The following is a 72089-nucleotide window of genomic DNA, read 5'->3' as shown; positions in this document are numbered from 1 at the left end:
ATTGAATTGTAATTTTTTTGTAACACTTATTGAATTGTATTGCTTCTCCAATTTTAACCATAATATTTTATGTACTGAAAAACATATCAATAGTAGAAATTGTAAAATATTTTTAGTTCATCAATTTTATTTTAGTATATGTTATTTAAATTAATTTTTGTAATAATCTGAGAAAATAGACTAATATAAATAAATAGTTTTCTTAAACATTAAAATATATTATGTTGTTTAATATTATGGTTTAAAAATATGATAATTTTTAACATCAAAACTGTTTTTTGTATACATTCCTAGACATTCTTTCATAGTTTGGTTGGCTCTAAAAGACAAATTATCTACAAGGATTTGTATGAGATAGTGGGTTATTATCCAAAGTTGTGTATTTTGTGAAGAGTGAGATGAGAGTAGAGATCACTTCTATTTGCTTGTCCCTACACTTACACAATATGGACGATTTTTGTGGCGAAGCTACTTAGGGCTACTCCAGATTGGCCAGACACAGTTTCATTGCTGTTGCGCCCAAACCCGTATTCGTTTTGACTCCATCCTCCTCAAGCTGTCTTTCAGTGTTCGGTCTATCTAATCTGGAAGGAAAAAAACTCTAGAAGGCATCAAAGGGTATGTTTAAACGCATGTACCTTAGTTCGTTCCATTGAAAAGATGATCCGTAACAGAGTTGTTTCTCTGAATTATCATGGCACACATAGACTGGAGGGGCTGTTGCGTAGATGGTTTGAAGTATACTCTACGTGAAGGACCTGCTTTTTTCTTGTTTTCTTTGGTTTCTATAGGATTTTAGAGTTATAACTTTATATTGTTTACCATAGGTAAATGCATATCATTCTTTTGATTAATAAATATAAAATTTAAAAATACTGTTTTTCGTAAATTGTTTTTTATAAAATCACATCATATTTTTATAATACTATTTAAGAAGTCAGTTTTTAGATGTCCTTCTCACGTTGATTGTTCGAAAATTTCAATACAATGACAACCCCTTAATGAATTAAATTAATTATTAAAATGTCATTATTAATACCTTTTATTTAACTTTATTTTGTTAACATTTATTTTGAGATCACTTAATTATCAAAAAGATTTTCAATATCAAAAGAAGTATATTTAAGATAAATATATGTGTATCTATATATAACAATTTTGAATTTCTTCTTATATAAATAGAAAAGGAAACTAATAAAAAGTTAATATAGATAATATATATATATATGTACCATTTTTATATTAAAAAATATAATTTAATAAAATGAATTTATTTTATATAGATCAAAAAAGAAATAGTAAATAAAATGATAATATCTTTAATATAAAAAAATAGCAAGTTGTCATATTTTAAAATATCTAATTTAAGAATTTTTTTTATTATATATATATATATATATCAAAAGAGGAAACTAATATTTAAAAGGAAATAAATTAACATAAAAGTAAAATATGTTGTTTAAAGTTTTCTAAAACATTAAGTAGTTTAAATTGTATTTATGTTTATGTGTTTTAAAAAATATTTGATTTTTTTAGATAAATAACTTTGATTAAAATGAAAAATCTTCACTTCAATTAATAACTTTAATGTAGTGTTATATTTAAAATAATGAAATGTTTAGATTGGTCTTAAAAAATACATATTTTCAATTTCGGAATTGTTTTAGTTTATAATTTTTATCTGTGATTTATGCATTTAAAAAAATTCATAAACCCCAATAATAAACCAAAATATATACAACACGATAATTAAAATAAACATACAAACGATAAGAAACTAACTACACCAAATTAAAATCACATTATAATTTTTTAAAAAAATATTATTGTCAATTTCAATATTTTTCAAAATCAAATACCTTAAAAATCACAATTCAATAACTCATAAACAACGAAATTTAACTAAAAATGAAAAATATTAAACTACATAAAACAAAAAATTAATATTAATAAACTATTTCAGTTTAGTATTTTTCTTAAATATCTATTCCCGCGTATAAACATAGGTGAATCAAATATGCTTTCATAAAATATCTTATCTTTCCCTTTGTTACATAAAATTTTATTTGGAAAATATAAAAAAACTAAAATTAAAATTTTAATTGGCATAAATTATTTACTAGTTTTTAATAATGACAATTAATATAATATTTTAATTCATTAGTGATGTCTCTGTAATTAATCATCTTAAAAATTAATATAAAACACGTAAGAACTAACTTTTCAAATAATATTGTAAAATATATACCTACCATGTCATTTTCCATGAAGGAGAAAAGAACATATTGTACTCTAAAAAACATATAGTACTCTCATTGTGAAATTTCATTTCTATTTATGTAGAATTAAATATCTCTGGGAGCATAAATTTTTGTTTTGTTTGCTAGCTATATCTCTGTAGAGAATAACATTCAAACGTGAATGTTAGTGTCAAAGTGTTTTACTACCGGAATGATTTTGGTCAAGTGGTCGATGAGATTTGGGATAAAACTATAACAGTTTTTTTACAGGGTTTGAGTCTTCTTTGAAATAAAGTTATAATTATGTGGGAAGTTTTGGTTTAGCTTTGGCTGGTAACATGCGATCCAGCTACTCTCTAGCATTAGTCGGAAGATATTTTAAACTCGGATCTGATGTGCCGCAGTCCACATATCATTACATAGAACCAGTTCAGCATGGAGTTCAGGACGTTCTGAACATTTCAACCAAGGTTCATGTTTTTCACCGTACCAGACTTGACTTGGATCATGCCAGACTTGAGAAAGATCATGCCAGACTTGAGAAAGATCATGCCAGACTCGACTTAGGTGGTGAAGAAACCGAAGACAGACATGCATTCTCATCCGGCAGACCATCCGGACAATCCCGCAAGCGTCCTTATCTTTACCCCGTGCATCCATCTGGTTCGGATGAACCTGGACATTTTGACTAGTCTTCTCCATTTTCCGTACCTTGACCAGATCTAGTCTCCTCCATTTTCCGTGTTTTGACTAGATCTAGTCAAATTTGTATTTTCTATGCATTGTTTTCTCACATTTTCTTTAATTGTCTTTGACTACAAAACACTATAAATATGTAGTCCCTTTGATGAATAAAATCAGTTCAGTTTTGGTTGTTTATTTTGTTTCTTCTCTGAGTGAGAGAGAGAGTTCTTTAGCTAGTTCATTGGTGTGAACCGGCTTGTTGATTTGGTGGTCAGTCAATTCATCTTTGTGCGTTGTTTGGTGGTTAGCCAACACATTCATTCTTTCTTTGGTGGTTAGCCTTAGATCGTGGGTATATCAAGAGTCATTCCGCATCTCTTGACGATCCTTTCAATCCATCTCAGTTCCAGAAGTGTTGTTTGCCTTCTCGGATCATATCCAACACCCAGCTAAAGTTATCCTCCCTATCTTAGGGTTCTTCAGTTGGTATCAGAGCCACTTTGGCTGGTTTGTTTTCAATTCATCTTTTCATCTTCTCATCTCTCCACGATTTTATTTTCTTATTTTTTGTTAGATCCGGGATGTTCCTTTACTCCCTTGTGATCGCCAGTTTTTTTTTAAAAAAAAGAGAGAAAAAAAATCTATCAAAAAAAAAAAGAGTAAAAGTTTTGGTTTGAATCATTTCTGAAGAGAAATCCAGGGGGAGTGGTGGAAGAGAAACCCTGCTGGCTGAAGAGAAACCCAACCTTAGGACAGTTAAGGCAGATCCATATCAAAATTCTCTTCATCTTTCTTTCTCTTTTCTTTTTCCCACAAAAGTTTGTTTTGGGTTTTGATTGCTGAATTTTTACTGCCTATCATCCTTTGAATCAATGGAAAGAACTCTGAGTGATCACCTAAAAATCGTGAGCTAAAAACTTTGAAAGTGTGAGGATTTTTATTTGCTAACTCTTTTGTTAAGTGTTTTCAGGATGTTTGGACTTCTCAAGAAATCAAAACTACAAAAAGACGTTTACTTTCCTTTTAAAACCGTGTTAGAAAAAGAGCAAATGATTTTTGGAAATAAGAAACAGTTTGCTTCTAATGGGTTTGATTTTTTGCAGAAACAAAGAAACCAAAGGAAGAGACAAAACAAGTTCGATGATGATGAGAAGTGGATCAGGAGTGGTGATTGTCCCTTCACCAAAGCTAAGAGAAGCAACTGTGATGTGTCTGATCAGAACGAGCTTCAGACTTATGCCAGCTTGGAAAAGATGTTGCATAAGGCGATTCATGTTGTCCGGCAACTCAAAAAGAAGGGAAACACCAACACTTCTTCTGCACCAAAACAACAAAGTAATTCTTCTTCTCCTTCAAATTCTAATTTGAAAACTAATGTGTTTTCTTCTGATAAAAGCAAGGCTGTAAAAACCACAAGCAAGGCTCTTTCTACCAGGTGCTTCAAATGCCATAGGGTCGGTCATTATGCCAACAAGTGCTAAAAACAGAAATCGTTGGTGACTTTGGAGAAAATTGAAACCGAGCCAGAAAAGGAAGACCCTTTACCAATTTTCGATGACTATGCACATGAACCGAAGGAAGGGTCAGGTGGAGAGCAAAACTGTGGTCATAAAGAAGGATCTTCTTCCATTCACAAACCGGACCGAACTCAAGGTGCGCAACGTTCTGATTATGGTTCTTTTGCTTATAATCCTTTTCCTTTTAATGTTTCAGATTTGAGGACAAATCTTTTTGAAGAGGAAGGGAATGATGTGCCGCAGTCCACAGATCATTACATGGAACCAGCTCAGCATGGAGTTCAGGACGTTCTGAACATTTCAACCGAGGTTCATGTTTTTCACCGTACCAGACTTGACTTGGATCATGCCAGACTTGAGAAAGATCATGCCAGACTTGACTTGGGTGGTGAAGAAACCAAAGACGGACATGCATTCTCATCCGGCAGACCATTTGACTAGACTTGAGAAAGATCTGGTTCGGATGAACCTGGACATCTTGACTAGTCTTCTCCATTTTCCGTACCTTGATCAGATCTAGTCTTCTTCATTTTCCGTGCTTTGACCAGATCTAGTCTCCTCCATTTTTCGTGCCTTGACTTGATCTAGTCAAATTTGTATTTTCTATGCATTGTTTTCCCACATTTTCTTTAATTGTCTTTGACTACAAAGCACTATAAATATGTAGTCCCTTTGATGAATCAAATCAGTTCAGTTTTGGTTGTTTATTTTGTTTATTCTCTGAGTGAGAGAGAGAGTTTTTTAGCTAGTTCATTGGTGTGAACCGGCTTGTTGATTTGGTGGTCAGCCAATTCATCTTTGTGTGTTGTTTGGTGGTTAGCCAACACATTCTTTCTTTCTTTGGTGGTTAGCCTTAGATCGTGGGTATATCAAGAGTCATTCCGCATCTCTTGACGATCCTTTCAATCCATCTCAGTTCCAGAAGTGTCGTTTGCCTTCTCGAATCATATCCAACACCCAGCTAAAGTGATCCTCCCTATCTTAGGGTTCTTCAGGATCAAACAGTGCGATAACTAGTCCACTTTATAACAATACGTGCGTTCTTTTCGGGACCAACCGGATCAACCGATAGAACATATAAAAATAAGCGATTTACTCCATCCGATATGGTCTCCGACATGGTCAGATCATAATCCTAAAACGTTTGTTGGTCCTGTTATTGTACATAACTAAATTTAGCGTACTCAGTAAACTACCTCAGAAAAAAACTCTGATGAAAAACACGAGAGATCATAGATCATACATATTTAAGTTAATTTTGATCTGACTTTTAGTTGCGTAGGAAAAAAATATATTATTACGTAGACAAGTGGAAAAAGGAATTTTGATGTCATATAATAGCATTGGTTTTTTTTTTGAGAAAGAGCATTCAGATATAAAAAAAATTACAAGATGTGATTTATTAGATCACATAGTTTGAGAAAGTTGGATACATAAAATAAGCAATGGAAGAGCCATTGAACCAAGAACGTGGTAATACTCTTTAGTTTGACCAAAATAAGAAGGATACTTATGTAGTTGATTTAGGAATCTCGACCCCTTCGGCTTCGTTTCCCTCTTCCACGCACTGTCATCCATTCCTTGGAACTTTTGCGTAGGTTTGATCAACCTACCTTGTCTTGTCACACTTCCAAATTCATCATTTGCTCAACAATATGGAAATCACTCTCCATACCACAAAGTCACAAACCTCTTGGTTGGACTCGGTTGCTTGAAAGGTCATGGTTAAAGGATCAATTCGTGAGTGCATAATACCCTCATTGAAGATAATATCTGATGAAACACCTTCCATAATCTGTAGAGAAGTCTGAGCTGGTGAAGAACCTGCTAGTGTGGAGGCTGAAATAGATGTGGCATCCGGAGACGAATGACTGAAAATAGTATAGCTATCCTTTTGAGAAGTAGATATCTGAAGACCCAAAGTAGCTGCTAATGGAGGTAAAGTCGACTGAGAGTTTGAGGATGTAGATATTGTTACCGGAGAGTGTTTGAAGCAGCTTGGTGGCGTTGAATGATCCTTCAGCTCAACACCATCTTCTGTTTCCGTTCCTGACTTTTCAACTTGGACCATATCTTCTTTGTCTGATGCAACCGTGAACTGAGCATGTTCCTTTTCAGTTTCAACCCTGGCGCTTCATTAAACTGATCCTCTGTGAAGCTTGTTTCCACACACTTTTGGGGGACATGTAGGAGACATCTATTTTCTTTATGTCCTAGCTAACCACATCTGCCACAAATACTCGAAATCCAAGTGTACTCAACATCCACTAAAAATATATTACCTTGTTTGTCATCCAAGGAAATTTGATTCGGGAAGAGCATCCAATTCTACTTCAACTAGTAAATTTGCTTCTCCCAAAGTAGTCGTTTCAAGACGAGGTTTATGTGTTTGCATAAGCTCACCAAGTCCAGAAGCAACGTGACTGAGGCCTAATCTTTAGTAGCAACAATCCGAAACATTTTTGAGGTTGGCCCAAACTGGTATAGTTGAACTTTCTGGGACTTTGAGTGAGCTCGTTGGTTTCCAGGGTGAAACGCACAACAAGAAGTCAGCAACATGCCATATATCTCTCTGAACTACCCATTATCGAGTTGATTCATGGGGAATGTAAAACATGTAAGACAAATCGGTTTTCTTACGACAACCTATTCTACAGAATCTTCCCCACAACCTATTCACTACAGCATGAAATAAACCTCCGGGAGGAAGAGAGCAACGGTGAAGCTGACCAATAACATACTCTTTTTTATTGTCCGGTCCTATGCTTAGTACTTGTGAAGGAATTGAAACCTGAGGTGTATCGTAGAGTCGGAATGTAGGCTTGGCAGCTTAACAAAGGTTCCTGGAGGAGGCCGGGTTCATTCTGGCAGCCCATGAAAATCTTAGCGTTCCATCTTCTTTGAGTTCCAAAACATGTATCTTCTGAACCGGTGTAAGAGGAAACTCTCTAGTTGCTATTTGATGATCTTTTTTCTTCTGGTTTTGACCAAGTCCGTCAGTCGATGATGGCCAGAAGGAATCAAGTGAAGATGCAAGTGAAGCTTGTAGATGTCAATAGTCTTTCATGACTAACTAGGCGACGAAGTCACTGATGCTGGATGCATTAGTCGTTACTACATAAGGCATGCGGAGTGTGAGTTACCATGTGGATGCAAGATATGCTGAGATAGAGAAGGATAAACTGAGGGTTTATGTCTTGACGTTGTTGTTGAAGTAGTTGCTGAGGCAGTGTGTGTCAGAGAATGAACCAGGAGGCATGCGGAGTGGTAGAGACCATGTGGACGCAAGATGCTGAGCAGGTGTGGGATAAACTTGAGGAGCAAGTTTATATCGTGGATAAAAGGCAAGAGATAAACTTGGGGAGTAAGTGCATTTTAAGAAAATGAAAATGTACTTATTGATATGGAAGTTGTTCATATCCATGTTCATTGGATACTATGGTTTTAGGAACGTGAAGATCACTATAAAAGAGCTATGGAGTCGTGTGTATTCCATAAGACACTGACTATTATTATAGAGGAAGGGTGAAAATTCCTTAGGGGTGTTCTTGGGTCGTGCTGAAGCAGTTGCTGAAATACTGACGACAGAGAGAAGTTTGGGTAGATTAGGAATCTTTCAGTAGCAGCTGTTATGGTGTTAACAGACTGTGTAAAGCTGATAAACAAGTCTTGTAATAGATTGTTTAGGCGATTTCTAATAAAGCAATAGTTGATTATTTGTATCTATTTTATCTCTTGATTTATTTTCTGCATTACCTCGTATAATAGCATTGTTACGTCCACAAATCTATACAATGGTTTAGTTGTAAGAAACGATCAACTAATCGCATACAATAGTACGGTATTTCTTTAGTTTATTTCTCAAATGAAAAATCAAATAGAAAAACTACTAGACAATAAAATATCTATGAAGCTAGAGTTATTAGGTTAAGAAATTCCATACAATTTGCCATTTTGTCTATCTTGCTTGAAACTGAAGTAAATCGTAAAATCATCTTATAACAAATCAATCGATCAGATTTTTTAGTATTGTTATTATTTTTTGTTACAAAATATGTATGATGGTGATATCTAGCTACTATTTGGGTTAATTGCAGCTAATAGGTTGTCGAAGAGCAACATCTAACATTTTCTGAAGGTATTGCTAATGTAAATCAATTGAACACGAAAACCTATCTAAAGGGTCTCCAAATTAAAGCTACTATATATGGCTCAAAGAAGCAGTGGGTTGGTAAGATGGGTTTATTTCAAACACTTGCATGTGTACATACATGTTCTTTCCCGCTATTGCAGTAGGCGATGACTGATGAATTCAACGAATACAATCATAGGTTCTGCTCATTTTTATATTTTAAATAATATATTTGACTGGACGGTACCTATTTTTTACAGGACGATGTTGGTCTCTTAGTTATTGTTTTAAACAAAGTTTTAAAAATTGGTATAGTTTTTTTTTTTAATAAAAGGCTTAAAATTGGTATAGTTGGTCTTTTAAAAATTGTTTTAAACATCTTGGCTATGTTGTTCAGCTGATTGAAACGGGGTTTTAAGCGGTTAAAAATCAATTTAGATCTTCGCCTAATCGAAAATTTCATATAAAATGCCTAATTGTTTTGAACATTAATTTTACTTAATAAACAAATTTTAGTTAAGATCGTATTAATTATTGAACTGTTAAAACAAATGTAGAGAAGTACGAGCATACATGTTGATTCTATTGTACGCTCCGGTGTTCATCAGAGATAGAGGTCTCGGCCTCTTCAATCTTCTTCCCACGCCTAACCCCCTTTTTTGCTTTAGATCTGCCTGTTGTTTGCTTTCTGTTTTACTTGTACCCTAGCCACAGCTGTTTTCCGACTAGCTGGACTGTAATCATTCGATTTTCCCTTCATGAACGAATTAAATGAATTGAATTAAAAAAATTCTTTGTCATTCATTCCAATACCATTTTATGAAATAGGAAAATATTTGGTAAAATTTGGATAGAATATATATCTGAATCAATTCATTTATCGTTAATTGGTTTTTGAACTGGAAACCCATAGAGTTATCTTTTTTTTTTTTTAAACACATACTTACTTTCATTAAAAACTCAATCTTTTTCCATACAATAAAAAGAGGGAATCACTCATCTTCTTTGTCCATAAGCATAAAATGCAACAAATAAATAAGATAAACGAGATAAGTCTTCAACCGAAGATGACAGCAAATTCGAGACGATGCTTGAATGCGTCGGGGAAGCTTTCACGACAAAATCGGACAGCTTAGAGATAGTCACAAGTGACGTTGAGAGACAGTTCTCACTAACAAGAAAAACCGATGAGTTATCTTAACATGATGACCTCTTTCCAAAGCGTGTTCCGAAATATGATATATAGTCTTCAACTCTTGATAGTTGATATGCAATGTGATTCTACTGAAAACGCGGTTCCCTGCGGCAAAATAGAAGTCATCAAAGTTGACAAATCAAACTCTAAACTTGCAAACATTGGTGATCCCTGCGTGGGGGCCCCGGTAAAAGGACCACCAAGGCAACAACCACAGTCGCGAAGATCCAGCAAACACCACTCGTCTCACCAACCCCCTTCACCGGGTCCCATATTATCTCAGATATACAGTCATCAGTGCTACTTTTTCTAAATCAGCCACATAAACTCACTCTCTTTTTTATTTGTATTTATTTATCATCCATAAGATACAACACCTCAGACAAAAAAAATGTATGACGTGTTTCAATAAATAGAACAAAATTTTTTTTATGAAAATAAATTCATCAGGTAACGATTGTATTTTTGAGTTTATCAAAACTACTAGAAAGAGAACAATATATTCGGTGACCATCTACATAATCCATAATATACAGTTTGTAAGTAATTTTGATAATTTAAAAAATAATTTTAGATACTTATAGAAAAATTCTCTAGGATAGTTTTTTTTTAAATTATTATCACAAAATAGCCATCAATATATTTTTACCCTAGAATTAACTAATCTAAACTTAGGGTTTAGAGTTAAGGGGTGTGGTTTTGGGATAAAGTTTCAAACTTTAAAAAATAAAAAATAAAAAATAAATATTAAAAATTTCAAAATAAAAAGGGTTATTTTGGTCATTTTTTTAGAGCTATTTTGTGACAAAAACTTAAAAATAACTATCCGAGAGAATTGCCCAAACTTATACTATATACATTATATTTTAAAATTTTAGGAACCATAAAGCAAAGTTTCATTTGACTATGCTCAGAATAAGCTTATGTATACAATGAATAAGCTTATGTATACAATGATATTGTGTTACTCAACTAGATCAAAATACAGCAAATCAGATCATAGAGCGGAGGAAAGCCATATAATCAAAATACATTTACTCGAGAATATGACACTATATTTTTTCACTTTGTAAGTATCATCTTTGAAACCATTGGGGGCGAAGAATGAGAAATTGCAGACGGTTGAACATTGGCATATGACCCTAATTAACATCCATAATCCCATTGTGATTTCACAAGAAAAATAACTAATATCTTCTCCTAATCAACATCTTGCTCTTCTTGATTTTATGAGATTGTGTTTCCTGACTCTCATATGACCTGAGCAAATATAAAAATTCATTGTCAGAACCAGAACATAAATACTTGATACAAAGTCTGATCAAAGCAAACAACATAAATTACATGTAAACAACATGTCTATAGAGCTTTTCAATAGCAGGCATCCATAAAATTTTGACCGGTGATTGCAATGGCTAACTCAGCTCTCAGAAAGTAGGCGATAAGGCTCATCAAACCCACCATCTTCATCATTTTCAACATCTTTCAGAAGTTTCTGTGTCCTATCAAGACGATCAAGCTTGGTTTTTCCATTAAATGAAAGTTTTTGCAAATCCCATTCCTCTGTCAGTTTCTCCACTCTCTCTGCCATCAGCTCTTTCTCTTCAGCTATGCGCTTTATGTCCTCAATCTCCACTATTTCTACTGCACCTTAAAAATTACCAAAAACAAGAGATATAAACATAAGGAATCATGATATGGTAGTACCACACAAAACACACATGCTTAAAATGAGGGAGACAGCACAAAAGGTTTAAAAAAATCTGCTCACAAAACAGTTCATATGGAGTAGCATACCTTTCACTGAACGCTTCTTGGCCTCTGCATATTCGATAGACATTTTATGCAGGCAACTCAGATCAACTTCATTTCCCTGATAAGCACAAAAGAAAACACTAAAGGGTCAATAGAGATTTGCAAATAAGCAAATTCTGGTAATGTATATACTTAAAAAGATTAGGTATCTATCGTTTGCTATCCTAATCAAATATAATCAAATATATTTAGATTGTGTTTATCTATCGTTTGTTTATCCTAATCAAATCTATCTAGATTGTTATGCTCTATTATTCATCATATTATAAAGTCAATCTATTATAATAAGTTCCAACTATTATTTCAAATTATATTATTGTAAAGGTTTTTTGTATAATCTACAATATACGGCTTAAGTTGCATATGTCGTTTGGATATATAAAGTTTGTTTGATCTAATTAAGTTGTGATTCCAGTTCTATATATGATATTCCTTATAGTATGATTCACTATCATATTATTTAATAAGGTCCTGCTAAGAAGACACATACATTTTTATTTTTATCCGGTCTCTCGAAGATACTATCAAATCCAGCTATTTTTCCAACTAGTTCCCCCTTCACAAACATGGATCATTTCTTTGGGAGAGTCCTCCCGGAAATGGAGATCACCAGTTTGCATAGATACTATGGTATGTTTGAAAGGGAAGAAATAAGAAAGTTTTCAGTAATCTAGTTATGGACTCTAGTGAAACGCTTAAGTTGACAGAAACATATTCAACACTTTGGATTGAGACACATATGCTGAACACACAGAGGGCAACACCACAAGTAGAAGTCGTGAATCTACCATCAATTCCAGAAAGGTGGTGTTTTACAGATGGTTCTTGGAAAGAAAATAATCTTTTCTCAGGATAAGATTTTTACAGTACTTTAGAAGGGTTCAATGGCGGAGCATAAACTTTTTGGACTGGGTTCAAAATTTTTTTTTTAACATAACTACTAAATTATATAAAACTATATTCTCCGACCTTCAAATTTTTTTTTATTACAGTTTCATTAACAACATCTTTAAATTTTGTTTCGATTAAAAAAAATAGAAAAATACTTATTCCAACCAATTATCATATTGATCAAACTAAGAATCATTAAACCGCTTTGATGTATTTTTATGAGTCTTACTTTAAAATTATGAGCACGAGGTTGACAAAGTTCTCAAGTTAAATATTTGTGTTTTACCTTGTTTCTTTGATTATGGTGATATCGCATTTTTTTCACCAAGATCATCTAGATAAGTTGGTCATTATTTATCTAATTAATAAAAAATTAACCTATTTCTAAATATGAAACTAACTGTTAAAAATTTTCAAAATATAAACATAAATTCTAAATATTTTTATTAAATTTGAATCAATGAATCATAATTATCTTTATTTTGATAACTAAATAATCGAGACACCAAAATATAAGATAAAAAAAGAACCCAACTTGAAATTCTGGTACACGAGCTCTTGCATTTGTCGAAGAAGAGGAGTTTGTTTATTAATTTGTTTTTAATGTTCCAGATATAAATTACTATACTATTTAAGCCTAATATAATTTGGGCTTAACACTAATATGTAACTAACCTTAAGATAAAACGTGTATTGATTTCATGATTTCTTGCAATAGTAAACATTGAGATAAAAATTAATACAAATCAAAATTTTAACAAATAAATGATATAAATGTATTCGTTATATAATTTTGTCTTTAAATTTTAATGTTTTAATTATTTTTGTGGTGTTCTATTTTTTAGTGGGGTCAAATTTGTTTTGTATTAGAGTCAATACATTTTTACTTAAAAGAAATATAAATATATTTTTTTAAAATAGTGGGGTGAGCTGACCCCACTCCTCCTTCATTACCTCCGCCCCTAGAAGGGTTAGAGGGTCTGATGGGGACAAGAAATGTTAGAGCCAGTTTTCTTTTTTTCATGCGGAGGTGGAAGCATGTTTTGTCTGTGGAGTTGGCTTCGGTCATGGTTTTGGAATTGGTATATTTTCCGTTTATTCCACTTCATTCTGGAATCAGTTAAGGCCTTGAGTACAACAAAAATCCCTTAAGTTTTGATACAAAATATTCTCCAGAGTTTGGACTAGGCTCTCTTATCGACAGATCGCAGACCACACACAATAAAATTTAGGCAACACATCCTTACTAAAACCCATTGGTGTCTTCTAAAACCTACTTCACACTTATGATTTCAAACCTGTAAAAGCTCCACTTTCCAGACAAAAACTTTTTATATTCAGTTAAGAGTAGCGTTCTCATCACATATATACATCATTGAGGGTAAATGACTATCACATATATACATCATTGAGGGTAAATGACGCTAGTTATAAAACAAGGTAGTTTAATGGGGGACATAGAATTGTTTAAGGGTTACAGCCTTTGATGTAGAGGAGGCAGGACATCACACTATATGAAAAGAGATGCTGGATCCATTGATGTCCACAGCCTCTACTTGTTCTTCCTTTCTCAATGTCCTCAACTCATGAATTTGGTTTCCATACTTCTTGGGGGTTCCTCCTTCCCAGAAGCACGACTGTGCTATGTTTCATCTAACTCCTCATCATCTTTTTCCGGAGGATAGATAATGAAGAAGAAGGTATTGATCATCATTTTCGTGCTCCTGAGGTTTCTGACTTCATAATTTTGTGTTCTTCCACCCATCTTTCATGTAAACAGTTTATGGATCAGTTGCTCTATTCTTGACATTTGCTCCCTTTTTCTGATTGACTTTATTGCAGAAACAACGAGTTAGAGGGATTCTCTCCTTTCAAACTTTTTTGCAAATATGAAACTGCAAAACATAGTGCATGAAGGTGGAACAAAGGTAAGGGTTCAAGGTGGGTATTAGCTAAATATGAGTTAGCCATTCCGGATCAACAAGTGGTAAGAAAAAAAGAAGTACTGAATAATAGGTTTCCCTGATCTAATTTCTATAACAAAAAAAAAAAATCAATCAAAATTAGGTCCCAATAAAATGGAGTTTAAATCTTTCTAATGTAACCTAGACATGCAAAAATTATTTGGAGAAGAAGAGATCCAAAATCAGTGTTCCAGTTTGTTTATGTGCTTGCCATTCATTGATGATGGTCAATGAATTAGATATCTTAAAGCACAAGAGTGGTTAAGATCATCAAAAAATAATTTCCTAATAAGCAACAAATTTTGACTCGGTAAAACTGATTAAGTGAAAAAATCAAAATGACTCAAAGAATTAAATGAAAAAGAACCACGATTAATAGCACAAATTTACTTGGTTTACGAAATGACGAGAAATCATTTTGTTTATCAAACACTCAACAATAGTTTGCGATTAGCTGTTTTGACTCAACCATTGGCTATTCGGATTAAAACCAAGGATTTCCTAACATGAATCCATGAACCACTTGATTCCAACTCTCAGACGATTCAGTCAACAACGAGAATTGAAGAGTGGGCTTTAGATAGAGAGAGAGGGAATCAGCGAGGACAGTGAGGAGAGAGAGTGAGGATGGGAAAAGAGAGGGAAATGACGAGGATAAGGGGACAGAAGAGAGATGGAATTGGCAAGGATAATGGGAGGAAGAGAGAGAGAAGGAAGTGGAGGAAGAAGGGTGAAGAAGAAAGAGTAAAAGGGAAGGAAGAGAAAGAAAGAAGTAACGAGGAGAAGAAGAGGGGGAGATGAGAGAGAGAAGGGAGTGGTATGGAGGATTGTGTGGTGGTAATTATTTTCCGAAGAATATTTCGTGAAATGTTGAATTATGTTTGATTTTGTAAAAATTGTTTCGTATAAAAGTGTTTAATTTATTTACAAATTTTTTTTCTTAAAATGTTATCAAAATTAGTTTTATCAAAGTTGTTTCGTCAAAACTGTGTAGATTCTTTTTATACAAAAGTTGTTTTGTAAGACGCTGTCAAAATCTATTTTACGAAAGCTGTTATGTGAAAAAAAAAACAGTTTTTATTTATTTTATGAGAGTTGTTTTGCACAGTTTCACTAAATTTTCTGGAAAAGGTTATTTTTTTTTTTTTTTTTTTTTTTTGTCATCAATTTTACAGACTCATATTGACTCTCTGGAAAAGGTTATAGAAGACCCAGTTTAATGTATCGTCGTTACATTGACATATGTGGATTGATTCTCTAAAATTTCCGGCTCGGTCATCTTTACGACATATTTCGTCTTGTTAAAGCAATTTTAGCGGTTGGTGTCGTTATGATATATTTTAATCCCAACAATAACTTTTCTCGCTACATCTTTTCTTTATCCGCATTACATATAATTGTAGTGGTAACAATAACCATGAATTAATTTCATTTTCTCATACGGTAAAAATAATACGAATAAATGTTTTACATGGATCTGTTGTAAAACAAACATTTTTAACACCTGAAGGTATTGGTCATTCTCATTCTAGACCGAGAAAATTATAAATTGAAATTTTTATACATTTATTTGTATATTAATATCCTAAATTAAAATAATGATTGATTTCATATGTAAATAGCTTTTAAGAAGATAAAACTCATTGTTTACTAACGATCCAATGATGTTGGAGCCCCTCTGTTTTACTATTTTTTTCTAAGTAAATTCCATTAACTCTAGCAATCCATGAACATTTTTTACCACATCGAGACCTCCTGTCTGCACGCCATATTGTTTGAGAATTTTCCATTTTATCCCCTTGTCGTAAGAGACAACGCCATACAATTCTGCTTCCTAACCCTCTCTCTCTAAGAAAAATTTGATATTTATCATTGACTTTTACCTCGTGAAGACCATCAACTTTCGTTTTGTTAGATGAGAAATTAACTTTGAGAATACTACCTGGATTTAGTTTATTTTGAATTTCTATAGTATTCATCAGGCATCCTGCTACTTGACATTGTGGGAGATGGTGATTATCAATATTACACACAATACCTTCATTCAAACCAAAACACATCGCAGTAGCTAGCATAAATATGAGATAACTCATCTTCTTTTATCTAAAATATTTGTTCAAAAATATGATTTTATAGATATTAAAGTGGAATTTATCTATAGTTGTTGGTAAAAATGTTATAATATTTTATTAAATATTTAAAAAGTAATGGCTAAAATTAAAGATATATATAAACCTATCAAATATGTGGACGAAAAGGCATATGAGGTCGAGAAATAAGGTGAATCAAATAAGATTAGACAAAATGAATTAAACATGCAAATTATTATTGCCCACGAAAAGCTAAAAAAAGAACAAAAAACAATACACATATGATATTTAATGAAAGAATTGTCTGAAATACCTCATTTTGAAGGGACATTGTGGAGTCAGTAGTCCGTGCAAAAGGAATTTGTAGAAATAGTTCCATTATTTTGAAATACGAGCGATATCCTTAAGAATTGAGAAGCTAATGGCTATGATACGAAACAACAGTTTAGCGGCACGACTTCAAATTGTAGTCAATGGCAAGCTAATAGCAATTATACAAAACTTTCATTTAATGACAAAGCATTTGCTCTTCAGATTAATCAGCCTTTTCTCCCCCATACACTTTTTGACTTTTGTTACTTCTTAATCTTTCTCTATGTTTTGTGAAATCCTTCTAGTTCATAGTGTTCTTGTGTGCAATATTTCTAGTTCATAGTATTGTCTTAATTTGAAAATCTTGTTCTACTTTCGTTGAGTCATATGTCATTGTCTATTGTTGTGTGTATTCTAGGTTAAATGTGAGTCACATGTAACTAATCTTGTCTTGCAAAAAATAAGAAAGTGTTTAGGTCAATATCAAAAACAATGAACATGAATAACATGTCTAGTCTCAGGCTGATTCAAGATAAAAAAATAATGGGTTATTACAGATAGGGAGATAATGTCTTCATTTAATTAATAAGCTCAATTCCTATATTAGGCCATAGTTACGTGATTGTTTGAATGGCAAATGGGTTATCATTCCCTAGTTTGGAACGTGCAAAAATGGCAGGAACATGAGTAAACGGAAAACGTAAATAGCAAGAGAAAACATCCAACATGGCAATGATAAGGGGGACATTTACTAAAACGTAAAACCTAAAAGTGTACCCCACTTTCAGTCAAATGCAAAACCAACCTAAAGGGATAGTGAAAGTACTATTTAATCCTTATGACCAAACAAAAAAAACAGAAATATATTTTACGTTTCTATCATTTGGAAGTCTACACGTAAAAAACGAAGTCTACAAATGTTTAGACTTTCTAAAAAGTCTACCTTACAGACTTAGTTTGTAGTCTACACTCTAATTTGATCTAAAAATTTAATTTTGAAAATGTATAAAAATAATTATAGTGATATTTTTAACTAATCATCAATATAATGGATAATATGAACTAAATAGATAAAAATTTCATATAATTGAACAATTTTCAAGAATATATACTAATTTGGTTATCATGTGGTAGACAATGTTCATAGTTTAGAAACAAAAATGTTCTAACATGTTATGTCTTTTAGTGGTTGATTTCATAGGGTTAGATTTTAGATTTTGTTTGTATTGTTTTATTAACTTAAATCTGCATATTAATGTTTAGTAGTTTATATTTTGTATAATTTAGACTTTTTGATTATCAAGCAAAACATTTAGGGTTTGAGATTTGTGGTTTAGGATTTCGTAAACCTACAAAAAAGTCTATTTAGCTCGAGACGTCATTTTCATTCTATTTTATTGGTGTTTACATAAAATCTATTTTAAATTAAATTTACATATTTATGAATAAGAATGTTAAATCATATATTATAAATATTAAAAATAAATAAAAAAATTTAGTAAGTTTTTTTTTTTTTCGCAAATAATAAAGGGAAAGAAAAAAATCGTTGTAGACTTACAAAGAAGTTCACACATCAAATTTAACCTAACCGGATTTAACCAATATAATATTAACCAAATCGAATTTAAACCAAACCTCTTTTAACCTAACCAGAAAAGTTACCGAGAATATAAATACGATTTGTTAAGCTTTTTGGGGTAAAAAAATCCTAATCCCCGCCGTTCTCTCTCTCATGCGATTTTCGGGGAGATTTCCGGCGAACTCTAGCCACACCGTTTCCGCCGCTTAAACTAGTCGTTGTGCACTCCGTCGCTCTGGTAAGTTAAATTTCTTTGGCTTGTCTTCGGCTTCGTCCGCTCCGTTGCTAAAAGTAACCACCTTTACCTTTTTCTTTTTCAGATCTGAGCCGGCGACTTCTAGCGAACGGTGCTTATCGTCCAAATCTCTGCTTCCTGTCAGTCTCACGGCTTCTACTCTAGCGAGCGAACAAACTGTGTTTCATCTTTCCAGGGAACGAACGGTACTTCATCTCTCTATGTCTTCTCTCGTTTAACTAATAACCTAACTAGTTGACTTATATTCCTGTAACCTCTCTCTTAGTTTGTTAACTAACCTATTAGTTTCTTCTCTAATCCATTTTCTGCTTCCAGTCAGTCTACTTTAAGGTAGACATCATTGTTGATATGTAGACATCTTTTTTGAATTGTTGTATACTGTTTTTGGCTTTCGTTGAAGGATGACAAATTTAATTTGGTTAGATGGTTTCGTATTCTCGATTTATGATAGAGTTTGGGTTATTAATTTAGTTTGAATGGTAGAATTCTCGTGTAGACTTCATTTTGATTTATAGACTTCTCGGGTAGACTTCATTTTGCATTGTAGACTTCTCGTGTAGACTTCATTTTGAATTGTAGACTTCTCGTATAGAATTCATTTTGAATGGTAGAATTCTCGTATAGACTTCATTTTGAATTGTAGACTTCTCGTGTAGACTTCTTTTATTCGTTTGTAGACTTCTCTTGTGTAATTTTTTGTTTGTGCTTTTTTTGTTGCAGGTTTCAAAATGGATAAACTTGATTTCCCACAGAGGATGTATAGTGTAGGCCAAGAACCTTTTCCGAATAAAAGCATTGCCTACTACAGCGATGACAGCAAGCTCTTCCCTGCTCTTAAAGAAGCACTCGAGGCAGATGAATGAGAGGAGCTCAAGAACTCGAGAGTAAGAGTGTTCTTAAAGTTCCACGAAATGAAGTTTGGATGGGCTTCAAGGCTGGTGCACTATATACTGTGTTTTCAGCTTGACTGCAAGAAGAAGTTTGAGTTGTGGAGTCTCGTAGGTGTTGAACCATTGAGGTTTTCTCTGCATGAATTTGAAGAGATAACTGGCCTGAACTGCGAGTATGTGAAGAATCTCGAGAATCCGTTGGTTGAGGTAACGACTGACATGAAAGCATTTTGGGCGCAGATGGGAGTGAATTTCGACCGGGGGCCAAGTATTGATGAATTAACTACAGCGTGTCAGATGTGAAGAACATGGTCTCGAGATGATCGGCTGCGTTTAGTGTATCTAGCCATCTACGCTGGCTTCATCGAAGCAGCAAGAACCTCGTCACCCACATGGGCTAGCCTGACTAGGTTAGTGATGGATCTAGATGCTTTTGAAGATTATCCGTGGGGAGGAGTAGCCTTTAAATTCTTGATGGAGTCGAAGGACTTGACAAAGACGTATGCTATTGAAGGCTTTGTTCAGGTTCTTCAAGTTTGGGTCTACTGTTGTCTCCTTGAATTCGGAGCTGGGTTTGGTCACCCTATAGAAGGTTCTCCGACCCCACCTCTACTTGCCTTCTTAGGTGGCAAAGGCAAGAGAAGGCTCCAGGAGAATATGCTGAAACAGGTATGCTTCTTATGTTTATATATGCATTAATTTGATATAAAGTGGTTTTATACTAACTTAATAGTTTTATCTTCTGCAGACTAGGACTAAGAACTTTACTATGAAGGATTACTCTGAAATGTTCCCTCGCTGGGATGGTGAGCTGGAAGATGAGAAGGCTGATAACATAGTGAAGGCAGTGTTTTCTTCAGGCTGGGCATGGGAACAAAGTCACTGGCCTCTTGTCGGAACAAAACTGTGGACAAATGTGAAGGTGGAGATCCATCCGATGAAGACAGAAGCTGGTCAGATGATGCGAAGCTTGAAGACAGTGTCCCCTTCTCGCACACAGTCTGATGCAGAATCACGCAAGAAGGCTCGTGAGTCCCCTGGACTGGATGTGGAGACCATGAAAGGAGAAATAGTTCGTTGGCTAACTGGCCTGACTTCTAATATGGTTGAGGGGCTGAGCAGATGCGAGAACACTCTGAAGACACAATCCCGCATGATTGAGGGCCTTACAACTCAGGTGGGAGAAGATGGTGCGTGAAGGTTGGAAGGAAGACCACACCAAAGCTGATTCATCTACTGATGTACCTGAGGCAAACAAATCTGATGGAGACAAAGCTAAGAAGGACAGCGCTGAAGAAAGCAAAGGTGATGAAAGCGATGAAAGCAAAGGTGAGGAAAGCAGAGCCGAGGAAAGCAAAGCTGCGGAAACAGCTCCCAAAGGAATGACAACAAGATCCAAAGCTAGAGAGACACCCAAGCCACTGTGGTTAGTACCAAAACATCTCCCAAACCACTCAATCTGAAAAGAGGAAAAAAATCAGTGAAAAAGAAATAACTTGTTTGCATTTTGCATTTGGATTTGGAACTGTGGAAAAACGTGTGCATTGGAATGTTCTCTTTTGGTTTGTATAATATTTGTGGCTGTTATTAATGTGTTCTTTCTACTGAAAACAAATGCAGAGTGAGAGTGAAAATGAGAATGGAGGCATAAGTGTTGTTGTAGTAGATAAAGAACAATCATGCATTGATTATGGTTCTGTGAAAAAACTGAAACAAGTTTGTAAAGTGAGAGCTGCTCGCATTGTGGCCCGTGCTAAGAGTGAGCGGCAACGTAGGCTTGCTGCAACTCAGCAGTCTCCTTTTGATGGAAACAGCACGGCAAAGGTTATTATACCTAACCAGCCGAAGCAAGGCCAGGGATATAACCCATTTGCTAATCATGATTGCCAAAAGCTCTCTGCTCTTCTTGATTGGGTGAAACTTGACCCGTAAGTCATCTATTTCCTAAATTAATTGCTCTTTATATAAAGACTTTGTAGTGTTTTATTTATTTAATTTGATTATTGACAGCAAATGGCGACAGAAGGTCAAAGGTTCTTCAAGTCATTGGTTCTACACACTACTAACTCCTACAAAATGGTTGATTGACACGGTATGTAGACTTCTCTCTCATGTAGACTTCTCTCGCATGTAGATGTCTCTGATGTAGAAGTCTCTAATGTTGTAAATGCAGCACATGGATGCTGGCATTAATCTCTTAAGGCTCCGATACACAAAGCACCCTGAATGGTTTAGGTCCGACAGATTTTGCATGTTGGATGCTGTATTTACTCAAATGTGGACAGCAAAGTACTCAGAGTTTCTGGCCTCTCCTGCCAATCCTGACGGCTCAGGTAAACTACTCCCTCCTGGCGCCTTAGACTACTACACAGGCAAGGAATCAGAGTATAGCATATCAAATAAGACATGGGCACTAGAGATTAATGATATATATGCGCCATTATTGGTCAAGAACGATCATTGGATAGCTTACTGGATATCAATCCCAAGGAGACGCATAGTGATTTGGGATAGTGATCTTGCTTACGCTACGGATGCAGAAATTGCTAAGGCCGTGAAGCCTATTGCACACATGCTGCCGTACATGCTGCGTATGTTATCTACCGGTGCGGAGAGGGAGTTGTACACAGTTGATTTCACACATGAGCGTGAATCTGGGGTGCCACAAAACAAACAAAGTGGTGACTGTGGAGTGTATTGCTTGAAGTATATAGAATGTCATGCACTTGGCATGTCATTCCCACCTCATGAGCTGTGTGATAAGAAGATCAAGACAATCAGGTCTCAGATGGCGAGTGAGATATTTGATGAGACCAGGATAAACGGCACAGAGAAACATGATTATAAGCATCTCGGTCTCTATGACTAAGGTTAATCCACTTCTTTGGGTAGAATTGAGGGAAAGTATGAAGTTTTTTGGTGACTTTCCTCATCGGATATATGTAGATTGATGTAGTAGGCTTTTGTACCAGACTATTGTATTGTGTTGTGAGTAACAGGCTGATGTAGCACACTTCTGGTTGTAACAAACTTATGTAATTTGCTTGCAGCAGACTTAAGTATTAGTCTTCTTTTACAGAAGACTTTTACAGAAGTCTGCTACTCGACTACTATCTAGGCATCATCTTTTTATCAGTATATTAGTCTTTTTTAGCTCATATTCGACCAAAAATACAACTTCGAGACAACTCAGAGACTTACGTATTAGTCTTCTTTTTAAAAAGACTACAAAAGAAGTCTGCGGTAAGTAAAAGAAGACTATAAAAGAAGTCTGCGTTCTGGAAAAGAAGACTACAAAAGAAGTCTGCGTTCTGTAACAGAAGACTAACACATTAAGACATAAGACATAAGACAACATCCAAAGCAATAAGACAACTGATAAGTTCCACACATAAGACATAAGACAACATCCAAAGCAATAAGACAACATCCAAAGCAACAATACAACTAATAAGTTCCACACAAGACGTAAGACAACATCTAAAGCAATAAGACAGACAACACCGGTTTAACCTGGACAGTTAGGACGAGTGTGACCCGGTTGTTTGCACTGGGAGCAACTATAATCCTTGTGCAGTTTTCGTGGTTGGTTTCCCCTCATCCTGGAAATTTCTAGCCAAGACTGCCACCTTGACTTCTTTTGCCTACCCCTTCCACGCTTGACCTCTTGAGGAAGACATTTACGTGCCTTATCAGCTCCTTCTTCATTAGCAGGTGTTGTGTCATCAGTGTTGGGAGCTTCTTCTTCATTGGCAGGTGATGTGTCATCAGTGTTGGGAGCTTCCAAAACGTCACTTTTGGGATATATATTTGCCGCGTATGCTGCATAAAGATAATTCTTTGAATAGGATGGGCATACAAACGTAGTAACATGAATATTTGCATCCTTTGCAGCTGCAATGGCATGTGAACAAGGTATTTTCTCAATATCAAACACACCACATTGACACCTCCGAAGTTCCAAGTCAACAACACAATCTCGATGTCCTCCTTTCACAACAAATCGCCAACCATCAATACGCTCCACATTCATCATATCTGCATACTCTTCACGAATAGCCAACAAGTTTTCGATTCCCCGACTATGATGTGAAGTGAGACTCAAACCATCTTCTCTCCTTATAAAGAACCACCTTCCTAGCTTCTCGCGTATAAATTCAAGAAGGAATGAGATTGGGAATCCTTTGGCTGGCTTAAGTGCGGAGTTGATGGATTATGCGATGTTGCTAGTCTTTATGTTGTATATGTCAACTTGAAAGTGAACTCGTGACCATAAAGAGACGTCAGCATTCTCCAAATATGTTGCAAGGTTTGGGTTTATACTCCGTATCTCATCCATGTAGCGGTTAAAATTGAAAAGTGTATGTGCATAAGCAGCGCCTTTGACCAAGTACAACATGTGCTTTCCCTTGAACTTTTGGACTATGTTCTGTTGTAGATGATAATAGCATATTCCTCGCCTTGCCCAAGGGAAAACCTTCTCACACGCCTTCTTAATGGAACCGTGCCTGTCAGAAACTATCACCAAAGCATACTGATCTGAAACACATCTCCGCAATTGGGTAAAAAACCATTCCCACGACTCATCATTCTCCGCATCCACAATCGCAAAAGCCAATGGAAAAATCTGAAAATTACCATCTTGGGCAGCAGCAACTAGCATAACTCCTTCATACTTTCCACATAGATGAGTCCCATCCACCACAATAACCCTCCTAAGATAGTTAAAACCATCTATCGAAGCTACAAAAGATAGGAATAGATACTTAAATCTGTTTTCACCATCTTTCACAAGATATGTGACAGTTCCCGGATTCGATATCTCGATCTGACGCAAATAAGAAGGAAGATTCTCATATCCATCTTCTGCTGTTCCTCTCACCAACTCTTGCGCAGATAACAAAGCTCTATACGAAGTGTTGTAATCTAGCTTCATCCCAAACATGTTCCTCATCGCGTCTTTGATATGCTTCGATGTAAGCCCATCTATAATCCCAACCCGTTCTATAAATAGTCTTGCAACATATTTCGGAGTAAAATGTTTCCGTTGAGCCATTCAATCCGCCACTGAACATGTATGAGTTTTTGAATATTTTGTCACCCAAAATGTCTTTGACCCATGCTTCACACTCGCTCTAAGCTTCCAACCACATCCTTGAACACGACACTTAGCCACATACAGAGTTTTCGTTGTCTTATATGCTCAGAATGTAAATTTATATTCCACAGCCACCGACTTCAGCTTTGAAACAAGCTCAGCCTTACTAGCAAAACTCTGACCGACATATATATTGTCCTTTAAGGACAACGATCTTCCTTCACCACCAGAGAACTGTGCTTTATAGCCATCATAAAGCATTTCATTTGCATCCTCGTCAGAATCCTCATCTTTCACTTTCCCGTAATCACTATAGTTTACACCATCGTCAACATCAACAGCAACAGTTGCTTGAACATCATCAGCAGTTGCTTGAACATCATCAGCATCGTTACTATCTTCATCCCACTCTGAATCAGTATCTTGACGAGTATCTTCATCAGCAAAAATTTTATCATCACCATCAGACACATCCGCATCATCATCAACTCCAGCTTCTACTTGGCTCTGGCTTGATACACAAAGGCGTACAAAGTGTGTCTTAGCCAACTCGATCAAGTTCCGCACTTGTCTATCACTCGTGACATGCATAGGAGGAGTATCCGGAGCCATTTGCTGTAAAATGACGTCTGGTAAGGAATATGTTAGTTCCACCTTCTCGATTTTCTTGTTCAGGCCATAATCTTCTTGTGCCATTTCATGAAGTTCACCATGTGTACAATCATCCGGCACAAGAAACATTCTCCCTCCTTTCCGATTATTGACCACAAACTCCCACAAAGAGCCTTTCACCACCCATTCTCCGTATACAACAGGTATCTGAGCCATTTCCTGAAAAAAAATACAGGTTTACATAATCAGCAAAGAAATATTTCATGTTTCATAAAACTATAAACGAAGACTTACAAATACGTCTACAATTATTAGCTAAACAACATTGTCAAATCAAATGAATTATACCTGAACCATTATAAAAAAAATTATTTTCAAAATCATTCAAACCCATTAGGATTAACTAACACACACTTTCAAACGAATAAAACTAGAAAAAACTTAATGAATAATACACAAATTCACATTTTTATAGATTTTTCTATGCAGACTTAATATTCAGTCTCTGAAGATGTAGACGTTCTTTTCAGTTTACAGACGTAGACTGTCAAATAGGTCTACGCTTTGGGTTGGTTTTTGCAATTGGCCATTTTACGAGTTGCTTTCTATAGTTGAAAAAAAGTTGTGATTTTGTACATGTAGACTTTCATTTCAGTCTACAATTTAAAAATGTTAGTTTTTGCAATTGACCAGAATTCATCCAAGATTTGACTTTTAGAACTAGACTTCATATGCAGTCTACATGTTTGAATTTTTTTGAAAGAGGTTAGTTTTGCAATTGACCAAGTTTGACTTCCAATCAGTAGATTGAAATGAATGTCTACGTGTGTGTAGACCTCTTGTGAAGTCTACTCTCAAATCCGACGGGTTGGTTTTGCAATTGACCAAAATAAAAAGATAGACTTTATACGCAGTCTACATTTTTTTTCTAAGATAAGAAGACTACATATGAAGTCTACAATTTAATAAATTTTTGATTGCTTTTTAAACTTTTTGGTCAAACACAAAACTAACCTATTCAACGAAGTCAAAGTTTTGGTCAAATGCAATACTGACCTTTTATAGACTTCGTTGGCAGTCTACAGTTTGTAGACTTCCGTTGAAGTCTATTTTGAAAAGTCAAAAGTTCGGTCAAATGAAAAACTAACCTCTTTTAGTTAGACGTCTGAGTAAGTCTACCGAAAGTTTTATTTTTGTTGTCAAAGGTAAAGACGAAGACTACTGGGGAAGTCTGCGTTAGAAAAAAAATTTGTTTGGTCAATTGCAAAACTAACCCGTGCGTTGACAAATAGACTGTATCGTAAGTCTACACGGAGGCGTAGACATACAAAACAGTCTACCGTCGCGACACAGATCTGAAAAAGAACGAAAAGCATGTAAATAATTACCTTTTTCCTGTGTAAAGCTCGTTTTCAACCTTTTCAACCGTCCAAACTCCGAATATGAGCAAAAAGAAGCATCTTTGACGATTCACTAAAGAAGAAACTCGAAAATATGAAGTTTGTGATTGTGAAATTGAAAGTTATGAGAGTTTTTTAGATGGAAATGTAGAGGAGATGAGAGGAAATGAAGTTTTTTGGGTTAGAATGAGAAAAAAAAAGTGGTTGAAAATTGAATTTTAGAGCTTTAAAGCTCAAAAATGGTGGTTCATGGTGGTTGGAAAATTGATGATGATGGTATTTTTGTAAATAAGAAGAAATATTTTTTATTAATTTTGAAATTAATAAAAAATTAAATAAAAATGGCAATTTTATGAATAATTCAAAAACATAGGGATAATATGGAAATTTTATTAATGAATAGTATGGACCAAAAAAAGGGGTTGATTTTGGATTTGACTTGAAAAAGTGGGTTGGTTTTGAAAAACACCCATGATAAGGAGATAATTGGCATTTCTTCCATTTTTATTGTCATGTAAAAGAAGAATAATTGTACAATCGCCTTTCAAAAGGTCATTTATGTTGTAAACTACTAGCTCAGATGTATCTATATATATTATATATGTATGTTTATGTTTTGTATAACAACGAGAGAGTAGAGAATTGAGAGTCTTTTATTATTTTTCATTGATACAAATACAAAGGGGATAAGATATTTATAATAGAGAAGTAAGAAGACACGTATACTGTGTCTCATTATAAAAATGACATCTGCAACATAAGAAGGATAGGTGTTGTTGCCCAACGTGTACCAAGCTGGACAATCACTATTATTTAACAAAGGATAATCACCAACTTTAGTATTATCTTCCAACACTCCCTCTTGATTATCCTTTCTGTATTACGTAGTGTCTCGTTAAAAACCTTGTCATGGAAAAAACCATTGGGACAAAAACCATGACTAGGAAAAAAGAGTACACTGCCGTAATCTCCCCCTAAAAATAGTGGACATAGCTTTCTCGTCAGATGTCACGCAAATGCCGCATTCCGATAACATAAACGTGTTTTCGAAATGTTGTAGTGGGAAGGGCTTTTGTGAACAAGTCAGCCGGATTGTCGCATGACCGTACATACTTGATGTCCATTTATTTATTTTTCTCGAGCTCCCTTATGTACGAGAAAAATCTTGGAGGGATGTGCTTTGTCCTGTCACTCTTAATGTAGTCTTCTTTGAGTTGAGCGACACAAGCCGAATTATCTTCAAATATTTTCGTCGGATCTTTCTCAATAACTATTCCTCTTGATTCTTGTATGTGGTCTCATTGACCGAAGCCACACACATTCTCGACATGCTTCGTGAAGCGCAATAGTTTATGCATGAATCGAAGATGCCGCAACCAGAGTTTGTTTCTGGGACCGCCAAGAGATCGCGGTTCCACCAATTGTAGAAACATAGCTGGTTTGTGTTCGACTTTATAAATATCATGTATCTGCAAAACATACCAAACTCGGGGTTTCTAGGATAAATTACTCCTAAATCAATACGTACCTTGGAGAGAACATATTTGTTCTCGACGCCGTTCTAATTTCCATAAATAGGAAATGAGCTGTATCTCGCAAAGACATTAGTGTCTAAGAGTATATTTAATCAAATACAACTCGCAAGATATATAAGCTCATATATGCTTTATTACCATTAGCATCTCCAAAGTACTTATTTATATAAGATCTTACCAGGATCTTTTAACCATCTCTTTTAACATCGAGAGATCTATTTACCATTGGAGTACTCATATGAGTCGCTTTATTCATACAAAAGCGTTTCAATAACCTTTTCGTATGAATTGATTGATGCACAATTATTCTTTCTCGGAGATGCTCTATCTGGAGCCCAAGACAAAACTTTGTCTTTCCGAGATCTTTCATTTCGAACTCCTCTTTCATTTGAGTTCGAGCATCATCAACCTCCTTTTGAGTTCCAATTATGTTCAGGTCATCTACATATACATCAATGATCACAAATCCAGATGACGATTTCTTTATAATCCATATAGTGATCCCTGTAACTGACCGAACAAATCTCCCTGGATTTTTCTTTCAATGCCCCTGGCATTTTCAATCCCTCAGGGAGTTTCATATATATATCGTTATTCAACGATCCATAAAAATATACAGTCACAACGTCCATGAGATGCACCTCAAGATTTTTAGATGCCGTTAGGCTCATCAAAAATCTAAATATAATTGCATCCATTACCGAGGAATACGTTTCCTCAAAATCAATTCCCGGTCTCTGAGAAAATCTTTGGGCAACTAATCAGGTTTTATATCGTGTTACTTTTCTCACGAATACCCACTTATACCCAACAAGATTTATATTCTCAGGCGTTATGACTATCGGTCCAAAGACATTCCTTTTATTTAGGGAGAATAATTCAATTCGAATGGCCTTCTGTCACTCCTCCCAATCATGTCTTTTAACATTCCTAAATTGACCTTGGATCGGGATCATCATTTTCATGATCGATATCTTTGGACAGAAAAGGAGAACATTCCATCAACATCTTTTATCTTATAACTTTTCATCAAGGGTGTAGTTGATGGAAATCATATTTTTCTGTTCCCTTTTCGTCATCTGGATCATCTTTATTTGGTTTATCTTGACCCTTTTCATCTATGCCTTCTTTCAGACATTTTTCAGTATCAGGTTCTTCTGGAACCTTTCCACTTATGCCTTCTTTCAGACATCTTTCAATATCAAGTTCTTTGGGAACCTTACCATTTATGCCTTTCAGATATCTTTCAGTATCAGGTTCTCTTTGAACCTTTCCACTTATGTCTTCTTTCAGACATTTTTCAGCAGGTTCTTCAGGAACCTTGCAACTTTTCTCAACTAATTTCTTTCGGAGATTTTTTATCTCTAGAACCCGCTAGTCTCCCCCTCTTTAACTGAACCCTAGGTTCATTTATTTTGTTACCATCAGTTTGTTCTTTAGGAACATCAACTCTTGATGAAACATTTTCAGCGGGTATATCATGTCGTATCTGTGAACACATTTGGTAACTGGTTTGCCAAATTATGCAAATGCACAATTTTCTGAATTTTCAGCTCTCATTAATTCATAGGGGAGTCAAGGTGTAACAACGACTATGTTCACCATGTAATCTCTTTGGGAATTTTTTCTAATTCCTCCTCCTAACGCTAGAAACTCATCCTCATCAAATGGCAATCGACAAACTGTGCCGTAAATATATCACCAGTTACTGGTTCGAGATAATTTATATACGGTTTGTTCTAACTCTTCCAGAGTTTTATACATTCCCGAGTGCATCTTTAACTCTCCAGGGACTACTAAATATCAAGATGCAACTCAAGTCGTTTTGTCCTGCCAGACATTTCAATATATTGCATCTATTTTAAATTTTCTCCAGTGACCTCGGAACAAGCCGTTTTTCATACCTCAAGGTCATCTTTCATTTCATTCTCTGGAGAACTATACCTTGGACTTTTGGTCCAAAAATCTCTCGTTTTTCTAACGAGCTTTATATCGAATTGATGGCCAATCAATTCACTCTACCCTCATACATAGAGGTAGTTTCATAATTCTTATTTATATAGCACTTTTCCATTTATTGTCGACAATCTATTTTCTTTTTGGTTCCATCTTTTTTTCTGTACTGATATAATTAATCGAGATCTCTTTATCATCATCAAGATCCAGGTACCTGACTATTATATTAACCATATCAACGGTCTCATCATGATATTCATCTTCTATTTATATTTTTGCTCCTTTTCGAAGACTCTTTGGAACCAAAGTGGTCTATCACGTCTCTAGCGTGCCATAGACTCATATATCGTCCGTTTAGGACATATTTTATCATTGGAGCATTTTCAGCTGGAATATGAGATTTCATTATTTCATCAAAATGTCTGGCAGGCATTTTCTAAATGGATTATCCTACTTTTCATTGTAATCCATTTCACATATCTCATTCCATCAGCTTATCATATGCTTCTAGCAAACTTGCGAACATATTTCTAATTATCCATATACTTTATCCCTATGGATTGTATATGTCTTTATTACATGCACAACTGCATTACACCCGATCATGGGGATCATCTTACTTGAATTTACTTTATCAAGTTCTTTTTCAAGTGTGAACATAATTTTTCAATGTTCCACTCACTAGGATTCTTTAATTCTCCCCCTCGAGATGATGACACTTCATGTCTAAAATCTCGTACTGAATCTCACTCTAGAACCAATAATATATTCAGTTTTCCCATTTGGGATGAATTATGTTTCAAATCCTTTAGAGTGATATCTTAATTTGGGGTCTGCTTACAGAAATCACATATAGTGAACTTGTTTGATGATTCCTCACCATGATGGTTTCCTTTATTTTCTTGACATGCTATATGTGAAAAACTTCTAGTTTTTCAACATTTCACAATAATGTGGATAACATTATTGGAGATGGCTATATATCAGTAAACTTCAGGTTTACCACTTATTTATAATTTTGCCATCTTTTTCTTATGCATGTCTTTTCATCATAAGCTCCTCTAGAGCCAATAATAATTTTTATAGTAATAGATATTGTACTTACTTATTTTGAGAGAGAAGAAATATTTGTTACCTTTAGTAGTCATGTACGATGACCCAATATCTGTCATGTACATCTATCTTCATCCTGAATCTCAAAATTTTATTCAGGAAGATAATTCTCATATCACATCGATAATTTATTTTCATTTTCTGGACCAACCAGAAAATCTGAATCATCAAGATGAGTATTCAGGCTATGAAAAATGGTTCGGGCTCATAAGAGACAAAGTTTAATATACTTCCTTTCTCTTTTTCTTTTTGATCCTCGATATAGATCGGCTAAATATTTGGCGTACGACAACTACGTACCCAATTTTCTTTCTGGCCGTATCTGTAGCAAATTTTTTCTGTTTGCCTTTTATCACCCAACCACTTTCATTTTTCGTGGAAGTTCTAATTATTTCATATGGACGGAATCTTCTTCCTCGTCCTCTTCCACGACCATGATAGCGGCTTCTACCGCATCCAATTCCTCGTCCTTTTCTAGTAGGACCGACTTGATGGTTTAGTATCATGATTTCATTTTTTTTCAGTTTTCGCCTAGGATTTATATCAACTCCGACTATTTAGTGAATCCTTTCTTTCAAGGATTTATTTATCAAAGATCTTTTAGATCTTTTCTCATGATACACCTCATCTTATAAACCATAATTGAATTGGTGTAAATACCATGGCTTTATCATTTTCTCATCCGATATAGTTTATATCGATGATTTCTAAAAGCTCATTTTCTTTCAGGTGCATTTTGCACCCACTGCCCAAGTCTTATAATTATTTCTCGTAATATCAAGGGCATTTATTTTGAGTTTTGTCAAATTTAACATGATAACCGTATCCATTGAATAATAATATATAAAGATGGAAATTTAAATGCATAAATTAAAAGCATAAAATAAATGCATAAATTAAATTGCAGAAATTTAAAGAGCAATAAATAAAATTGGAGGCTTAGCCTACCACATGATCCGAAGAGTTTTAGACTACCATATTGATCATTTTTCAAAGTCCGAGGAGACATGGTCTACCATTTTGACTTTTACTTATTTCAAGGTCTGAGGAGACTTAGTCTACCATTTTTGACCTTTTATTTTTATTTACGGAGGCAAAGCCAACCACATATTTCTCTGATCGTGAAGGCATAACCTACCATAACGATCAGTCGGGGAAGACAGCGCCTATCATCCCGAAAAATAAACGGAGAAGGTCCAGCCTCTCACTCCGAAATAATAATAAAATTTAAATAAATTAAGTATATTGAAATACATAAATTTAAACATTACCTCTGCTGGTTTAAGAACTTTCGGAATGATAAACCTCAGTTGGTCAGAGCCTCGTGCTGATAACGTGTTGTAAGCTACTAGCTCAGATGTATCTATATATATTATATATGTATGTTTATGTTTTGTATAACAACGAGAGAGTAGAGAATTGAGAGTCTTTTATTATTTTTCATTGATACAAATACAAAGGAGATGAGGTATTTATAGTAGAGAAGTAAGAAGACACGTATATTGTGTCTCATTATAAAAATGACATCTGCAACATGAGAAGGATAGGTGTTGTTGCCCCACGTGTACCAAGCTGGACAATCACTATTATTTAACAAAGGATAATCACCAACTTTAGTATTATCTTCCAACACTTTATATATTAAGTGAAAACTTTATATCGGATGGGTTTCTTTTGGGCTCATTATTAAGTCGTAGAGTTTGTATTATTCGGGCCTGTAGAAACTGATAGTTGGGGATTTGTATTGATTTGCAATCAGCCAACCTACTGCCTGCTCGCCCGAGAATCTCATGTGCTTCCTTGGACTAGTGTAATTGCTTGGGATCGGACATACAGGTACCTTTCAACGTGTGATCTCTGGATTTTGATCTACTTGGAGTAAACTCATCGATGCCAATGGGCAGGGGCGGAGTAGTCAACTGTCTCCGCCTATTGAGCTCTGAGCGTACCTCCAGCTCCTCTTTATCTAAGGGTTCATCTCTGGTGTAGACGTACCGATTCTTATCTAGTTGGTGGAGACTTGAATTTTTAGTTCTAGCTTTTGCTTCTTAACCGAACTAGATAGAACTCAATTAGGTTCATAAGTGTTATTTTTTACTTTTTCACACTTAGTACTAATCATGCTTCTTTCAAAGCAAAATGAGATCGACGCTAAAAACTTGTATCAGTTGGTCATTTTTATTAATGATATGTATAGAATCACACAATCAAGCTATAACAAGAAATCTTTCTCACTCACAAAGTTCTCAAATCACAAATCACAATTCAAACTCACACATTATGCAATAACATATGCATATCCTTATATAGGACTAGATAACTCCTAATCCTATTAGTAACTATATTTTTTCCATATTTCCTAATCCTTTATAATATCACAACTCAATTAGGATTAGGTTAGCTTGTTCCTTAAGCTATCTTCAAGTTTATTACAACATTCTCCTCCTTAAGCTTGAAGTCATCTTTACTCACATCATGAACACCGATGAGGCTTCTCATTTCCGCGAATTTGATTCTCCCAAGCGACTTCGTCAGTATGTCTGCTCTTTGCTCGTTGCCCGGGACATGTTCAACTTCAACTTGCTCATTCTAAACACATTCATGTATGAAGTGGAACCTTCGATGAATGTGCTTGCTTCGACCATGAAATACCGGATTTTTTGTAAGTGCAATTGCAGACTTGTTGTCAACTCGTATAGTCACCTTCTTGCACACTTTCCCAATGATCTCACCGAGTAACTCTTGTAGCCAAATTGCCTGTTTGGCCGCTTCTGTCGCAGCCATGAATTCCGCTTCACAGGATGACAATGCCACTATCTCTTGCTTCTGGAAACACCATGTAACTGGACCATCGTTGAGATAAAACACATGACCGGTAGTGCTTTTACCATCATCATTGCGTGAAGCGTCGCTATACCCAACCAGTTTGACTTCAGGAGAGTGAGTAAAACGAACTCGTAGCGTGATTGTTCCGCGAAGGTATCTCAAAACTTGTTTCAAAGCCGCTCCATGTGACTGATTTGGTTCATGCATGTATCTACTTAATACTCCCACCGAGAAAAATAGATCAGGTCGAGTATGTAATAGATACCGCAGGCAACCTATATTCTTTCGATACTCCTTCTCGTCAATATTCTTCTCTTCAGTCGCTTTAGACAGTCTTATGTTGAACTCCATTGGTGCTTGCGTCGGATTGCACTCACTCATTCCGCTTTCCTCGAGTACTTTAAGCGCATATTGACTTTGTCTTAACTCAATACCTCCATCATATTGTGTTACCTCGATGCCTAGGTAGTATGTTAGCTTCCCCAAGCCACTCATCTCAAATTTACTTGACATCTCTCGCTTAAATTCTTCTATGGCCACCAATGATTATCTTGTGACCAATAGATCATCTACATACACTACTACGACAAGTAGGCTTGCCTTATCTTCTCTCCTGTATAGCGACGGTTCCTTGGAGCATTTATGGAACCTTAAGCCAATCAGTATTTGATTTAGCTTAACAATCCATGCTCTAGGAGCTTGTCGAAGTCCGTAGAGAGCTTTCCATAGTTTATAGACTTTGCCTTCTTGTCCTACGATTTCAAAACCTTCGGGCTGACTAACAAACACCTCTTCCTTCAAATATCCATGCAGAAACGCAATCTTTACGTCAAGATGATGAATTTGCCATCCATTCGAAGCAGCCAAAGCAATCACCAATCTAATTGTTTCCATTCGAGCCACTGGAGCAAACACCTCATCGTAATCAATGCCATGCCTTTGCACGTACCCCTTAGCCACTAGTCGCGCTTTAAACTTGTTGATACTCCCATCTACATTGCGTTTTACCTTGAAGATCCATTTTAGACCAATCGGTTTCGCGCCTTTGGGTAAGTCCACAAGAGTCCATGTGTTGTTCTTTTTGATCGACTGGATTTCATCCTTACATGCATCTACCCAAACCTTTAGTGCCTTTGCCTCTGAGAAATCCCATGGCTCATCATTGATAACCATCAACAACCTTTCACACTCAACTTCAGAAAGGACGACATAGTCCTCTAGATACGCGGGCTTTTTGCTCACTCTTGTTGACCTTCGGAGTTGAGGTTGAAGTTGTTCATTGTCTTCCTCTTCCTCGCCGTCAGTATTTTCTTCTCCTTCTTCGACTTGGTCTGTGAGGTCATCAGAGACATTCGTGTTCTCACGGTTATTGACTTCCCTGAGCTCGAATATAAGAGTTCCTGAGCTGTCTCCTTCCTTCAATGTTTATTCATTCCAGTTCCAGCTCTTGGATTCATCGAAGATCCCGTCTCTATTTACCACAATCTTCTTGGTCTTTGGATCCAGAAGACGATATGCTTTAGAGCCAGGTTCTGTCCCGAGGTGAACCAGAGCCCTAGATCGGTCATCAAGCTTTCTTTTGCCTTCTGCATTAGTAATCGCATAACATACGCATCCAAATACTCTGAGGTGACCAAGGTTTGGTCTTCTAAGCCGTAGGGCTTCATATGGGGTTTTTCTTTCCAGAGATCGAGTTGCAATTCTATTTATCAAATACGTCGCATGACGCACAGCTTCACCCCAATATTGATTTGGTACGTCCATATGCTTTAGTATGCTCCTAGTCATCTCCATCAATGTTCGATTGCATCTCTCGACCACTCCGTTCTGTTGTGGGGTATACGGCGCCATTAAGTGTCTACTTATACCTTTGTCTTTGCAGTAGCTTTTGAATTCCAGGGATGTAAATTCACCTCCTCGGTCCGTACGAAATGTCTTGATCAAAGCTTTCATTTCTTGTTCCGCAAGTAATTTAAACTTCTTGAATTTTTCAAACGCCTCGCTCTTTTCTTTCAGTAGTATTGTCCACATATATCGTGAGTACTCGTCGATGATTACGAACACATACCGTTTCTGTCCCGGAGTCGCAGGGGTTATTGGTCCACAAATATCCCTGTGAACGATCTCGAGTGGTTGACTTGCGCGGTAAGAAGTTAACCGCGGGAATGGCTGTCTAGTTTGTTTCCCACGGAAGCAAGACTCACACATCTCTTTGTCTACGGTGATGTTTGGTATACCAACAACTAGTTCCTTGTTTATCATCATCTTCATTGTTTATGTGTTGACATGTCCGAGACGAGAGTGCCAAACGGTTGATTGCGTTGACGCCTTGAGTTGTAGGCATTGGACGTTGTCGGCTTGGAGCATGACTTTGTACAGTCGATTCTTTGATCTCTCAGTCTTGATCATTATATGTCCTTGTCGATCAAGTAACGTCAATGTGTTGTCTTTCATTCGCACCTCGCAGCCTGCTTCAGTTGCTTGGCCTAAAGACACAATGTTACTCTTCAAGTTTGGTATGTAGTATACATCATTCAAGAATTTCTTTGCTCCTCCTTCGAACACAAACCGTATTGAGCCTTTTCCTTTAATATCGATGTGTGAGTCATCACCGAAGCGTACCTTGCATGTTACCTTAGTATTGAGTTGGTGGAAGAAGGCTCGGTTTCCACTCATGTGATTACTTGCGCCATTGTCGAGATACCACAAGTTTTGCATATCTAGGTCGGAGTCAAAGAAGGTTGGATTCACCTTCTCTTCGTTTAGATAAACTAGCTCATGCATCATTAATTCATCTTCTCCTTCGGTGTATTCTTCTTTTCTTTCTGTCGTCTCTTGAAGCTTGAGTAGCTTATCGGGACAGTCGTTTGCGTAATGACCAAGTTTGTCGCACTTGAAACACGTGATATGGGATGCGTCACATTGTCCATCACGCTGATTGGCTTGTCGGTATGCATCCCGTTGTTGTTGGAACGAGTTATACCTACCACGGCCTCGTCCTCCTCTCCACGGGTTAGTTCTTCCTCCTCGTCCTCGACCTCTAGCTCCACCGTACTGTTCTTGGGATTCTGAGTTAGAGTACAATAGTTTACTTTGATCGTTTTGTTCATCATCCTCATCTTCTCCTATCCGTTCTTCGTATGCCTTCAAGCGACCCACAATATCTTCAAAGCTGGTCGAATTCAAGTCAAGTACTTGTTCAAGCGATGCTACAGTGTGAATATATTTTCTTCTCGGCAAGCTCTTGAGAAATTTCTTCACAATTTTTGATTCTTCTATTAATTCTCCTAGGAAAGCAGATTTTGATGAGATTTCTGATAACTTCCCAACAAAGGTGTCAATGGTATCTTCTTCTTTCATCTTGATGCGATCAAATTCTGCCATGAGAGTTTGTAGTCGTGCTTCTCGTACTCTTTCAGTTCCAACGTATCTTGCTTTGATAGCATCCCACACTGCTTTGGCCGTATCTAAGTCACCAACTTGTAGGGTTAAAGCCTCGGGTATGGACTGGAATAACAAGGCGATAGTCAAGTCATTCTTGTCTTCGGTTTTGGTCCCGGGGTCAATGGTTTCCCACACTTTGTTAACCTTTAGAGCTATTTTCATTCTCATGGCCCATACCGTGTTGTTGGAGGAGGTCAGCATCGGGAACTTGATCGACGAGGGGCCAACCTCCTTGGGGTTCGGCGTGGTTTCTTCTTTCACATCTTCCATTGTTCTGAATCTCGATTGTAAGGCTCTGATATCAAATATAGAATCACACAATCAAGCTATAACAAGAAGTCATTCTCTTATTAATCACTCACAAAATTCTCAAATCACAAATCACAATTCAAACTCACACATTATGCAATAACATATGCATATCCTTATATAAGACTAGATAACTCCTAATCCTATTAGTAACTATATCTTTTCCATATTTCCTAATCCTTTATAATATCACAACTCAATTAGGATTATGTTAGCTTGTTCCTTAAGCTATCTTCAAGTTTATTCCAACAATATGCACATTCTTAGCAAAAAAAAATCGGATTATTTAAAAAATAATTAAGAGAATGAAACGAAAGTAGAACGTAGAGGGCCGGGGGAGTGTTTTAAGCTACGCACTTATGGAGTTATGGACGAGCCCGAGTCACGTGCCACTGGTCAGCCACATATTGCCACTTTAGATCAAACGATCAGGCAACATAAGTCCCAAAACAATTATACAGATTCAACCGTTTGATGTTTTGATCATGTTATGGTCCAAATCTTCGGTATGAATATCTTTCAAATCTTCGGTATGAATATCTTTCATCCAAATTATCATTTTAAAATTTTCAGTACAATACGTCACATGTTAAAAATTTAATCATATTAATAATCATTAGCTCGACTTGAAAAGATCCTGATCATTGTATCAAAGGTCTCTAATTCGAATGACCGCGGGAACAAAACAAATATTACATGTTGTGGTTTCGGGAAAGGGGATTATGGCTTCGGCCGAACCTCCTTGTAATTAAAAAAAAAAAGATCATATCCGGTGATCTTTCTGAAGCCAAAGGATTGTCGACCCCCTATGCAATGCCTGACCAGTGAGTGCTCAAAAGTCATACCAAACATAGAAACAAAGGTATAAGACATGGAAGTCAAGGACTGTCACATAATAATGAATAAAATAACTCTAACCGGCGGAACCAGAGATATGAGATCTAGGGAGGTATATGTTGTGAACAAGAGATGAAATCGTGTTCTGTGTCTGTATTATTTCTGAATCAAAGTGTTCCCTTATATAGGGGATACAAGGGATAGATAAAAAGGAAAGTATCCAAATCATAATCCTAAAAAGAAAAGGAAAATCTCCTAAAGATAAACATGAAAGATAAATGGAAACATCTAAACAAGGGGCGGCCGACTCTCTCTCCTCTTGGGCCGCCGACTCTCTCTCTCTCTATGGGCCACGGTCTTGGCCATTTGGTTCCTAGCAATCCACATTGTTCATAACACAATCCACATTGTTCATAACACTCCCCCTTGGATGCTAGAACCATATGGGCTCGTATCATGCACGATGTTGCCTCGTTAAAACCTCTCTAGGAAAACCAAAAACCCAAGGTGGGAAAAATGGAAACCATAGACAGGAAAAAGAGTACAACGCATGACACTCCCCCTGATGAAGGCATCACTGCAGATCCTTCAGGCGGCGCATCCCTATCTGATGAACCAGCTTCCTGAATGTTGAGGTTGGCAGAGACTTGGTGAAAAGGTCGGCTGAGTTGTCGCTGGATCGGACTTGGACTACTTGAACCTCCTTTGCCTTCTGCAAGTCGTGGGTGAAAAAGAACTTAGGCAGGATGTGCTTGGTCCTGTCTCCCTTGATGTATCCTTCCTTGAGCTGAGCAATGCACGCTGCATTGTCCTCGTAGATGATCATTGGCTCCTCCTTCTCTTGTCCCACGGCCAGACCACTCTCTTTCAAGACATGGCCGGTCATGTTCCTCAACCAAACAAGCTCACGGCTTGCCTCATACATGGCTATGATCTCGGCGTGATTAGATGATGTAGCAACTAAGGATTGCTTTGTTGAACGCCAGCATATTGCGGCTCCACTATGTGTAAACACATATCCTGTTTGAGATCTAGCCTGGTGTGGGTCAGATAAGTACCCAGCATCTGCATATCCGACCAAATTCCCTCCTGGCCGGTTGGTGTAGAACAAACCAAGATCTTTTGTTCCTTGCAGATACCTGAACAGGTGTTTCACTCCGTTCCAATGCCTTAAAGTCGGACATGAACCAAATCTAGATAGTAAGCTCACGGCAAAGCTTATGTCCGGTCTAGTATGACTAGCTAAGTACATTAAGGCCCCAATGGCACTTAAGTAAGGCACTTCCGATCCGAGGGTTTCCTCGTCCAGTTTCTTAGGTCCGAATGGATCTTTCTCAAGGTCTAAGGACCTTACGACCACAGGACACGGCAAGGGGTGTGCCTGGTCCATATTGAATTGCTTGAGTATCTTTTCTGTATAAGTTTCTTGATGCACAAGGATGCCATTTGCTTTATACTCAAACTGTAATCCCAAACAGAACTTAGTTTTCCCTAAGTCTTTCATTTCGAATTCTTTCTTTAGACACTCGACGGTTTGGGAAATCTCTCCAGAGGTTCCTATTATGTTCAGGTCGTCCACATAGACAGATATTATAACATAGCCCTTGCTGTCAAATTTCTTTATGAATATATATGGACTTATTGGATCGTTCTTATAACCCTCTTTGGTTAGGTACTCGGATAGCCGGTTATACCACATTCGACCTGACTGTTTTAATCCATATAAAGCTTTGTTCAGCTTGATGCAATGTTGTTCTCGAGAACCTTTCTTATCTTTGAGCTCAATACCCTCTGGAACTCTCATATGTATTTCATTGTCCAGTGGTCCGTACAGATACGCGGTTACTACATCCATTAGGCGTAAATCTATGTTTTCTTTCACGGCCAGACTGATTAGATATCTCAATGTAGTTGCATCCACCACAGGGGAATAAGTTTCCTCATAGTCTATTCCAGGTCTTTGTGAGAATCCTTGTGCTACAAGCCGTGCTTTGTATCTCACTACTTCTCCTTTCTCGTTTCTTTTCCTTACAAAGACCCATATGTATCCCACTGGTTTGACATCTCTGGGTGTCAAGATTATAGGGCCAAAAACGCCTCTCTTTCTCAATGATTCTAACTCCACGTTTATAGCTTGTTTCCATTTGATCCAATCTGATCTTAGCATGCATTCTTGTATGGACGTGGGTTCTAGATCCTCATCTTTATCCATGATCTCAAGTGCCACTTTATATGCAAATAAATCATCAACGTTGATATCTTTTCTGTTCCATTGTTTTCCAGACATCACATGGTCTATAGAGATCTCTTGGTTGTCCGGCTCTTGTGTCCCATGAAGTCCAGCGTCCCGGACCTCACTTGGAGGAACGGCCGGATCATCGGGTGTGGTCGGTACACTCGGCTCGACCATTCTGGTCGGCTCGACCGATCCATCTATGTCCTGGACGGTTTCCTTGATGCTCTCGGATCCAGCACCTTTCTTGGATTTCCGAGGCTGTTTGTCTTTGGAACCAATTGGTCTGCCACGTTTTAGACGTTGCTTAGACTTTGTAGCCACTTGACATTGTCCATCTTGGACGTCTAATCTTATAGGTGCATTACAAGCCGGGATGTGTGATATTGTTACTCTATTTGGGTCAGCAAATGTATCTGGCAGTCTATTAGCTAGCTCTTGAAGATGTATTATCTTTTGGACTTCTAAATCACAATCTTTAGTCCGAGGATCTTGCCAAGATGTCGATGGTCTAAACCATTCTAGTTCTTTTGTTATCAACCGGCTGTTATCTCCCCCTAAGGACGGATATGTGGACTCATCAAACTGTGAGTCTTCGTATCTGGCCTTAAACAAATCACCGGTTGTTGGCTCAAGATACTTTATAATGCTTGGGGATTCATATCCTACGTATATTCCCATCCTCCTCTGCGGTCCCATTTTGGTTCTCTGTGGTGGAGCAATTGGAACGTATACGGCACATCCAAATGTTCTGATGTGGGACACGTCTGGCTCATGACCCGTAAGTAATTGTGATGGCGAATATCTATGCTCACTAGATGGCCTGATGCGAATCAGTTCCGTTGCATGTAAAACTGCATGTCCCCATGCTGATACCGGAAGTTTAGACTTCATTAGTAATGGACGGGCTATCAGCTGGATACGTTTAATGAAGGATTCGGCCAAGCCGTTTTGTGTATGGACATGTGCCACGGAGTGTTCTACTTTTACCCCCATGGACATACAGTATTCATTAAACGCCTGGGACATGAACTCACCAGCATTGTCTAGACGTATAGTCTTAAGTGGAAAGTCTGGAAAATGTGCTCTCAGCCTTATTATCTGAGCAAGCAGCCGTGCAAAGGCTAGGTTCCGAGTGGACAATAGGCATACATGCGACCATCTGGTCGATGCATCAATGAGGACCATGAAGTATCTAAACGTCCCACAAGGTGGGTGTATTGGTCCGCATATGTCCCCTTGGATCCTTTCCAGAAAGTTCAAGGTTTCTTTATTAACCTTGGCTGGTGATGGCCTAGTTATGAGTTTCCCTTGTGCACATGCTGCACATGTGAGATTTCGTGGGATCACTCCTTTAAACGTGTGCCCTTGTGAATTCAACATCAATTTTCGCATCATTCCTGTTCCGGGATGGCCAAGCCGGTTATGCCATAAAGTGAATAGCTCTGAGGCATTTGCCTCGACCATACTGATCTTTGCATAGTAAAGACCAGTAGACATTGCGGGCATAGTCTCTAGGATCTTTTTATTGCCTTTGGTGATCAAAGTTATGTTAAGGAATTCTTTGTTTCCTTCTTCCCATGTTTCAAGGTGGAAACCGTTCAACCTTATGTCCTTGAAACTCAATAAGCTTCTTCTAGAGCTTAGGAATACAAGGCGGTTTTGATCTCTAGGTGAGTGCCCTTGGGCATCATCACATAGGCCTGGCCGTGACCCTCAATCAGGCTGGTCTCACCCGCAATGGTTTGTACCTTTGCACTTTGCAATGTGAGATTCATGAAGTACCTTTTGTCTCTAAGGATCGTATGACTTGTGCCACTATCCACCACAAGTATACTCATCTCATCATTCATTTCTATAAATAAAATTTACTGAACTTTAGAGACTTCATAAAGTTTTAAAACTTTTATTATTATAAATGTCATTTCATAAAATAAAAACACCAAATCAAAAACATAAAGCAATAAGACAATGTGATTCGAAAAACTAGTCCTTTAGACAGTCGGACGTCTCAAAATCCATTTGGTCATCTTTGCTGTCCCTGTCGGATTCATTGTCAGCATCATATCCCTTGTCATCTTGACCGTTCTCTTGGATCATGTTTGCCTCCGGGTTCTTGTTCTTGATACTCTCTTGATAGAGTTCGCACAAGTGTTTTGGAGTTCTGCAGTTCTTGGCCCAATGATTGTCCATCCCACATCTGTGACATAAAGACTTGGACGTGTAAGATGGTTTGGATATGCCACCTCGTCCACGGCCATAACTACCTCGGCCCCGACCGTAATTGGAACCACGACCACGGTTATTGTGGTTTCCTCTTCGGCCGGTTGAGTAGTTATCTCTACCGTTATGATTGTCACGCCTACGCCCCCTGTACCCACCACGGCCATTGCCGTGTGGTCTCTTGTTATCATGGGTGTAGTAGGTTTCTTTGGGATCTTTCTTTTCAACCTCATGGGCTTCGGGTAATGGTGCTGTCCCGACCGGCCTGGCTCCACTATTTTTCATAAGGAGCTCATTGTTTGCCTCGGCCAGGAGGAGACATGAGATCAGATCAGTATATGTGGCAAAACCTTTTGTCCTGTATTGCTGCTGCAACACAGAATTCGACTGATTGAAAGTCGTATAGGTCTTTTCAAGCATCATCACATCGGACACTTCTTCACCACACAGCCTTAGTATAGAGACGATTTTGAACAAGGCTGAATTGTACTCGTCCACGGACTTAAAGTCCATGAATCTGAGATGCATCCAGTCGTGTCTTGCCTTTGGAAGCAACACCATCTTTTGGTGATCGTATCTGTGCTTTAAAGCATTACAAAGATCGAGTGGACTCTCAATTGTCATGTACTGATCCTTAAGACCTTCGATGAGATGATGGCGCATATAACATATGGCCCTGTATCTATTCTTTTCATTCTCATCATTACCCTCAGTGATAGTATCACCGAGTCCCTTGGACTTTAGACTAATCCTTGTGTCTAGCGCCCACTGCAAGTAATTGTCTCCGGAGAGATTAAGGGCTGCATAGTCTCTGTTTGCTATTTTCGACATCTGATCCACATTATCACACAAGATATTAGATTCTCAATGGGATCACGTGGCCGCAGGATACAAGCAAGCTCGGCCACAACACGTCCTATGCATTTATGGTATCCAAACAATACTAGTCGACCATGGTGCTATCAAGCAAGCCGCACGGCTATTTGAACAATCAATAGGTTCGGTTTATGCAATTCTAAGTTTACCATGGTGCGATCAATCCTAAAGTTCAATTCTACATGTATCATAAAAATTAATGCCACACGGCCATGTAAGTTTTAATGCAATCAGATTCAAGATCAAACGTTTTCTATATGCTGGCCGATCCTGTTTTAATCAGTTGTGAATGCAATACCATATTCGGATTCATGTAAAACGATTTAAGCATTCCTAGGGTTTTCAATCCTTACATTCTATCAACTTATGTTTAAGGTTTCAAGGCCTTAAGTATTTTCATGTTCAGACAGATCGATTCAAGCAATCTAAACATTCCTAAACCTCAATTCAAATCAGAAATCAATCAATCAAGATCATTCTTAAAATCGGCTACATGCTTCTTTTAGGGTTTAGGGTTTTCGATTCCTTGTTTAGGGTTTGTCAATTTCAGATTAAATCAATCAACATACAACCAGGTTCTAATTGGAATCAATTCATGTTTCTAGTTCTAAGAGTTGTCGATTTTAATCTTAGGGTTTCTTTTAGGGTTTCATCAAGACATGGAATTAGGGTCCTTATTTTCTATGTTCTCAGATTGTGTTTTATACCTTAGTTTCGTAGGGGATTAGAACCGGACCACCTTAGAATGGTTGAGACTTCGAGCTGAGATGATCGGATGGTTGCTGCCTTCTATCGGGTCGCGGATGGGGTCTATCGCGGCTGGAGGCGTCTCGGCTGTGAGCTGATCGGGTATCGGATCGTCTCGGGTCGGTCGCGGGGTTCGGGTTCGATCGCGATCTGGACGGCGGTTCTTCTAGGTTTGGAACGTGATCTGAGAAGCTGAGATGGATCTCCTGGGTTCTTGATGAACAAAGGACAAGGTTAGGGTTAGGGTTTTGGTTTTGGATCGCCGGCTTAGACTTTTTAGGTTTCGGTTTTGGTCTCAGGGTTCAGAGGCTATCGTGCTGATAACGTGTTGTGAACAAGAGATGAAATCGTGTTCTGTGTCTGTATTATTTATGAATCAAAGTGTTCCCTTATATAGGGGATACAAGGGATAGATAAAAAGGAAAGTATCCAAATCATAATCCTAAAGAGAAAAGGAAAATCTCCTAAAGATAACATGAAAGATAAATGGAAACATCTAAACAAGGGGCGGCCGACTCTCTCTCCTCTTGGGCCGCCGACTCTCTCTCTCTCTATGGGCCACGGTCTTGGCCATTTGGTTCCTAGCAATCCACATTGTTCATAACACAATCCACATTGTTTATAACAGTATAAACATTTTAATTTTTAGGTTAATATTAATTAAAAAATCGACAATATAAAGGTTAGATATATAAATAATAGATTTTTAAAGTTTGGATTGGAAGGTAAAACAAATATTTCATCCCGATATGACCCGAACCGGTCCTTGAAGACCGGGAATATACGAAGCTAAACATGCTCAACAGGAATGAGATTGCTTTTAAGCCGCGTGCAAGTGATGGAATAGAAACCATTCATTTTATCAATAGTTTTCCCAAGGCCAGAGAGATAACGATTAAAGACCAGATCACGCATTTGGAAACACAAAAATAAGAAAACGAGAAATTGATTTAATTAAACGTTGAAGTAATTTGAAACATAAACCCAAGAATGTCTTCAACAGTTGCTAATGGGACCTAAGTCTCTCGATGCAGATCTAAGATGACATTCATTTGGAAACCGAAAGACAAAACGACCAGAGCACATAAAGAAAGTAAAGCCAAACTCCAGTTTCAAATTCAAGAATATCAAGCGAACTACACCAAGTACAAGAACAAGTACGAGAACACCAAGAACAAAACTACAAACAAGCACATCAGAACACCACAGAACAAAAACCCAAGCGCCTAAGAACTCAAGACTAAATAACGTATCGAGTGAGATTAGTTCTTTCGCAGCCAAAACCTCTAGTTTCTCCTTCTTCAGCTCAGCTTCGAGATCTGAGCACTTAAGTTTCAAGTCTTTCAACTCATTCTCAATTTCTTGCATCCGAGTCTCACCAGCCTCTTCTTTCTCCTCCTTTTCTGACATCTCATCTAGTTTCTTCTCCAACCAATGAATCCAACTTAAATCCAGCTTCAGTCATGGATCCTAATGCAGCATACGCCACAGCTAGATCAGCCTTGTGACGCTCATGAGGGGACTGGTGCAGAGTCTCAATCAGACTGAGTAGCAAACTCATGAAGCCTGTTCTAAGATTTGTGTTCTTTGAACGAAATTCAGATGCCAGGGTGTCTTTCAAACATATGGCTCACAGAATCCACCTGAGGAATGAAAACACACAACACAAGTATAAACTAGAAACCATATCCAGAGTACAATTAAAGGAGACAACACAATAGCACAATATAAAATAGAACAAATAATGATGTGGCTGTAATATCTAAACAAAAAGTTTATCTCTCTCTTTAATTTCTAACCTGTGAAGATGGAATTTGAAAGCCATTAACATCCATGGTTTCCATTAACATTGAAGTTTCCTCTGTTACGTCTAACTTGCCAACAACTTCAAAACCTCTACTTCGGCAACGATTTCGAGCCCCTTGTTTATTAAAAATCCGCCGTCTTTGGCAAGGATACCACAAAATAAGCCTTACACGAACATCAATGTAAGAATCTCGCAAAACAAACAAGATCCACGGCTGGAAGATTCGTAACATTCGAACAATAAAATGTCCGGTAAGTTGTAAGTGAATTTCATAAAATGATTATGTTGTTGTCTTCATAATACTGTGGTTGAAAATAAATTGGGGAAATGAAGAAGTCGGAAGAAATAATCACCATGTTGCTTAAAACTTTTATCTGAATTTTGTTTTAGTGGATGGATATAGGACATATCTTGCGTGTCTTCTCCATCCAGAAGGCAATGATCCATAATCCACCACTTCCAAATATAAAGCCAAGAAACCATCGAAACAGGGAGTGAGACAAGCAGAAAGACGCCTGCAGGAAACCCAAATAAATGAAGAATTCAACAACAACTACTGTGGAGGATATTATTGCCTGAATTTTCATATAACTACGAATTGACCCGAATAAGTTCTCACTAACTGTGAAGACGAGACGTTATTCATTTTCCAAGTGATCTTTTTAAATTGATTCTCCATGATCTTGTTGAAGATTCCTCTGCAATCAAATTAGCAGAAACATGCAGAGAAGAAGAAAAAACTATCACGACGATCCTATTACCAAAACTGAATTTTAAGGTTTCCACTTTCCAGTGTGGAGTTGAAAAAACTACCACGAGGAATGCGAACAGCCTTGACTCTTACGTTTTCGAGAACGCTCTGTTGACCTAGACTCTTTAAATATCACAACTCTTTGTTCTTACTTCTACAACAAAACTGGGAGAGGCTAGGCTTATTACTTGAAAAATATGGGAATGAAAGTCTCATAAATAATTGATAGCAAATGATGGTGTGATGAATTGATCTATTTTTAGGAGTAATAAACAAAGGTCGACTCTCCTGGCGTCTTGATTCTCTGAATATACATATTCATAACATCATACTTTTAGTGAGAATGTTACTGATTGATCTATTTATTATTGTAGCATACGCAAACATCAATTATTTCTCATATGCTATTCAGTTTGGCAAAGACTGAATTAGTTTACACAGCAAGGTTAATGACGACCAACAAGGAAACCATAGAAGTAACAAATAGTATAAAGATTGAAGCTGAGAAACCGTTGCAAAGAGGATGAGAGAGCCTCTATAGCTGCAATCAGGCGTGTGTGCAGGCAAAGCTAAACAGACTCTACTTATCCTCCAAGTGAAATCATACAGAACTTAAGACAATCCTCATAACAGGAGTAAAAGAAAAAGAAAACCCACAAAAGGGTAAAATTTGATGAGCGATTTATAAACCTTTTATTCAGCTTTAGACAAGGCATAAATGTGGCTAAGGTGGGTTTTATTCTCCCGGCACGGAGACTCCTTGCTTCAGCTTCTCCCGCTTGAGCTTCTTTTTAGAAACTGGCTTCTTCTTCTTTGGAGGTAGGTTCTTCTGTGCATGCACGTAGAGCACGATGTTGGCAACAAGGAACACAACAAGCGGACCTCCGATAACAAGCAGCACGATTAGTCCCGGGTTCAATCCTCTGGCTTCTGCAGCCGCCTATGGAATGTCAAACCAATGAGTGCATATAAATCATACCAAACATAGAATCAAAAGATAAAGGCCACGGAAAACCAAATGCTTGCAACCCATATACACATTGTCATATGTAACTGCAATAACTCATATATTCCAGACAGTTTGTCCTGCAATGCTTGAAACCCACGTTTCCTCAGATCCTAAACAAAATAGTCTAAATTCCTAAGGAACAAATCATCAGACCAACCGTAAGATACCTACCTACAAAAGCTACAAGTATAGGGACGATTGAAGATACCTTTCTGGCAAAATCTTCTCTGTCCATGAATACGATCCGAAATCTCTGAGAGCAACGTAAGAATGGTGGAGAAAGGAGAAAGAAAAATGATCTGATGAAAACGAAGATCCGTTTTCGAACAGAAGAGATTAAGACACAAACACACGCAGATAATGTAATAACACGTTTTTTTTTTTATCCTTTTCTTCCAGTCATTGTGAAACTCTTATTTGGACACCTAACTTTTCACGTATTTCCCAATTCAACTCGTAACTTTTGTCATACAAAGTTAAACCCCTAATAAACAAACCAATTACGTGTAACTAAACTCATAAAATGAATTAAATGTTACAACACAAATCAAATAATCAAAACAACACAAAATACATTTTCATCTATACCATATGGTCATCGTCACCTCTAATCATAACATTATGTTCAGGCACAGACCATGACGAAGACCTACTAGAATTCAACGCCAAAGTATTGCAATCAGATAAAGTATCTTGCAAACTCAACAACAAATGCGAAGTGCTAAAACTCATAGTCGGTCTCGACTTAGGAACAACCGGTACATCAGCCTCACCAATCAGCATTTGCACCACTGACCTCATCGTGGGCCGAGCCTCTGGGTCCGGATGAGAACAAGCTAAGCCCACCACCATAACCCGCCACATCTCTCCTTCATCAAACTTACCTTCAAGCCTTGAATCCGCCGCAGCCGTAACCTTCCCTTCTTTATACAAACCCCACACCCATTCTACCAAATTCGGATTCGCCCCAACGTTTTGCCTCTGCGCATTCAAGTCCTTCTCGATCGGTCTCCTTCCCGTAACCACTTCAAGAACCACTGCTCCGTAGCTGAAAACGTCCGTCTTCTCCGTGGCGCGACCCGTCAGAAGATACTCCGGCGCTAAGTACCCCATCGTCCCGGCGGCAACCGTCGCTTCCGGCGATTTATCGTGCTCGATTTGTCTAGCTAACCCGAAATCTCCGAGCTTGGCGTTGAAGTTCTCGTCTAGCATTATGTTACTGCTCTTCACGTCTCTGTGTATCACCTGATTCTCACACTCTCTGTGTAGATAAGCAAGAGCTGATGCAACCCCAAGCAAGATCTTCTTCCGGTGATCCCACGGCAACGGAAACCGTGACTCAAACAAAGCCTTATCAAGCGAACCGTTAGGCATAAGATCATACACCAACAGAATCTCACCTCTCTCGTGGCACCATCCTTGTAACCGGACAAGGTTTCTATGTCTGAGACTTCCGATGATGGATAGTTCCGACAAAAACTCGTTCTTCTTGTCTTGCGAGCTGTGGCTACACCGTTTAACAGCGACGACGTCTCCGGTCTCGGGTAGAACGCCTCTGTAGACAACCCCGAAGGCGCCGTGTCCGATGCTTCGACTCTCGTTGAAGCTCTTGGTGGCGGCTTTGAGCTCCTTGTAGCTGAACTCTTTAGGGGCTTTGATGATCTCCGACGCGAAGGAGTCATGTCTCTCGACGCGTTTGAACTTCCTCGAGTAGGCCCAGAACAAACCGCCGGCGAATAGTGCTAAGAAGAAAGCACCGGCGGTTACCACTCCGGCGATTGCTCCACGATTCTCTTTACACAGGTGGTTGCGGCAAGTCGGCGGAGTTTTCGATTGAGAGCTGATCGGAACGGCGGAGGAAGACGGCTGCGAGGCAAGCGGCGGCGGAGAGTTAACCGAATTAGCTTTCGGGTTCACTAAATTAGCAGTAGGAGGAGAGGGTCCGGATCCGGACCCGGGACCCGACCCGAAGGAGGACCTGAAGCTCCACCACTCGATGCTGTGGCTTTCTGTGCTTCCCTGAGTAGACCCGGAGAAACCAACGAACATGAAGTCGTTCACGTAACGGTCAAGATCGAGAGGGAAAGACAAAACCGGAGATTTTGGTTTCAGATTCGAGTAAGAGACCGATACGTTGAAGACCCGACTCAACCCGTCGTACTCAATCCACGAATTCACGGTGTTTCCGCTCTTTAGATCGATGTCTACAGTGCCGAGATCGCCGGAAACAGACGAAACGACGCCGTTCACGTCGAATCCGACGTGGTTGCTGTTAATATCCTTAAAGTCAACATCCATCAACGTGTCATACTCCACAGCGACGAATTTGGACACGGAGGGGCCGGCGAGGCCTAGAGATCCTCCGGCGGCGCCGACTGTGTTTCCGTCTGGGGTGATGACGAAGGCGAGACCGCCGCCGATTGAAGAAGGGTTGATGTTTGTGATGGAGAAGGAGAAAAAGGTGGAGAAACTCGCCGGGGAATGAGTTCCGGGTTGTCGGAATCTGATTGGGTTAGCGTACAAGACTTTCCCGGCGCCGGAGTTGGGAACGGAGAGGTCACGTGTGAGGCTGACGATTCCGTTGCTGAGACGAGCGTCGCCGAGAAGCTTCAGGTTGCTGATGGCGAGGGTGGAGAAATCGAACTCAGTCGTAGCTTCATTTAAAGAGCAGAAGAAGCAGAGCAAGATCGAAACTGAGAAGAGAGATGGGAGAAACGACATTATCTGTTTGACAAAAAAAATGTTTCAGAAAAGAGCCATTGAAGTAGAAGAAAGAGATTGAGGTACAAGGAGAGAGAGAGAGAGGGATGGAATTGATGAAAGTCACGGGTGGTGTATTGGGGCAATACTTTGCTTGGAGTAAAGTAAAGAAGAGGATGAGACAAAGGAATATTAATTTGGGAAGAAGTGAGACTCAAAAGAGAATCCAAAGAAGACAACCAATGAAGCAGACAAGTGGATTGACTTATAACGCCACGTGGGTTTTCCCAACGGCTATAATATCCTTTTCTCTGAAAAATTTTCTATCCAGAAAAATGCAATGAAACTTTATGTTATGATGGGAAAAGAGGCTTTTCACGTATAACTAGAAGTAACGGTCATGGTCGTATCACTCAGGTTTCTTTGTGTTCGTGGTCGTTGATTGAAGCTAAAACATGCATGAAAAAAGGTATCACAAACTCATTCTATACCGTTTTCATCCCATTGGTTAGGTGGGGAAAAACGACATGAATCAAATAAAAGTGAATATCTCAGAAATTTAAACCGTATAAAACTTTTACGGTAATCTGAACGATAGCAACATTTTTTTAATACCGGCCAAACCGAGCCCTACTTTCAGTACCTTAAAGACTTAAACTCAATAGAACTTGTGCTTAATTACAAACCAAATTGAACCCAGACTCATGCAACCAAACGAAACTGAATAAACCAAAATTACAGGCCTAACCAAGTCAACAAAAAAAAAAGACTGATTGACCATCCAAACCGAACCACAAAAACTGGACGCTAGGTCTAGTCCATGAACCATCTTATCATTTATAAACTAGGGTTAATAAATAAAAAAGTAAAAATAAATATCTAAAATTCTAATGTACATTTTAGAATAATTCTTTATTTTAAGTTCTAACACACATATTATATTTTATTGATTTTGAAGTGAACAAACAGTCTGTATAAAGTTCATGATAAATTATAACTTGTGGTGGTGTGGTTGGAGGACATATTGGTACAGTCTGTGGTGGTGCGGCCGGTGATTGATTGTTTTGTGGAAACTGTGGCGGTAGGTTGCTAGCTCACAATAACTTTACAAAGGTGTTACAAAAAAAAAAAAACTTTACAAAGTAAATATAAAACTTTATTGTATTGATATTCATTTTAGTTTCATAGAGTTTGTTATATATTTTAACCATTATTTACGTGTGATCTATGCTTATATAAGATATTACGATATTGCGATCCAAAGTTGTTACAGTTGACTACATAATAACATATTTGTAATTTGTTGAATTGGATAATATTTTATATCATATACTAGGATAAACCCGCCCTACGGACGGACAAATATATAAGCTAATAATATAAATCTACTTTAAAATGTTTAATTATTTAAGTAAAATATCATTAACTTTCTTCACAACAATTTTAACTTTATTTTACTATTCATTTTAGAGATTATATACTTACCTAACTATTTCATTACTATTAATAACTTAAAATAAAATTATTTACTTTATTTCATTATTTGTTTTAGTCTATGGATTAAAAATTACAGTCAATTAGATTCAGTAGAGTTATAACTAATAAGTGAACTAAAGTTATTTTCTATGTCATTTATATGTTTGTTTCATGAATTAAATTTTTTTTATTTTAAAAGATATATTTTTTTAAAAGTAATGCTTTACACGATGAAAAAGAAAGAACTTATTCATTAATATTTTAAAATCTATCTAATTACATTCGAGCGCTCACACTTATTTTGTGTAATAATTTTTTTATGGACTTCCAACTTTAATCTCTCATTATCTTGTTTTACATCCATTCCGTCTTGTTCAAGTAAATTATCCAGACTGCTAACTTTTTCCTACATAACATGAGAATATCGTATAGACAAATGGCATTGATATAAAAACTTTGTGTTGATGTTTGAAAGTGATGCATCCCTAAGTCGACACTATTTTCATGGTAATATTCTTGTATGTTTTTCACATACTGAGCTTCTGCGTTCTGAGTGAAAAGGCATCTCGTCATTAGTGGTGCTCTCGAATAGATACATATGTTCTTGTAGACCTAGGGATCCAGAGCGGCTTTGGCTAACATAAATAATGATTGCATGACATTTCCAACATTGATCTTTGAAGATGTGCTAACGCGGGCGATGATATATGTCTGGATTTTGAGAGGAATTAAGATCCTCAAAGCATAAAAACGGAAGAGTTAAATTCACTTTTGATGCTTTGGTTGTAGAACAGAGGTTGGATTTGGGTGTTTTGTTTTGATGTATATATATATTAAAACTTACTGGAGCGTTTTTTGTGGGGTTTATAATGGAATTAATTGGATTTATCGACATATGTAGTTTACTGGGTCATTTTGTAATGTTGGCCTTATATTTTTCATTGTGTTTATCAGTTGTCCGAAGGTTTTTCTAGCGGTCTCTCAAGTTTCATAATATTGTGTTAGCCGAATAGAGAAACTGGAGTGGATGTAGTATACATTTGGGTTAGTTCTGGTTGGTATTCTCAGAAATAATATTTTGGATCCAAAAAATGATGATGGAATTTTTTTTAAACTATTATATTCACTAATTATTTTAAATTAGTTATGAGTAAATATTTATACATATGTAGCACATGAAAATATCATAATAGATACTTATTCGAATGACACGAAAATTAACCATATTTATAATCTATGGAATAAGTTCTGGATTTTTCTTCAAAAATAAATAAGTTTATTAATTTTTTTATTCTTTTTTAAATTATCTCACACATGTTGGTCTCACCCAAAAATAATAATAAAGTGTTTTGATTTTGACCCATTTAATGTGTATTTGAAACCATTTGTAAAGCTCATTCGGGATTTTTTTTAAGTGTAGTATACAGTTTCTGGAGAACCATTATCATATATGCACATATCTTATACTTAGAACTTCTACGTAACAGTTTTATCTAAATTCTAAAGTAAAGATATTGAGCATGTACGTTTACAAAAAAAGATATTGAGCATGTTGGTGACAAACTAAATGCCATAATCCAAAGCCCATATCCATACTCATAAGTCATAACCATTATAACACGTGGAAGATCATGGCATCACATCTAATTAGCAAGTGGCTTTTGATTAGATGAATTTCCTACTGATGCAGAGAGCATCGTGCTCAGCCGTAAGCTTCACCAGCAATTATTTTGAGAGCTTAGTCATTGCGGATGTTTGCCCAAATCACCTCCTTTTTTCTTGGTGATACAATCTCTCCGCCGGTAAGGAATCACAGCATAACCCAATAAGCATCTCAGTGAGTTTTCTTTTTTTTTTTGCAGCACTAGTTTGTAATCTCTTTCTTCAATAACTATAACATGAATTACTGACGCCTCAAATCTGAAAAACAGAGAACACTCTAATCAATGGAGAGCGGACTCTTTGTAGGGAGAACACCGAGAGTACTGAATCCGACCAGATGATTAGAAGAAATCCAACAACAACATTATGAATGAAGTAATGAAAGGTTGCCTTCTGGATTGGTCTTTTGCAGGCTGCAATCGTTTATCGAAGCTAGACATGGTTGGTGAGTAAAACAACAGTTATGTTTTCCCCTTTGGTTTACACTTGCTCATTTGAAACTACGATTGTTTTCTGATTTACCATTTACTTTTGTAGTATCTCTCGGGTGCTGTGGTTGATCTCCGGCAAATGCAGTTTCTTACATGTCGCCAAGAAGCACTTCTCTTGCAGAAGGTGTTTTCTTAAGACGACCGTCTCTTGACAATCTGGTGCCATTACAATATCTGAATTTGTTTGGATTACAACGATTGAGAAGGAGAAAGTGATGAATCTCAGGGAAAGGAACTCCCATATTTGTAGTTGTAGATTTATAAGAAGGAGGTGGTGTATTGATTGAGACATGGTGGTAGTAGTGGGTCGGTGGCGTTTATGAGGAGGTTAATGGGGCATTAATAGCTGTGATTGAATGCAAACGTTCTGCGTAACGGTGCCGGATCTCTAGAGCCGCTAGGAAGCACATCGTTCGTCATAACGGCGTCTTCGCTTTCCAAAGAACCGTTTGGAAAGAAGATCGGTGGACATGAGAAATCATTGTGGCTTAGGTTTGTAAAATTATGGAAGCCCAACTACTAAACAACCTAATCTTTTCTAGCGTTTGTTTTTAGAAGCCCAACACGCATAAACGAAAAAGTCCATGCCGACATGCATTTATAAATGAAACACCGAGTTTCATTAATGGGGGACACGACTTTCCCTGGTGGAATCCTAGGTGGCACAAGGAAGAGAGAGCAAAACACTATTTTATATAATAAGACTAGATTAAGATCCGCGTTTTGCGCGGGATGAAAGGTCAATGACTTTTACATATATAACTAAATCGGTGCGGACATATAGATCAAAATAATTATTGTTATTTAGAATCATTTTATGGTAAATAAATCCAAAGAATATTTTTATCTATTATATTGTTTAAAATTAAGTTTAAATGATACGAACATCGATGTATATTATATTTTTTAATATGACTATTTATTAAATAAAATTTTCATGTTCACATGGTTTTATGATCATTTATATTTTTGTAACAAAAAAATTAAAACATTGATAACAAAATTTTAAATATGGAATTTTTAATATTTTTATTAATTTATAATCATTTTTAAAAATTAAATGCAAATTTTGAAACTAAACTATTAAATTCTTAGTATTTGTTCAATAAAAAAATGAAATTTAAATATTTATGCATTTTATATAATATATAATTTAATTTAAACAATACTTATATATATATATATATATATTTAATCTAATATTTATTAAATAAGACATCTTACTCATATAAATTTATGAACATTTGTATCTTGTTAATCAAAAATTAAACTATTACCACAAATTTTCAAAGTGAAACTTTTTAAAATTTTATTAATTTATATTCCTTTCTAAAAATTCAAAATATAAAATATATAGAAAAATCAAAATTTATTATTTGGTTAATTTTATTGTCTAATTTATTTTAATAATATTAATATAAAACAAAAATGATAGAGGATGTAAAAATTATTATCAAATCTTTATTATTTAAAAGAATTAATTATCATATATTTTTTGATCATATATGGTAATTCCGTATGTTTTATTTAAGGAAATAATAAAAAATATTTTTATATTAATAATTGATTATATGATTAGGTTAATGAAAAATATGTTATATGTTTAGATGGACCAACTTATTTTTCTAAGAATTTTGAAATTGATTCTCGTGATGACATGTGTTATGGTTCAAAGGTTATAATATTTTTCTTTTAATATATAGGGGATGTTTTTATGTGTTTTGTATGGTTATTGTGTATTGTGGTTCTCGTCCTACTATTCACTTTATTTTTGTTTTCGCAAAGTTGTTATAGTTGACTAAAGTACACACTTATTTAGAAACTGAGGACGTATTTTTTTTTTTTTTTTTGATAATCGTGGTATCCGAATGCCCCGTGGGGATCCGACTAGCACCTAAAGACCGTCCGGATGAATCTGAACCACTAATGGTCCGCCGGAGCCCGCCGAAGGCATCCACGAGGGCTGGTGATCACCCCATGTAAATCCCACCAGTGGCCAGCGTAGTTGGAAGTGTCCGTATCGAGCCCGAAGGCCCTCAAGAGCAACATCCGCCAGCGGGGCTCGAACCCATGACCTCCCAGGCTGAGTACCGCCACTGGACCACTAACGCGTGGTTATCGGAGGACGTATTTTCTTTGTAAAGTTATTGTGTATCATGGAGCTTATCTAAATTTTATAATTATTTATTTTAGTTTTTTTCTAAATAAACAAATATTTATCTGCTTTAATTTTAAAAAGCAAAAAAAGGTGTTGTGGAGCCATTTTTATTTTAAGAATTTGTCGATGCTTTATTAATTAGAATGTGCATCATGTATGGTGTTTAATTATTTCATTTATTAAATTTTGTTACTTTAAAAATATATTTTGCTTAATAATTGCTGCATCAGTTTTATGTTAATTTATAAGATTAAGTTTGGTAACCACAAAATAAAAAGGTATCCATTAATTTTTTCGTTTGTTGGATCTAATAAACATTTTTTAAAATATCATGAATAGATTATCTTGCTTTTTTGTTCTTATGAAATTTTTACCTTTTCTTGAAGTTTATGTATTTTTAGATTAGATCATGTATACATTTGGAGTTTTTAACTAAAAAATAAAGGTTATTGTTTTATTTGTTATATCTTAGCAACAAATTAGAAGATGGCTGGCTTAGCAACAAAATTTATTCTAGGTTTGCTCATTAAGACTGGCTTAGCAACAAAATTTATTTACTTTCCGTAAGACATGAACTCAGCTAAGCTCAGCTGATATAATGAAAAAGAAGATGACTAATACCTCCCAAAAATCAAGGTTTCTGTGGATTCAAAGCTGAACTATTATATACAATTTGTTTTTGTTATTAGGCAATACGTATTGCGTATGGTGGGGGAGGCAAGCCACGTATGTGATCTCCATTCGAGCCATTGGTGGGCCTAGCGAATTTGTTGTTAATGCAGAAAATGAGTTATCCAAAACTGTTGACATGTTAAGCAATAAGCCAATATCCATGAAAAGATTGGCAATGTGGTGAGGCAATCCGTGCTGCTTAAAACAATGTCTCTCGGTGATGGAGCTGGCAAAAAGTAAAAGAGAGGTATTGTCGGTCTTCTGTATTTTTATCAGTGTCACCCTCCCTCTTGAAATATATTATTTAAATTTGCCTTTACTGCAATCAAATGTTGATTTCTTCCTTATAATAGATCAAACGTCTCAACGAAGAGATTCCCTAACAAATAAAAGGAAATTGACCCTTTGATAGATATAAAACTCCTAACATTATTAGATCAATGATACGACGTGAAGTCCAAACGGCCACATCAACACCATATGACACTGATTCCGAACACAATGTTGATTAACATCTTGCTACGATGAATTCCTACAAACACATACGTTGTCATACACTTGAAAAGTTCTCTACTGATATGAATGGCAGATAATATTAAATAAGCTCTAGTTTAAGGTTAAACTAGCTAGATACGGACCCGCGCTATGCGCGGATATTGTTTTCTCGAATTTTTATATATATATTTAGTAATAGATTATATATGTCTAGAATATTTTTATGTAACTTCTATATAATAACTTTTTATAGATATATTGAATTGTGATATTGTTACAAAATATAGTGTACATGTTGATTTTTCTATGCACAAAGTTTCAATGTTGTTGTGTTTTTTTTCTAATGTAGATGTTGTGTTTGTAATTTAATATTTTGATATAGAAATGTAATTTCGAATTTCTTTTCTTAAAAATAATTTTTTTTATTTAAATTATTGTTATTAAACTATTTTAACAAATTAATATGATTGTCTTTGTAACTATTTTTGTTGTTAAAAAGATCGTATTTGACGCAAATATTGTATGGAATTACTTTTAACTTTTAAGATATAGCCATGAGTCTAAATTTTTGAATGTGAGGTGTATGGTCGTATTAGGTGCTGGAATATTATTTATAGTGACTTGATTAGGGGTGGGCGTTCATGTATCCTTTCGGGTTCAGTTCGGATCTATTCGGGTTTTGGGTTTTTGTGGTCAAAGATTTCAGTTCCATTCGGGCATTTCTAAATTTTGGTTCGGTTCAGATCTTTGCGGGTTCGGTTCGGGTTCGGATAATCCATTGAAATTATTTTTAGAATTTTAAAATTCATTATATATTTTATCAACAAAATAATATATTACATATAAATTTTGATAACATATGTCAAAATACCTAAACTTAACATATAAATTGGTTTGGTTTGAATATAATAAATAAATATTTTAAGTATTTTGGTGTTTTGAGTATAGTTTAACTATTTTAAATATTTACTTTTGATTATTTGTATATACTTTCAAGTATTTTGTCGAATATATATATATTTAGTAATAGATTATATATGTCTAGAATATTTTTATGTAATTCACTTCTGTATAATAACTTTTTATAGATATATTGAATTGTGATATTGTTACAAAATATAGTGTACATGTTTATTTTTCTATGCACAAAGTTTCAATGTTGTTGTGTTTGTTTTCTAATGTTAGATGTTGTGTTTATAATTTAATATTTTGATATAGAAATGTAATTTCGAATTTCTTTTCTTAAATATAAATTTTTTAATTTAAATTATTGTTATTAAACTATTTTAACAAATTAATATGATTGTCTTTGTAACTATTTTTGTTGTTAAAAAGATCCGACATATTTGACGCAAATATTGTATGGAATTACTTTTAACTTTTAAGATATAACCATGAGTCTAAGTTTTTGAATGTGAGGTGTATGGTCATATTAGGTGCTGGAATATTATTTATAGTGACTTGATTAGGGGTGGGCATTCGGGTACCCATTCGGGTTCGGTTCGGATCTATTCGGGTTTAGGATTTTTGTGGTCAAAGATTTCAGTTCCACTCGGACATTTCTAAATTTTGGTTCTGGTTCGGTTCAGATCTTTGCGGGTTCGGTTCGGGTTCGGATAATCCATTGAAATTATTTTTTAAATTTTAAAATTCATTATATATTTTATCAACAAAATAATATATTACACATAAATTTTAATAACATATGTCAAAATACCTAAACTTAACATATAAATTGGGTTGGTTTGAATATTTGGATAGAAAATAAATAAATATTTTAAGTATTTTTGTGTTTTGAGTATAGTTTAACTATTTTAAATATTTACTTTTGACTATTTGTATATATTTTCAAGTATTTTGGATAACTTAAAAGTATTATATATATTTTGGATGTTTTAATATACATTAAATCTAAAAATAATTAATATATAGGTTTATAAATCTATTTCGAATACATCCAGGTACCCAAAATATTTTGGTTCGGATCTGGTTCGGTTTTGATTCTTTAAATACCAAAATTTTGAACCCATTCGGATATTTAATCAATTTTGGTTCGGGTTCGATACTACTTTTTCGGACCGGGTTCGGTTCGGTTCTTCGGATCCGAGTTTTTTTTCCCAGCCCTAGATTTGATACCGAAGAATAATTAGGTATAATGAGTGTCATTAGGATATTCTGATTTACATATTTTCAAGATCGATGGCATATTCTGATTTCTGTATTTTGTAGAAGTTGTTATAAAAAAGTTAAAATATATAATATTTCGAATGTAGATTGGAAATTAATAAATAGATAGCTCGGAATTTAAGGAAAAAAACCTTGAAAATTATATATCTTCTTATCAAATATAACAGAATAACAAATAAAGAAATCTAAGTAAACTGTTTGCGGTTTTTTTTGTTTGGAAGACACGTTTGTAAAGATTTGATGAAATCTATTTTAATAACCTGTGTCTAATATTTTTTATTTGTTACTAAAAAACTAATCTAACATAAAAGACATGTCTATAAATCGTATGTTGTGGTTTATGATAAACAAAAAAAAAACTTATGTAACGTAAAAGATGATCATGCTATAATCTATATATGATTGAATCTTATAAACTGTAACCATTGTGCTCATATTGGCTGGTTTCTCTAAGTTTAACAGAAAAGAAAGTGATCTCATACTAAATGTGCGTCGTTGTAAGAAAGAACCAAGCTGTAAGCATTGTTTGCTATTAAGTGGACAAATTATAGTGTACTCTCCTTTTTGAACATGTACTTTGATGAAAGATGGACAAAAATATTAAGTAATCTGATGTATTATGTTGCAGTTTATGATCTCAAGAGAAGCAAATATACGAAGATGAGGTCCACTTATGGTCTTGTATTGTTAATGTAATAGTACATAACCGTGGGTTTGGTTTTTGTATTGTTAATTTCGGATAATGAGATTGGTTAAGTTTTAATAGATTTAATGTTGGTTTTGTTTTAGTTGTCCGGTCCTGTAATCTTAGTAGTGTATAATAATAATTAGATGTAACAAACTTTTAATGGTCCATAAATTAAGTAACTTTCAAACAAAAATGAAAACGTCCAAAATTTAAATGACAACTTTCAACAGTAGATAAATTTAGGACCCTAAATTAATAGATTAGATATGAGTGAAGAAAGTGAAGCAAAGCCATACCTTAGCGTTAGCATGAACAACTTTGAGGTTTGAATGGAACCGTGATTTCTCGTCAAGTTTAAGATTCTGAAGTTTCTCATTCTTCACCCTCTGCAAGCTCCATGTTCCCTAGATGAAGGAATACAGCCACTACACGGAAGAATGAATCCTACAAAATTAGAATGTAAGTAGAGTTATTCTTATGTCTAAGCATGTAAATAAACAATTAAAAGGAAAGTACCTGATCTTAAGAATCAAAGCCCAACATCGTCAATAGCTTTCCTTGTATCTATGTATTCCTTGGAATCATTAACCCATCCAACACATACATGATATCTAAAATTTAAACCTATCGCCACCATAGAAGAAATCAGGCTTACCTTTTCTAGTGCAGCACAAATCATGTAAAAGAAATAATAGTTTCTTTCAGAGTACTAAACTTGACAAACCCGCAACCTCTCTAACAAAAATATCCTGTTATAGCTCCTGAGATTCTTCCTATATCGTCGTTTTGAATCTCCAGCAAATTACCAAAATAATTGCAACGTGGGATATGTCTTAGTATCTTAAATTTAGGTTCAAGGGATTATAATTAAAAATGGACAACTTACCAAACTTGAGACTCATCCACTTTACGGTGAAGTATTGTTTCTTGGGATTTTCACTTGCCATAAGCTTCTAAAACTGGATTGGACTGCAAAGCATGAAAGTAAGTCACAAAAAAACAAAGATATTAGTGGATGAAACTCAACAAGACTATGTGTTGCCTGGTGTTTTAGAAAATTACATATCTCTAAAACTTGTTGCTCCACAGATCGTTCTTCACTATCAACACTTTCCCCCATGTAGGTGAGTAACCACATGAGCTTCTTTATGCTCTCTATCTTCCCAGCACTGCTTTTACCACTCACCAAGATCGCCTGGCTCACTCTCTCATTGATCATTTTCTTCAAAGTGTATTTTTGAGTGTGGTGATCCGATGCACGGTTACAGAGGCTTGGATGAGCGAAGCCTAGAGCTACAAATGGAAGGGATGGATCAAAGTTCTAGAAATTGCGAGTCTCTTAATCTCTGATTAGATAGTAGGAGAATGAAACAGAGAACCTTCACATCAGTCAGCAGCATGTCAACATTCATGAGTTCACCGCCCTTTGTGTGCAGCTGCCTGCCTTCAGCTCTGGAAATCGAATTTGAGAAGTCTACATGACCGAAGAAGCACTTAAATGAATAAGAGACCCTGTAAATTCTGAAAGATTAGGCTTATGCTTGTAGCCGGTGTATTTATACACGGAACTGGGCCACTGAAGATATGATTAAAGCTCCATTAAAGAAGAGTTCGTGGGATTATGTGAACTTGATTGCATGATGTTACTGCAAAACATAACGGTGGCTGCGAAGAAGAAGCTTAATCGTTTCTGTTTAGACATCTCCGGCAATAGGCTGAGCTTATTAGGGGAAGAGAAAGGGTTTATTGGGCGAAGATTCTGTTAGTTTTAGGCCCAAAGAAAGTTTTAAAACCTAGACAATACTAATACGTATAAACCCATTAGAAAGGCCAACGAAATAAGAATTTTTTTTTAATAAAGACGTGGCATCTTTTTTTGAGAGAAATTTTTTTAGCTGACGTGACGCTTCATCTATCTAGTGAATATTTTTTCCAATAATTTTTTATCTTTCAAATGTACCAAGTAATTTATGGAAAATTGTTAAATTATAGTTCTAGTGAGACCATGTTTTTTTCTCCTCAGAACAAAACAAAATTGACCCAATAACCTTTCGGGTCTTGAAATTTTTACAGCGCTTCACGGGTTGTAAATAGTTCACATAGATTTTTCGTTGCTCCTTCCTCTCTCTCTAACTGTAACATACCCTAGTAATATCACAATACTAAAAGCAACATATGCTAAAAATCTATGCTGCCACGTCACTTAAAATAATCATCCAACCAAAACATTTCTTTTTGCCATGTCAGGCAGGCTTTCGATTTTTTTTCTGTTCCGTAAATGATTGTTTGAGAGCTGGGCTTTAATTTTAATGAATATGTTAGGCCCGTATTTTAGTATGTTTGGAGACCCAATCAAATTTAGGAATTAGGTTGGTCGTCGTCTTCCTCTTTCAGAAGCGGCCGCGAAGATGTGATTCACCATCTGAAAACGTCGATTCCAAACTCTGAAACGTTTCCCCATCCTTAAATCTTTTCTTTACTCTGAGTTTTCTTAATTAATCCACTCCGTCCACATGAATCAATCAATATACCTCTTCGTTTTCTCCAGTAACTGGTTGAATCTTCACCTATAAATGTTTCTCCTTTCTTCGATGTTGAGTACAACTCAAACTATTTCCAAAAGCAATTATTTTCATACCAAGCGATTTCGATGGCAACTTCGTACACGCTCCTTGCCGATCTGAGAGTAGGGCGATGCTCTAAGACAGCCAAGGTCCATCTGTTGAGGGTTTGGGAGGCGAGAAACATCAACAAAGGCGGAGAACTGATGAGTGTTGACATGTTGCTCATCGATGAAAACGTAAGATCCATTGTCTAATACTAACTCTCTAAGCAATTACATTTTTTTAAGTACGATTTATGAATATTTTTTTTCTTCCCTCAGTCTACACTATTAGCTATTTAATTTGCCTTCCTCGCAATAATCGTCACCAGGTTCGTCTTCTTCTTGAAATTCCAGCAACCACTTTGCACTCTTACCAATTTGATTCCCATATACAGGCAGATAGAGAGATAGTTCAGAGAGTGGAGTCTGCTAAGATAGAGATGTGAGGCGTGACTTCTTCGAGGCGGCGAAGTTTGCGCTCTTCCGTCGAATATATTCACTTATAAGATAATCTGCAACGGAGCTTTTGCTCAAGCGTTGAGGCAACAACGTCTCTATGTACATCAGGTACCCTATGGCCGTCACAACACTTCTATATTCACATGGAAATGCTGCTGATATTTTTCAGATGTACGAGCTTACTATTCAGCTCCGTAAATGGGGTTAGTTATTTCTTTTCTTTTGTGTGTATTCCACTTGCTGATACTAAAGCTGGATTTAAATTCTCAGATCAGTTTTCATTACTGTGTTTTAGCTCAGAAAGTTGGATCTGAATTTTTTTTTTTGGATTATGTAAATACTCTGCTGTGTGATTAAAAATGATGCAATGATGTGTGTGTACGTCCATATGTTCTTGATTTTCTCTTTCAGTTCTCAATTATCCTTATACGTGCTTGATTTCATATATTTATTTTTGGATTGGTAATCACTGTAAGAACCTTTGGTGGGGACATTAAATTTGTAATTCTGGTGCGTTCTACTTGGTTTTTCAGTCTCTCTACACCATCCCGTAAACGATGCGATGATGTTTGTGTACGCCCTTCTGTTCTTAATGCTCCATTTCAGATTCCCACTGGATATTTCACGAAGATATGCTTTTCTGATTCCATGTATTTGTTCTTTGGACTGGTAAGAGTTGAATTGCTCTAATTACTGTGAAAACCTATTGTTGGAACATGAAAGTTTTGTTTTATGTTGCATTATATTAGCTCTTTGACTCTGTTCTTTGTAGATACAATACTTTTGTTCTTTCGATGTGGAGAAACATATACTCTTATCGCTCAAATCTACCAAAGTTTTTCCTAACGTTATGTAAGTATTATTTCTATCGCATACTCTCCTATCAATTTGTTTTTCTTCTAAACAGGTTTGCATTTGTTGAACACAACCAACAAGAGATTGGTATCGCCTGTGTTTCTCCATCATGACTCAGTCATAAATCTGCTTGCAAGGAAAAGCCGTCGACCCCTCCTCATCCTATCGACGGTCGATCATCTTGGTGGTGTCTTATTTACACTGTACCGCTCTCCGATGACTATATCACTCACTGGAAACAGCAACATTAAGCCTGTTAACGTTTCCCAAGCTCTCACTGCTGGCCTCCTGCAATTTCTTTTGAATGAGAAATGTTTCTTTGAACCCCTTTCGATATGCCAGAACTCCTAGAGTACTCACGCACTCATTTATGCTTATTGATGATTCTTCCATAGATGAGAAATAGTTAGCACCAAAGTTTTGTTGGTTTAGTCATCATGCGAGATATTGGCTTCTCCTTTACTTTTTGGTAAAATTTGTGGAAACTGTGAGACGAGTATTCTATGATTAATTATTTGATGGTGCTGATTATTTGATTTTGTTGAACAGGAGTTTACTTGCATAATTGTAATGTGATGTTTAGTTTATCGTGATTCCTTCTTCGTAAGTTAGCAAGTATGACAAATAAAGCTTCCATCTTCACCATAGCTGAAATCGGGTATGTGATGTTTTTTATAAAATTTCCAATAATCAAGGATGCACCGACATAAGTACAATGACTATATGAAAATCTTTTATAAAAAAATGAATATATATTTATCTTTCTTTAATTTTATTATATTTATATTTTATCTTGAGTTGGATTCTAGATAGATTGTCTTGGCCCTTCGGAAAAAGAAATGGTTGGATATACGAAAAGTAATAGTGCAAATTTATAAAATAGTCTTATTTATTTTATTAAAAATGATATTTTTAAGTCTTCTTTGTTTTTGCAAGTATTTACAACTATTCTACTGCATTTTAGTAAGTTATATTGCTTATTATTTAAATTAACCAACAAGATTCCCTAAAACAACTCCACAAAATTCTTTTAGTTAATGTTATTTATATTAGTTACAATAATACTTCCTAACAATAATACTAACAAGATTCAAGAATATTTAAAGAAATTATGTCGATTTATTATATTTAAAAAGGAGTATCCATAAAATATTTAATTTTTGGCCACAAAAATATTTAGTAATTCACTGAACATTTAAAACAAAACTTCCCCTAAATATTTATACCGTTTGAAATAATATCTAAATATTTAGACGATCAAGTTTCCATATATTTATAATATGTTATCAACTCGAGCTTTAAATCAGGTATTCATGATGTATTAAAACACCGGCAGTTTTAATATCTTACGCTAAATACCATATAACCATACTAAATATCTTCAATAAATATTTTATGCTAAAATACCATGAAAAAAGTTTTAAATTTAGGAATACACTTATGTTATTTCACTTTATAAAATTTTAGGAATGCACTTATGTTATTCCACTTTGACCTAAACAACTTCTAAACAAAGTACTACTACACTACGGTCACTATAACCACTATCAAAAAGATTGGAAAAAAATACCATTCTATTTTTGACATATTTTTATCTTCACATTTTTAACATATTTTCTTTATTAAAACCATAAAACAAATTGTAAATTCATTTAAAAATAAAACATAGAATCCGGCGCGTAGCGCCGAAAAGCCACTAGTATTGGTAAAAGAAACTTAAAGAACAATAATATGCTTTGACGAAATTTATTACACTGTCCCAGTTACAACAGTCAGTGCTGCTGTTACTCCATGATTCCGTCTTCGGGTAAGAAGTGATCGAGTAATCATCAGGCTTCAGAATCTTGAACTCCTTCTTGAGCTTGAGAAGAACATCTCTCTAATCTGGGTGACACAGGTCTGGTGTAAGAGAAGCAAAATTGCTGACATATATAATTTGAAAAGCAGAAGAGAAGAAGAACAATAGTACGAATAAAAAAACTCAATGATGATGAATAGTTTGAGCCTGTCATAGCTTTTTTCCTGCCAACAGCTTAATGGATGTCTCTCTATGTAAGAATGCTATGTCTCTCTCTCTCTCAACAATTAAATCGGAAACTTTTATAGAACAATAAAATATCATATTTACTATTTGATAAAGCAAATCATCTATTCTATTAAAACTAAAGTACAAAACAATACTTACCTATTTTAAAATTATTTTTATAGATTTTCATTCCATTTTAATTAATTCTAATTGTTTCATTTATTGTCTTTTCAAATAATTTGATACTATTTATCACAAAAGTACAAAACATAACTTACATATTTTGAAATATTTTATTATATATTTTACATTCTTTTTCTCACTCTTTTTAGCTAGTTCATTAATTATTTTTACTATAACATTTCGACAAAATATATTTTATATTTTAATCACAAAAATTCGACATGTTTAAATGAATTTCTCCATTTGTGACAAAAATTCAAAAAGATTAACAAAAAATTTCATTTTTTTTTTACATAATCAGTTAAGCATAGACATTCGGGTGCCAATTCAGGTACGAATTGTTTCTTTCAGGTATCGTTTTTTTTGTTTTGAAATTAGGCTCCATTCGGATATTATAAATTTTTTATGAATTTCGAGTCGGGTCCTCCCAAGTTTGGATGAATTCGGTTTTGATGTATATAAACCCAAAAATATCCAAAGACTAATGTATCTGAAACAAGTTTGGAGATTTGTATCAAAAGTGACATTATTAACTGATTCAGTTTGGATATGTTGAGTTCAAACTAAAAATAACCATATAACCAAAAGTAATCATATTACTCGATTTGATTTGGATTCGATTTTGATGTATAGAAACCTAAAAATATTTAAATAATTATGCAATTAATTATATAATGACACATTCCCTTTTTATTATTTGGAGAGCATTCTTAACAATAAATTTTATCTTCATGTGTGATTAACTTTGCTTAGGTGTCCTCATTAGAAGCTTTCTCACAGCCATTATTAAGGGCTCTCCCTTGCCTAGATACATTATATGTGTTGCCATTGCCTATTCAAACTACAAAAAGAGTATACTATATGTTATTGTACGTACGCTTACGTTAATCAAACTACAAAGCAATAGCATTTACATATCGTGCCAAATTGCAATCTCATTAAATTATATTCACCAAAAAAATCTGTTTTACATCAAGTGTTTCTTTGCTAATGAAAAACAACTATCTCCTACCCTTCTAACCCCTCTCTCGACTACCAAACCAGTATGCTAGCATACCCACAAACTTCCCTCCAAAGGTCTTTACCAAACACAACTTGTTTCGTATACTCTTGTCTATAAACTTCTCTAGGACTTTCGGCAGCGATGGCTCTTCCCCGTGTCTCCTCTTGTTTCGTTCTCTCCATATAACATGTATGGCACATTGAAATGCACATCTGATACAATAGAGCTTTTTTACCTCCAGCCTCTGATCAGAAACAATAGTTTGAATGGTGTTTCAGTCAGTCGTGAAGGAACCTTGCAGGATTCCATGAGTAATGTCCTTCCAAATCTGTGAAGAGAAGAAACATTCAAAGAACAAATGATTTCGACTCTCAGGTGCAGCATTGCAGAGCACACAGGTCACATCCACTCCGGCGCTCCACTTTGAGACTCTGTCTATAGTTGACAATCGATCTAACATCGCTATCCAAGTAACAAACGAGTATTTTGGAGTAGCTTTCTTAAACCAGACCCCTTTGGTCCACACACACTGCGGCTTTTCCTCTCTTAGCAGGTACCATGTTTCTTTAATTGAGAATTGATTTTTAAAACCAGTTCTGCATCTCCAGGGAACAAGGTCCTCACCACAATCATCTCTACGCTGTTTCTCCCTTAGTGTGTCCATTTCTTTTTCAATATCAGTAAGAATGGTGGTCCTGTGTCTTCTCCTTCTTCTCTGATTTAGCAAAGCCTCCTCAACTGTGGCTTCTCTTCTGATTCATTCCCAAGTCTGTGATACCCCTCTCTCCCAATAGATCTGCTAACACTCCCTTGTCAGACCAGTTCTCAAACCAGAAGGATATGTTTTTCCCATTACCAATTGCCTTCTTATGAAAAATTTTCGCAATACTTCTTAGCTTCAAAATCTTCTTCCATATCCATGAGCCTTGCTGGCTCTTAGCACTCAACTCCCAAAAGCTTTTCTTCTTTATCAGGTTCATCTTAATCCATTGACCCCATAATGAGTCTCGAGAAAGCATCCTCCATATGAGTTTTAAACCATTCACCTTATTCACCTCTTTTAGCGACTGGAGACCAAGACCACCTTCCTCCTTGGAAGTGCATACTACTTTCCAAGCAAATTTTACTCCTGTGGTTTTGAGCTCCGGGCCTGACCAAAGAAAAGCCGAACAGAGTTGTTCAATTTCTTTGATACACTGCCCAGGAAGTCTATACGCAGAAGCCCAGAAGTTCATAATGCTCATTATCTCTGACCTTATCAGCTGCCGTCTACCTGCATAGGACAGGAACCGACTCGTCCAAGTACTTATACGAGAGCGAATCTTCTCGGTCAGCGGTAGGTAATCCTGTTTAGACATAGCCTTTGTCATCAACGGCAATCCGAGATACCGCACTGGCAAGTCACCTTTAGCAAATGGAAAATTAGTTAAGATCAGACGTTGTGTATGGTCCGGTATACCAGCCATGTAGATGGTGGATTTTTCCAAGCTAATCCTCAATCCTGACCAGATAACGAATTCATCAAATACTGCAATAACACCTTCTATCGATTCCTTGGTACCCTCCACAAACACCATAAAGTCGTCTGCAAAACAAAGATGTGTAAGGGAGAGAGATTCACATCTCGGGTGATACTGAAATCTCTTCTCCTTCACTGATGCGTCAATCTTGAGTGATAAAATATTCATACACAACACAAAGAGGTAAGGGGAGAGCGATCATCCCTGTCTCAAGCCACGCTTACTCTGGAATTACCCACCAAGTTCACCATTAGCCTGAACCGAGAACGAAGGCGTAGTAATGCAGAGTCTTATCCAATGGATGTATGTCTCAGGGAATCCCATAGCCATCAAAGTTTTAAGAACAAAAGACCACTGAACAGAGTCAAACGCCTTAGATATATCAATCTTCATTGCACACCTCAGTGAGACATTCTCCTTATGATAATCCTTAACTAACTCCGTAGCTAACAATACATTCTCCATTAATAATCTACCTTGGATAAAAGCAGACTGGTTTGTGGATATTATTCTTGGCAGAAAAGGTTTGAGCCTGTTAGCGATGATCTTTGACACCACCTTATACAGAACATTGCAACATGCGATATGTCTATAATCTTTCATCTCTAGTGCTTTTTTCTTTTTTGGAATAAGGGCCAAGACGGTTGAGTTAATTCTTTTTGGAAGGAAACTCTTCATAAACACTGATTGAATAGCCACGGTGAAATCATGAGCTATCACAGACCATGTAGCTTTATAAAACTCACAGGGAAATCCGTCTGGACCCGGCGACTTGTTCGACGGCATCGAAAACAGAACATGACAAAAACAGAACATTATATATAAAATTCATTACGGATATTTTTTTAAATTAATAAACTAGTGATTCAGCTAAAAATTATTAATAAATCAATGACTAAGGTAAAACCTAATAAAAACATGACAAATAAGCAAAATTGACTAAAATCATGGAAAACATGACAAATAAGCAAAATCAAAATAATTATATATCTAATTACATATTTTATAGTTATATTATTTAAATTAATACATTATGGACTCAACTAAAAACTATTAATAAATTAATAACTCAACTTAAACCTAATCAAAACATGACAAATAAGCAAAACTACCTAAAATCATGGAAATCATGACAAATAAACTATATAGATATCAAAATAAATAAATTAAATAATAATATTAATTAAACTAATGATTTATCCTATAACTATGGAAATGATTAAAAATAAGCAAATTAACTATTGAATCTGATTAATTCAGATATATTAGTATACTTATATATAAATATTATAATAATCTGTATTTAATCAATATTTTCTGTAAAAATCAGAGATATTAGCTATAATATTAGTCAATAAAATTGTAAATGAGAGAAAAGTAATGATGATATTATCGGTATATATTATTAATATCTATTCATTAATTAAATGTCCCAAATATCATGTTTATTATATATTAAAATATATTTTTAAAAAATATTAGTATATATATCGGTAAAATAGGTTCATGTTTATCATGATTTTAAATATCATGATAAATATATAGATATCAAAATAAAAAATAATAATGATATTAATTAAACTAATAATTTATCCTAAAATCATAGAAAAGATGACAAGTAAGCAAATTAACTAAAATCATGGAGAATATGACAAATAAGCCAAATCACTTCATAAATAATAGTAGAGATAAAACTTTAATTACAAGAGGCTCATATGCAATAATAGCCCCTGTTCTTAAAAAAAAAAAATTATGACGCAAATATCCCACTTTATTTGGAAACTATTATTATTTTCAACCACAATTTTTAAGAACTAGGCAAAGCAATTTAAAATAGTGCAAAACTATAACATATCCGTTTATTAAGAAGACTATTACTGTTAATTTAAATATTCCGTTTATTAAGAAGACTATTACTGTTAGTTTAAACATTTTCGTTTAACCCGGATATCCCAGTTCTTCGAAAAGCCTAAATTGTTTGTTTTTCATTTTATATGTATATCAAAGGTTGTGGCATTGTATTATATAACATGTATATTTGTCATTATGACTTTTTACTTTTTTAATATCTACTAACTAAAATTTAAAGTCTTTTTTAGTCAACTCACTCCGTGCAAGGCGTGAATCTTCACCTATTATATTATAATATATAACACTAATCATCAAAAACAAAAATATTAATTTATAAAAAGTAAAAAATTAACATTGCGCGAACGTGTGGATCAATCTCTAGTATATAGATATAAAATTAGGTGATAAGAGACATATTTAAAATATTTTTTATTAAATATAATATAATTTTTTTATTTTCATAAAATGTCATATTTAAGTCTACTGAATTTATATAAAAATACAATTGAAATTGTTAAACCAAATTAAAAAATAAAAGTTATAAAATTACAAAAATATATTTATGGTTTTTTTCAAACCAATAACTAAAATTTTAATAGAAAATTTGATGTAGAAAGGCTAAATAGAAAATCACTATGATTTATGAGTTAAACGGCCATCATGATTCCTGATACTAATCTTTTAACCACTACTAGATCTTTTGTCCGGGCGTAATCT

The 72089-nt window shown here is 35.8% G+C and overlaps 6 protein-coding genes, 1 long non-coding RNA gene and 1 pseudogene across 8 annotated transcripts; 1 reads left to right on the top strand and 7 right to left on the bottom strand.

Moving 5' to 3' along the window:
* Positions 1-19586: 19586 nt before the first annotated feature.
* Positions 19587-20726, top strand: LOC111211699. Its single transcript, XM_022712963.1, has 4 exons — positions 19587-19833; positions 19903-20234; positions 20314-20637; positions 20688-20726. The coding sequence occupies exons 1-4, from the start codon at positions 19587-19589 to the stop codon at positions 20724-20726; spliced, it is 942 nt and encodes a 313-aa protein (XP_022568684.1).
* A 2347-nt stretch (positions 20727-23073) lies between these two features.
* On the bottom strand, positions 23074-23601 carry LOC111211700. The gene has a single exon (XM_022712964.1). It carries the CDS (start codon positions 23599-23601, stop codon positions 23074-23076), a length of 528 nt encoding a protein of 175 aa, XP_022568685.1.
* Positions 23602-23778: 177 nt separating this feature from the next.
* On the bottom strand, positions 23779-24519 carry LOC111211701. The gene has a single exon (XM_022712965.1). It carries the CDS (start codon positions 24517-24519, stop codon positions 23779-23781), a length of 741 nt encoding a protein of 246 aa, XP_022568686.1.
* A 9169-nt stretch (positions 24520-33688) lies between these two features.
* On the bottom strand, positions 33689-34618 carry LOC106369611 (uncharacterized mitochondrial protein AtMg00810-like). The gene is made up of 2 exons (XM_013809741.1): positions 33983-34618; positions 33689-33868 (listed from the first exon to the last, which is right to left on the bottom strand). The coding sequence occupies exons 1-2, from the start codon at positions 34616-34618 to the stop codon at positions 33689-33691; spliced, it is 816 nt and encodes a 271-aa protein (XP_013665195.1).
* A 10751-nt stretch (positions 34619-45369) lies between these two features.
* Positions 45370-47227, bottom strand: LOC106369609 (annotated as a pseudogene).
* A 576-nt stretch (positions 47228-47803) lies between these two features.
* LOC106370311 (DNA-binding protein S1FA1-like) lies at positions 47804-48798 on the bottom strand. Its single transcript, XM_013810345.3, has 2 exons — positions 48550-48798; positions 47804-48272 (listed from the first exon to the last, which is right to left on the bottom strand). Exons 1-2 carry the CDS (start codon positions 48574-48576, stop codon positions 48069-48071), a joined length of 231 nt encoding a protein of 76 aa, XP_013665799.1. The 5' UTR covers positions 48577-48798; the 3' UTR covers positions 47804-48068.
* Positions 48799-48841: 43 nt separating this feature from the next.
* Positions 48842-51280, bottom strand: LOC106371450 (L-type lectin-domain containing receptor kinase VIII.1-like). Its single transcript, XM_013811520.3, has one exon. The coding sequence runs from the start codon at positions 51060-51062 to the stop codon at positions 48924-48926; it is 2139 nt and encodes a 712-aa protein (XP_013666974.1). The 5' UTR covers positions 51063-51280; the 3' UTR covers positions 48842-48923.
* Positions 51281-57419: 6139 nt separating this feature from the next.
* LOC106370310 lies at positions 57420-62653 on the bottom strand. 2 transcript variants are annotated; one of them, XR_002657915.2, is made up of 5 exons: positions 62250-62653; positions 61933-62157; positions 61387-61839; positions 61167-61314; positions 57420-58032 (listed from the first exon to the last, which is right to left on the bottom strand). It is a non-coding gene; the product is annotated as an uncharacterized LOC106370310 (long non-coding RNA). The 2 variants fall into 2 exon arrangements; XR_002657916.2 differs by having other exon boundaries at positions 57420-57879; positions 62250-62652.
* Between the last annotated feature and the right edge of the window lie 9436 nt (positions 62654-72089).

Source organism: Brassica napus, chromosome C4 (assembly GCF_020379485.1).
Source record: "Brassica napus cultivar Da-Ae chromosome C4, Da-Ae, whole genome shotgun sequence".
Taxonomy (NCBI): Eukaryota; Viridiplantae; Streptophyta; class Magnoliopsida; order Brassicales; family Brassicaceae; genus Brassica; species Brassica napus.
Note: the sequence above shows the minus strand (reverse complement) of the source record. Positions and strands in the feature narration are given on the sequence as shown.

What these genes read in the sequence shown, in the direction of transcription:
- LOC111211699 (XM_022712963.1), top strand. Translation starts at nt 19,587, where the DNA reads ATGAAGTTTGGATGGGCTTCAAGGCTGGTGCACTATATACTGTGTTTT. An exon ending in GAATTTCGACCGGGGGCCAA is followed by an intron (nt 19,834 to 19,902) that starts GTATTGATGAAT and finishes GGCTGCGTTTAG; the next exon opens with TGTATCTAGCCATCTACGCT. An exon ending in AGGAGAATATGCTGAAACAG is followed by an intron (nt 20,235 to 20,313) that starts GTATGCTTCTTA and finishes TATCTTCTGCAG; the next exon opens with ACTAGGACTAAGAACTTTAC.
- LOC111211700 (XM_022712964.1), bottom strand. Translation starts at nt 23,601, where the DNA reads ATGATGAATGTGGAGCGTATTGATGGTTGGCGATTTGTTGTGAAAGGA.
- LOC111211701 (XM_022712965.1), bottom strand. Translation starts at nt 24,519, where the DNA reads ATGAGGAACATGTTTGGGATGAAGCTAGATTACAACACTTCGTATAGA.
- LOC106369611 (XM_013809741.1), bottom strand. Translation starts at nt 34,618, where the DNA reads ATGTCAAGTAAATTTGAGATGAGTGGCTTGGGGAAGCTAACATACTAC. An exon ending in TTGGGAAAGTGTGCAAGAAG is followed by an intron (nt 33,869 to 33,982) that starts GTGACTATACGA and finishes GAATGTGTTTAG; the next exon opens with AATGAGCAAGTTGAAGTTGA.
- LOC106370311 (XM_013810345.3), bottom strand. Translation starts at nt 48,576, where the DNA reads ATGGACAGAGAAGATTTTGCCAGAAAG. An exon ending in GAGAAGATTTTGCCAGAAAG is followed by an intron (nt 48,273 to 48,549) that starts GTATCTTCAATC and finishes GACATTCCATAG; the next exon opens with GCGGCTGCAGAAGCCAGAGG.
- LOC106371450 (XM_013811520.3), bottom strand. Translation starts at nt 51,062, where the DNA reads ATGTCGTTTCTCCCATCTCTCTTCTCAGTTTCGATCTTGCTCTGCTTC.